This window comes from Hemicordylus capensis, chromosome 15 (genome assembly GCF_027244095.1).
Source record: "Hemicordylus capensis ecotype Gifberg chromosome 15, rHemCap1.1.pri, whole genome shotgun sequence".
NCBI classification, from domain to species: Eukaryota; Metazoa; Chordata; class Lepidosauria; order Squamata; family Cordylidae; genus Hemicordylus; species Hemicordylus capensis.
The window spans coordinates 2385319-2446266 of NC_069671.1; the positions used below are offsets into that span (position 1 = coordinate 2385319).

A 60948-nucleotide genomic window follows, 5' to 3' on the forward strand; every position below is an offset into this window, starting at 1 on the left:
AGTGGTTTTGCTGCCACACCCCAACAGGTCTACCTCCCTGGAAGTTGTAGCCCCCCAGGCGGTAGACCACCCAAGAGGGAAATCAAATCAGCCCTCCTCTGATCTACAACACAAGCTTAAGCTTGTCCATTCGGAAGAAAGTCCCACGGTGTTCAACGGAGCTTCCTCTCAGGGAGGGGCAGAGCTAGGGCAGAGGGGGCCATGTTCACCCCTCCTCTCCCAGCCGGCCCTCGGAGTGAGGGAGATAATGAAGAAAACAGAGAGGGGTAGAGCTGGGGGGCTCCTGTTCTTTGAACGAATCTGCTCAATGATAGCTACAATGATAGCTACACCCCTGCTCCCAGGTAAGCACGTGCAGGATCGCAGCCTCAATGGAACTTTCGTCTTGGCCACACTGAACTCTACGGAGGTGGAGGAGGAGGAGGAGGAGGAGGAGGAAATCTGGAGTCACATTTGCTGCGTCTCTGACAAGGGCGGGATGGGCTGGGGGGGTGGACTGTGCATGCTCGGGGATGAAATGCGCCCCCCACCCCACCCCGCGCGCGCCCTCGCTTCCCACACAGCCCCGCCATCTCTCCCCTCCTCCCTTCTTCGGAGGCTTCACCAAGAAATCTCCCGTCTCTGCCGGGCGCTTGCTTGCCCGCCTTCTCTCCCGGCTGCTGCTGCTGCTGCTGCTGCCCTTCTCACGTGCCCGACCTCCGCAACCGGGACGCGGGTCTCTGCCGCAGCAGCTGAATCCCGCCGGGGGAGGGAAGCGCTTCGCACGGCAGGCGGGGCGCCGCCGCTGTCCGGGGTGCTGAAAGGGCGCCGCGCCGGAGAAGGGCAGCGCCGCTGTCCAGGGTGCTGAAAGCCGCCCCGCCCCGCCTCGGAAACTGGACCCAGCGCAGCAGCAGCGGGCCGGGACGGGGACAGCGGCGTGCTCTCCGGCGGTGGCAGCAGCAGCAGCAGTCGGTGCCAGAGACTGCGGGAGATGACCGCACCAGGACGCCCGGGTGCTGCCGGGGCTCAGAGCTCTTGCGGGATGCCGCGGAGGAGGCGCGCTGGGCAGCCCTGATCCTCCAGGCGGAGGGTCCATTTGGAGCCGGGGCAGAGGCCAGCTGGCATGAAGCCGTCCCTCCGTCGCTCCCCCCCCACACGCCCTTCCTCTTTCTCAAATGCTTAGCAAGTTCTCTTCCCACCTTCCTCTCTCCCCTCTCGCTGCTCCAGCCTCTCCGGGCTGCTGCCCTCCAGAAGTGCTTTGATTCGGTTCCAGTCCAGGAGTAGGGGATCTCTCGGGGTTTCCGTCTGCACCCACCGTCTCCATGGGCAACCTCCCAGTCCCACCTCTGTGCCCCACTTACGTCTGGACAGTGGCGCCATCCGCTCAGGGGGCAGCGGCCTGATTGGCACAAACTTGGGGAGATCTTCTTGGTGAGGAGGAGGAGGAGGAGGAGGAGGAGGAGGAGGAGGGGTCTTGCCGTAACAGCATGAATTCCCCCTTTTGCTAAGCAGGCTGCACCTTGGTCTGCATTTGGACGGGTGGCGACAGGTGAGAGCGATTACATGGGGCCCATGGGGGGAATGGGGCCATAGATCAGCAGAAGGTTCCAAGTTCCCTCCCTGGCAGCATCTCCAAGATAGGACTGGAAGAGACGCCTGCCTGCAGCCTCGGAGAGCCTCTGCCAGTCCGTGTAGACAACACTGAACTAGATGAGCTGAAGGTCTGACTCCGTGTCATACAGCTTCTCTCTTCATATCCCTTTGGCCAGATGAGCGAAAAAGCAGCTTCCACTGCAGGCGGGGCAGCATCTGGACCCGAAACTCTTCGAGTTGCAATGCAGGAAAGGCTGTCCCGGTAGAAAGAGAGCCCCCAAATCCCAGTAGGGGAAACCCTGTTCTCCGGGCACCTCCAAAGAGGAGCGCCTCCAGTCCGCCTTGGGGGAGATCTCTCCATGCAGAAGAAACGACTCCTCTCCTCCCTTGGACAGCTGGGAGCTGTCCAGGGTCCTGCAGGCAGACCATGGTGGAGACTTTAGCCGTGGCTGTCCTGGGAGCGCCGAAAGTGGGCAAAACGGCCATCATCCGCCAGTTCTTGTATTACGACTTCGTGGAGGAATACAGCCCCACGGAACGCCGCTACGCCTACAGGCCCTCGGTCATTTTCAACGGGAACATGTACGACATGAAGATCCTGGACATGCCCTACTTAACGGCATTCCCAGCCAACAGCTCTCAGGTGGGTAGCTTCCTGCCTCTCCTAGGCTGAAGGCTGGGGACTTTTTGGTGCTAGCATGAGTGTGTGTGTGTGTGTGTGTGTGTGTGTGTGAGAGAGAGAGAGAGAGAGAGAGAGAGAGAGAGAGAGAGAGAGAGATCTGCGTGTGAGAGAAGCCCCATTCACATGATGATGATGATGATGATGATGATGATGATGATGATGATTTATTTAACCTATTTATATACTGCTCACTTCTAAAGTCGCTCAGTCACCTAATGGTGCAGCAAGGAAATGACTTGATTACCGAGGCAGAGGTGGCCGGTTCGAATCCCCTCTGGTGTGTTTCCCAGACTATGGGAAACACCTCTATCAGGCAGCAGCAATATAGGAAAGATGCTGAAAGGCATCCAGTGTTAAACCCCTCCTGTATGCCACCAAAGACAACCACAGGGCTCTGAGGTCATCACAAGTCGACACTGACTCGACAGCACGCTTTACCCTTACCAAAGTCTCTAGGTGGTTTACAACAATAAAACCAAGAAATTTAAAAGCAATTAAAACATGTAAAGTTCAAATTTAAAAGAACCATCCATAAAACCACTAACTCGCTAAAATACTTGGCTGAAGAGTTGTGTCTTCAGGTGTTTCCTAAAGGTCAACAGGGATGGAGCAGCTTGAATCTCAGCAAGAAGTGCCTTCCACAGCCCTGGGGCCACCACAAAGAAGGCTGGCCTCTTCATCATCACCAGACGAGCTGGTGGCACCCTCAGACAACCCTCCCCTTAATATCTTAATAGGCAGCATGGTTCAGAACAAAGAAGGCATTCTCTTATATACCCTGGGTCCAAGCCATTAAGGGCTTTCTAGGTAATAACCAGCACTTTGTATTTTGCCCAGAAACCTATTGGTAGCCAGTGTAGTTCTTTTTAAACCGGAGTGATATGGTCTTTTCAGGACGACCCGGAAACCAATCTGTCAGCAGCATTCTGCACCAATTGCAGTTTCTGGACTACATACAAAGGCAGCCCCATGTAGAGTGCATTGCAGTAGTCAAGCCTGGAGGTTACCAGCATGTGCACCACTGTCTTAAGCTCACTCACTTCCAGGAAAGGGCGCAGTTGGTGAACCAGCCAAAGCTGATAGAAAGCACTCCTGGCCACTGCCTCCACCCGAGGTATCAGAAAGAGAGTTGGGTCCAGAAGTTTTCCCAAACCACATGTTCCTTCCAGGGGAGTGTAGCCCCATCCATTACCAGCAAATCTATCCCATTTCCTGAACTGCGGCTTCCTACAATGAGCACCTCTATCTTGTTTGAATTCAGTCTCAGTTTGTTATCCCTCATCCAGCCCATTACTGCCTCCAGCCTATTACCTAACTTTAGGGAAGTTATGCCATTGTCATTGTTAGTTGATCTGATGTTTTAAATGACTTTAATTGTAAACCGCCCAGAGACGCAAGTTTTCGGCGGTATAGAAATATTTTAAATAAATAAACTAACTAACAAGCAAATAAACTTGTCATTGAGCTGACATGGAGAAATATTTGGGTGTCATCAGCATACTGACAACACTCTGTGCCAAATCCCCTGATGATCTCTCCCAACAGTTTCATGTAGATGTTAAAAAGCACTGGAGACAAGATGGAGCCCTGTGAGACTCGTAGAACACCTTCTGAAATCTGCCCAAGAGGTATGAGCAGAACCACTGCAAAGCAGTTCCCCTATGCCCAGTCCCCTCAGGCAATCCAGGAGGACACTATGGTTGACGGTATTGAAAGCTGCTGAGAGATCCCAAAGGACCAACAGAGTCACTCTCCCTCTGTCAATGCCCCTTTGGAGATCATCCATCAAGCCGACCAAGACAGTCTCCGCTCTATAACCTGCCCCAAAGGCCATTTGAAATGTGTCTAGATCAGGGATTCTCAACGTTGGGTCCCCAGATGTTACTGGACCAACTCCCATAATCCCCAGATCCAGTGGCCTTTGGTTGGGGATTATGGGAGTTGAAGTCCAATAACATCTGGGGACCCAACGTTGAGAATCCCTGGTCTAGCTTACCTGTTCATCCAAGACTGCCTGGAGTTGAGAAGCCACCACCTTCTCAATCACCTTGGCCAACCACGGGAGATTGGAGACAGGCCTATAGCTGCCTAACTCTGAGGGAACAAGCGTAGGCTTCTTCAAAAGAAGTCTAAGAACTGCCACCTTTAAACAAGGAGGCATCCTACTTTCCCTCAGAGAAGCATTTATGACCTCAACCAGGCCCTCTCCAGCAATCTCCCAGCTTGATCATAAAAGCCATGCCGGACAAGGGTCAAGAGAACAGGAGGTACGAGTCACAAACTGAGACGGATCCATTTTAGCCACACAAGAGGAGTTACCGGATACCCCCGCTAAAGACTCTGCACCAACAATGGAATCCAGGATTCGAGAGATTTTGTCCACACAAAAAATCATTAAAAGCTTTACGGTGGCTAACCGTATCTAGCTGAATAGCAGGCAACTCTGAATTTAAGCTGATGCCTTAAAGAGTAGAGGTTAAATATAGGTCATACCTGTATCTACCCAAATGAAAGAGGACCCCCACCATGTTTAACAGGAAAGAACTGGGGTCGGGGGGGGAGATCTTGGATTCAGGCCAATAGGGTATGTATGTATTCTTGCAGACCAGGGGCGTAACTATAACAGGGCAAGGGGAGACAGTTGTCCGGGGGCCCACTGCCTTGGGGGGCCCCCCAGAGGCAAGTCACATAACTGACTCCCCCAGCCACGCACCCGCCTGGGCTTCCTTCAATTGTATTCATCCTCCGAAACTGATGTGAGCGTTAAGGACCTGGAGCGACCAGAAAGGGCATGTCTTTCTCTAGTACTATTCAATGACTAGCATCATCCACAATTTACAAAACCTTTTAAAAAACAATTTAGGATGATGTTCTATTGTGGCACGTAGGATATAGAAATTCTACTCTGCTTTTTGTTACCACTATTCAGCCTCATTTAAGATTTCTTTACTTCATGAGCTGAGCTTCAGTGGGGGGGGGGGCATTTTAGAATCTTGTCTCTGGGCCCGCTCCAACCTTGCTACGCCCCTGATGCTGACAAAAAGCTGCCTATTACTGAGTCAGACCATTGGTCCACTCAGGGATGAGCAGCGTCAGACGAAACGGTGCAAAAATAGTAACAATTGCCGTCTCTCGGAGTTGGCTGCTGGTCCAAGAGGAAGAAAAGGGACTGTGCATTTGGGACTGGCTCCCTTCTGCCAGGCAATTTCCCCCGGCATGCATGCTGCTTCTCCAAGCTGCCTCTGCTCCCACTCTGGCTTTCAGGGCTCCTGAAATAGTAAGCTGAAGGGAGAGAGTGGTGGTGCCTGCTGATATGTCGGCTAAAAACCCACCACAGATGGCCCGGCTCCATGCAGGGGGAAGAGAGCGCAGAAGGAAGAGTGGCAGCTTGGCAGAAGCAGAGGTGGGTGGAAGGCAGAATGCCGAGCAAAAAAAGGCCGGATACGGCGGAGGGGGTTGTGGGAGAAGACGCAGCCTTCTCTAGGAGCCGGCTGGAGTCGACTCAAAAGCCTTGAGGGCAGACCTTCCAAGGGTCTTGCTGCATCTGAGACCCCCCAGCACCACATACAAGGCACTCAGCACCTGCCCCAGGAGTTTTGGTGGCCTAGGCAAAGTTTCTTCGGGGCCCGCTACCAGACGACAAATAGGGAGCCCTGGTTTTAGCCTGAGCCATGCAGGCTGGGCATTCCTGAGGTCAAATAACGAGCCTGCACGGACAACCAGCAAATGACCAACCCGTGCTGGTTTGAGGATACAGTGGGGGAGAGTTCCCAATCTATGATGGGGGCAAAACTCTTACTCATCAGAGTTGAAAGGAGGAGAGCTGGACTGGTGGTAACAAGCATGGATTGTCCCCTTTGCTAAGCAAGGTCCATCCTGGTTTGCATTTAGGAACATAGGAAACTGCCATATACTGAGTCAGACCCTTGGTCTATCTAGCTCAGTATTGTCTTCACAGACTAGCAGCAGCTTCTCCAAGGTTGCAGGCAGGGATCTCTCTCTCAGCCCTATCTTGGAGATGCTGCCAGGGAGGGAACTTGGAACCTTCTGCTCTTCCCAGAGCGGCTCCATCCCCTGAGGGGAAGATCTTGCAGAACTCAGGCATCAAGTTTCCCATCCATATGCAACCAGGGCAGACCCTGCATGACTTGCAACTATGGGGACAAGTCATGCTTGCAACCACAAGACCAGCTCTCCTCTCTAGGACCATACATTTGAATGGGAGACTACATGTGTGAGCACTGGAAGATATTCCCCTTAGGGGAAGAGCACCTGCTTTGATTTGGATTCAGTGGAAACCTCTCTGAGCTGGTTTTTGGACCCAGAGTCACTTTAGTCCCAGGACTGCACCCAAGCTCATGTCTTTGATCGTGCTTCATTTTTAAACTGTTGTCTGCCTGGAACCTGCTATAAAACATGGAGAGTGAGGAACGTTCAAGAGCAACGTGTGGGGCAAGGGGAAATAGACACAAGTCCAAGAAGATTCTTTCCGTACAAAATCCACACGTTGGAAAGTGCATATTTTTCTTCAGGGAAATGTCAAAGCAAAGCATGCAGTCTCTCAATTCTTCCACAATCCAAAATGCTTAAATAGAAAACAGACAGCCACATCTTGGCATTTGTCCTGTCTCGCAATCTAGAAGACTATCTCTTGATTAAAGAGATTTGGGTTGATTAATTGCATTAGTTGTTTTTTGTTTGGGTTTTTGGGAACTATGATTAAACCTGCATTGATTTGCATAGGATTATCAATGAAGATGAAAAAGATGTCTGAAGATGAAAAGCAGTCATTATTTTCAGAACATACATAACTGCATTGCAGCAAACTTCATCTCAGAAGAGGCTTTCCCTCCTGAGGGTGAGCAAAGACAGAATGCCTCTTCTGACATTAAATCTGTTGTTCTACATTTCTGTAAGTCAGGAACATAGGAGCATTGGAAACTGCCTTATGCCGAGTCAGACCACGGTTTCTGGCAGGAGTCTCTCCCAGGCCTACCTGGAGATGCTGCCAGGGAGTGAACCTGGGACCTTCTGCATGCAGATGCTCTTCCACAGAGAGCTATGGCCCCATCCCCTAAGGGGAAATATCTTACAGTGTTCACATGATGTAGTCTCCCATCCAAATGCAAACCAGGGTGGCCCCTGCTTAGCAAATGAGAGCATTCACGCTTGCTACCACAAGACCAGCTCTCCTTCAAGTTCTTGTATTTAAAAATACTTCCAAAAACCCCTGCTGCCTGCCCAATAAAAAAGAGGCACCTTTTAAATTGATTGAAATGGACCATTGATTCATTCACACAATCCCTCTAGCAGCGTAACATGAGCAGGAACAGAGGTCTATCAATGTTTATAGCAGCCAACAGCCTGGATGGCTTTAAGAAGGGTGTAGACAAATTCATGGAGGAGAACAGATCTGTCAATGGCTATCAAGAGTCTGGTGGCCATGGGCCACCTCCAGCCTCAGAGGCAAGATGCCTCTAAATACCAGTTGCAGGGGAGCAACAGCAGGAGAGACGGCTTGCCCCTCAGCTCTTGTCTGTGGGCTTCTCAGAGGCATCTGGTAGGCCACTGTGGGAAACCGGATGCCGGGCTAGATGGGCTTCCTTGGGCCTGATCCAGCAGGGCTGTTCTGATGTGCAGAGAGAGTATACCTCTGAATATGTTGGGGGAGCAAAGAGAAATTTGCCCTTATGGCAACTTGTGGGTTTCCCAAAGATGTCTAGCTGTCCACTGTTGGAAACCGGATACTGGATTAGATGGACCAACCACCTAACGGTGCAGCGGGGAAAAGCTTGACTAACAAGCAGGAGGTTGCTGGTTCAAATCCCCGCTGGTATGTTTCGCAGACTATGGGGGACACCTATATCGGGCAGCAGCGATCTAGGAAGATGCTGAAAGGCATCAACTCATACTGCATGGGAGAAGGCAATGGGAAACCCCTCCTACCAAAAGAAAACCACAGGGCTCTGTGGGCACTAGGAGTCGAAATCGACTTGACGGCACACTTTACCTTTAATTTACTCTAGTTGTATCTAGTTGGGCCCTCCTTCAGATAGCAGAGGCAACAGCAAGGGAGCCAAGCATCCCATCTAATAAGGCAAGCTCCACACTGGAAGGGAATAGGACTTGTTTGTGTATGTAGTGCTCTCTGTGCACGCAGCTGTTAACAAAGCATGAGGTCCCTGCCCTGAGGGGCATACAATCTAAAAATAGGCACAAGGCAGACAAGAGCAGAATGGGAGGGAAGCGGAGTGAAGGCAGGCATAAACCGAGGAAGACACACAGGCAGACCCACCCAGAAGTTCAGGAGGGTGTGTAATAAGCACTAGCTTTCTTAGGCAGCAGACCAGGTGTGGAGATGCAGGGGTCGATTCCCATGTCTCTCCCGCACTCCCTCCAAAAGCGCCCCCCCGCCACTTGTCTAAATATGATCCTAAGAGTTGTCCTCAGGAACAGATTTATACAAGTGGGAAGGGCTTTTTTGGCGGGGGGGGAGAATTGGAGACACAAACATTACTTCCCCCCCTCCACACCTAGTCTGCTGCATAATGAAGCCTCCAGCGCAGGGACGTTGTAGACCACAGCCTCTCCCCACCCCCCGCCGGTGGTGGTCTGCAGAGAACGTCAGCCCCCATTCAAGAGAATCTGTTCCTGGCAAATCACGGCCCCCAGTTTTGCCTCTTAGGATGCTGTGTGTGCCTCCCACGCCGCCTTCCCCCACTTCATATGAGTTGCTGGACTTGTCCTTCATGAGCATTCAGCTCGGTGTCTCTAGAAATCAAATCTCCGAGTGCGGGAGTAGAGGCATCATGTCCATAGTGCAGCTGTGTATAAATGGGTGTGCCGTGCTTAGGGGGCACGTTAGAGCATATAGCCGGCGGAATCCAGAGTTCAGCAAAGTGTGAGGGGGCAGGGAGGGCTTTGAGTGAGTGAGGTCCATCTAGTCCACCACAGGGTACAGATCCCTAGGACATAGGATACAGATCCCACAGTGGCCCACCAGATGCCTCTGGGGAGCCCACAGGCAAGAGGTCGGTGCCTGCCCTCCCTCCTGCTGCGGTTGCTCCCCTGCAACTGGGATTCAGAAGCATTTTGCCTCTGAGGCTGGAGGTGGCCGATAGCCATCAGGACGAGTAGCCATTGATAGATCTACCTTCCATGAATTTGTCTAAGCCCTGCTAAAGCCACCCAAGAGGCTGGCCCTCACCACATCCCGTGGCAGAGAGTTCCATAGATTAAATTCTGCACCCTGAGAAAAAGCACTTACATAGGAACATGGGATACCGAGTCAGATCCTTGGTCCATCTGGTCCAGGATTGTCTACACTGACTGGCAGCGGCTCTCCAAGGTTTCAGGCAGGGGTCTCCGAATCCCAGCCTGCCCTGGAGAGGCTAGACCTTTTACACACAAGCATGCAGATGCTATCCCAATGAGCTATGATCCCATCCCCCAAGGGAAATCTCTTACAGTGCTCTCATGTTATCTCCCATCCAAATGCAAACCAAGGCAGACCCTGCTTAGCAAAAGGGAGAGTCATAGTTGCTGCCACCAGACCAGCTCTCCTCCCCACTTCCTCTTCTTGTCTCTAAATTTCCTGGCCACCATCAGTCTCACGTTGTGAGGGACTGAGAAGAGTTCTCCATACGCCCTCTTTCTGCACCAGGCATCATTTTATAAACCAGTAACCCTTGGGGTAAGACCTGACTCTTGAAAGTGTATTTACATAGGAACAAAAGAAGCTGCATTCTACCGAGTCAAACCCTTGGTCCATCTAGCTGGCTGGCAGCAGCTTCTCCAAGGTTGCAGGCAGGAATCTCTCTCAGCCTGATCTGGAGATGTTGCCAGGGAGGGAACTTGGAACCTTCTGGAACCTTCGAGGTTTCGGGCAGGAGTCTTTCCCGGCCCTACCTGGAGATGCTGCCAGGGATTGAACCGGGGGCCTTCTGCATGCAGGCAAGCAGATGTTCTTCCATTGAGCTCTGGCTCCAACCCCTAAGGGCAATATCTTACAGTGCTCACACATGTAGTCTCCCATCCAAATGAAAACCAGGGCTGGCCCTGCTTAGCAAAGGGGACCATTCATGCTTGCTACCACAAGACCAGCTCTCCTCCCAGTATATTTTCTAGGAAGAAGTTGAGTGTGGGGGGAAGGAAACTATGCTGGAAGATCAAAGCTTTGCTCATCTGCTTTGCTGACCTGGGATCTGGCATGCCCGTTCTGACCGGATTTCCATTTGTGGCATACTTGCAGTCAGAACTGTATGCCACGCCTCCCCGCTGCTAGGCCACGCCTCCTGCATAGTCTACAGCTTGTATACTTCCTCAAACCTGGGTCCCCGACGTTTTTGAGGACCTCCAAGAACGCCCATCATCATCCCCAGCTGCAAGCCATTGGGGCTGGAAATGATGAGAGTTGTATCTGGGGGTCCCGGGTGCGAGAACTCCTGTGCATAGGAACATAGGAAGCTGCCTTCTCTTGAGTCAGAGCCTTGGCCCATCTAGCTCAGTATTGTCTTCACTGACTGGCAGCGGCTTCTCCAAGGTTGCAGGCAGCAGGAATCTCTCTCAACCCTGTCTTGGAGATGCTGCCAGGGAGGGAACTTGGAATTTTCTGTATGCTCAGTGGGGAAATGCTTGACTAACAAGCAGAAGGTTGCCAGTTCGAATCCCAGCTGGTACTATATCGGGCAGCAGCAATATAGGAAGGTGCTGAAAGGCATCATCACATACTGCATGCAAGGAGGAAATGGTCAACCCCTCCTTTATTCTACCAAAGACAACCACAGGGCTCTGTGAGCACCACAAGTCGACACCGACTCGATGTCACACTTTACCTTTTACCACAAGACCAGTTCCGCCGTTTTATTAAAAACCCCGCCCAACTTTCTTTTGACTCAGTATTGAAGACGGCCCTTTTGAAATGAAGGGAGATCCCATGCCAGATTTAGGCACAAGCTAAGTCAACTACATCTTAGCACCTCACATTATTATGAGGGGCCTCTGAATCCTCTTTTTACTTTACATAATTGGTTGAAAAATAAAGGACTCCAAGACATTCTCATTCTGACAAGACAAAACTTATATGCCTACACCATTATTTATCATACTGAGTTTATAAACCTGTGCAGAAACAACAAATAATTGTAGGTTACATCAAACTTTCATTAGACCAAGGCCTGGTTTTCCAAAAGTCTGATCCTGGTTTGGAAGTTTGATCCAGGATCGGTTTGATCCTGGGATCCTGACATGATCCCACCTTGGTTTTTCAACATTCTTTTCTCCCACAGGACCCCGTCGTGATCCTGGAATCAAGAGTCATTTTTAATCTCAAGGCTAAAAAACACGTTGGAACTGGGGGCTTTATCATTCCAATTTACATTGTTTGTTTTGTTAGAATAGTGGGAGAGGGAGGGATAGTAATGCTATGGGGCCTTTTAAGCCTGGCATAGTTTAGGGCCTCCATACGGTATAATCCAACTCAGGAGAGAACCACCTCCAGCCCCAGAGAAAATCTCTTGGGCCTAGAACAGGCCGGTTGCAGTACAGACAGGACTTGACCTTGGGAAGAGTTGGCTGTGGTTAAATGTTCTCATTCTACCCCCCACCCCATGTCTGTCTTCCTCTTCTCCTTCTTTTTTAATTTAATTGAGTTAAAAATAGACGTGCTGTTTCCACCACATCCTCTGATCTTGGGGGAGCTGCTAATTGCATTTCTCAGTTGACTTCAGTTGATGCCGAGGCCCTGGCTGTGTGTGCCGCCGGAGAGAGAAGGGATGGACGTGGAATCCAAAGCCAGAGAAGGAGGAGCAGAGGCAGGCCCAGAGTGTGGAATTATCCCCCATGGTCTGAAGCAGGCATGCTGGAACTTGGGTCCCCAGTTGTGGTTGGACTACATCCGCCATCATCCCCGGCTGCAGTGGATGATGGGTTTGTAGTCCTACCACATCTGGTGGCCCGGGTTTGAGAAACATCTAAGAAACATCCACATATGAACCAACATAGCTGCCTGCGTTTCCTGACCATTCTAAGTGTCCCACCAATGGGTTGATGGGAGCGACCAGCTGGCATCCAGTAATACTACTCAGGAGTTACTCTAAAGGCCGACTTGAGTTTGGTGAGATTACTGGGGCGGGATGTAGCCAGGACATCAGCCAATAAGGCAAGCCTGTAAAAAGCCGCTGGCCTACTCGCCTGTGGTGCTTAAACTTTGCATCCCGGAGATTAGAGCCAGAGATGGTTGCAGAGCGAGGGGAAGCTGGCGTCCCTTTCAGGCCGAGGTGTCTTTACCTCTGGACTTCCAGGCTGAAGTCCAAGGCCTCCATCCCCTCTAGGGGCCTCCAAATCCTCCTTAGTTTGTCCTGGGTGGTGCTGTGCCACCTCTGTGCCAGGAGACAGAGCCTGACCTCTGCTTTAGAGACAGAGGGAGGAGTGGGAGGATAAATATGTGGGATAGGAAGATGTTTAGCTGCATGTTGAAATGTTTCTGCTCATGCATATTTGCATAAATATACCTGCTTTATAGTCTTACAATATTGTGAGTTCAGTTGCTGTTTGCGCCCTCAAGAATGCATGTGTTAAAAAATACTGTGTGTGTCACAGGAGGTGTGTGTGTGTCTGTGTGTGTGTATTGCCGACCCAGACTAGCAGCGGCTTCTCCAAGGTTGCAGGCAGGAGTCTCTTCTCAGCCCTGTCTTGGAGATGCTGCCAGGGAGGGAACTTGGCACCAAGATGCTCTTCCCAGAGTGGCCCCATCCCAAGCGCAATATCTTACAGTGCTCTCCCATTCAAATGGAAACCAGGATGGACCCTACTTAGCAAAGGGGACAAGTCATGTTTGCTACCACCAGACCAGCTCTCCTCCAAAATATTGACTCGCTATAAGGCAGCTTCTGGGAACTCCATATGGGAGGAGAGCTGGTCTTGTGATTGCAAGCATGAATGGTCCGCTCTGCTAAGCAGGGTCTGCCATGGTTTCCATTTGAATGGGACACTACAGGTGAGTACTGCAAGCTGTTCCCCTCATGGGAGGGAGCCGCTCTGGGAAGAACATCTGCGGGCTTGCACGCAAAAGGTTCCAGGTTCGCTCCCCTGGCTTCTCCAAGAGGACTCCTGCCTCCAGCCTTGCAGAAGCTGCTGCCAGTCTGTGAAGACAATACTGAGCTAGATGGACCAAGGGGTCTGACTTGGTAAATGGCAGCTTCCGATGCTCCCTGCACCAGATTTTTTGGTCGCATTCTGAAGCCATTGAAACTCAACCTCTCACACAGAATTACGTTATAATGGTATTAAGTTGGACTCCAGATACCCTGATAATTGCCGAGGACCTCCAGGGCCACAGAGGCCAGGATTGCAGGGACAGACACGCTAATGAAAGGCAGAGTATTTGTCACACAAGGAGTTAATGGGTGGGCGGGGGGGGGGGAGGTGGAATGTCTTGCTCCGCTCAATGGCACCACCTACTGGCCAAGGCTAGCATGGCATGCTGACAGAGAAGCGATATCTTTTCACAGTGTGTGTAAAACCTTCCATGGATGCTCATTGTGTTCCAAGACCAGGACAAATCTTGCAGGCAGAGCGGTCTTGTGAACCGGGGGTGGGGGGGTGGGGGGCAGGCCAAAGGGATCTCAGAGGTAGTTCATGGCCAGAGGCTTATACGACGGGAGTGGATTAATGAGCACAGAGAGGGGGTTGCACATCCTATACATGGCGAGGGGGCTTGGAGAAAGGGCCGCTAATGGCTCTAAATGATCCTAGATGGCTCTTGTCCAGGGGCAGCCCTTCCATGAGGCCAGGCGGGTGCCTCAGGGGGCAAGAGTGGAGCCGCTCTTTGAGGCTGCGGTGACCCCTGCAAGCTTTGTAAAGCGCACGAGGGGGGGGAAGGGGGTGGCTGGCTCCCTTCCTTTCTCCCTGCCCGTGTTCCCCGCAATAGGAAATCCCAGGCGTTGTTTACTACAAGTCCCATCACCCCCAGTTGCAGTGGCCTTTGGCTAGGGATGCTGGGAGTTGTAGTCAACAATGTCTGGGATTCGCTCTTTCAGGGAAGCCTGCTCCTTGGTCACTTTCGGAGGCCACTCGAGGAAGAGCATCTGCATGCAGAAGGCTCCAAGTTCCCTCCCTGGCAGCATCTCCAAGATAGGACAAGATTTATTATTATTTTTTAATAGGACAAGATCTTTTTATTGAGCCAACAAACTACCAAAGCATACAGTACGTTGCCAAAGCACAATTATATACAAAGTGGTTGTTTGTACACCATATATCTACAAAGATTTACGCACAAGGATTTGGAAACCCACAAGGTTATGAAGTATATGCAGGTAGTACTGTAACTCGGGGGTGGGGGGTTTCAAGGCACATCAGGTAATCAGGGGGGTTGCGTCCGACGTCCATTTCCACAATTTGTCCCATTGCTGTTTAGAAGAGATACTCTTGTCTTTTTGCACATAACCATACAAACTTTTCAAGAAGAGATTTACTGTCTCATCTGCGTGAACCTCTTGGTCACGTCTTCCCTCCCTATTCCTATGCAGGAGCATTGCATAAATGACATACAGGTTTACTAACCTGATTATGAGAAGGGCAACGTTCCAATTCCCTAGTATGGGGGCACCCGTTCCGTCCCATTTCCTTGAAGATTTCTTTCTGGGACCTCAAAAGGAGGTTCTATCGCTCAAACCCGAGGTTAGTTCTTCCCAAGTCTGTTTTTCCAAATCAGGCCACTCTAACAGCTTGCTTACTCCCTGCCACACTCTTTTGGCTACCACACACTCTTTTAAGAAATGTGAGTGGGTTTCCCTGAATGTCTTGCCTAGCTCACTAGCTTTCTGTTTGCAGGTTAAGGCTTTACTTGGAAATTGCATAGAATTGGCTTCAATTCTAAGCAGCATGTGCTTTATCACATTTGAAAATTAAGCCATATAAATCACAGACCTGACCCAAGAATTTAGGCTGAAGACCCCGCCCTTCAATATACTACACTGAAGGTCACGCACAAAACAAACAAACAACGGCAAACAAAAACTGGAATAAGGACGGGGGGGGGGGAGAGAGAGAGAGAGAGAGAGAGAGAGAGAGAGAGAGAGAGAGACTGGGTGATTTCCAGGTTTCCAAGCTGTACCTGTTAAGTTGCTCATAAATAGAAGGCAAGCATCTCAGAATCCTTAAAAATTAAAAGCAGGGATTTCTGTACCAAAGGCATGCATTTCAGACAGGATAGGTTTGAAATGGACCAACTAATAATTTCAGTTAAAGTATAGTTTATTTGGAAGCTTAAAAAACTCTTCCCTCCCTCCGGAAAGGCGAGTAAGAGAAAGTGTAGGGAGCCGACAACAGGCTTGCCTTAAAGTCCCAGAACAAGGGGGAAGAAAGGAGGAGGTTGTTTATGAAGAACACAACTCCCCAGAGGAAGTGCCAGTCCATCACCTTTCCTCCCTTTCCCAGCTCTCTGAATGTTACTAAGATCTGCGAGCAAATTTTGGGAACAGAGAAGAGAAAAGCTCCCAGCTGGAGAAATCTAACGCCTTCTGAGGGCTTGCTTGGGCAGGGCTCCTACCTGTTCTGAACTCCATCTGCTTGCAGACTGAGCGATTTTGGCACAAGAAGATGGCCCACGAACATGGTGTGTTGTCTGGAACTGCAAGAGGGGCTCCTGGCTTCCTTGCAGCCCCGTTCAACCGCTGTGCCTGCCCTGCAGGTGTTCCTGTTTAGTGATCAGCTCCATCAATCCCAGGTGAGCCTGTCCTTCTTGGCTCCTGGAGAGTCACCAGCCCACCTTGTGACAACCAACACAAAGCCACTTATTGGCTAGGATGCTTTTTAATATTAAAACTGGGGAGGGAATCTGATGCTAACGCTGTCCATCAAGGGCAGAGAGCCCAGAGCCCACTGGAGGACCCGGAGCAGTAGAGTGTTGAGAGACAGAGAGGATGCAGGTGTCACTGAATTCAGAATGCTGACTGCAGCTTAGGTGAGTAACACGGCAGCTGCAGGTGGAGATCTTTGTGGGGCAGAGAGAGCCCCCTTTGCCCCTACACAGGAACCCCCACTGCTGGGACCCGAGCCCTGATCACCGAGATGTCCTAGCGGAGTGTCTGGACCAGTGCTTCATTTTCCCACAAGCCATGCGCTCACGCATGTGTAGGGAATAGCTGCTGCAGCCACCCCACTGAAGTGAGAGGGTCAACCCACCGCAGTCCAAACACACTTATTTCCCCCCCCTTCTGAATTTCTGCACTCTGCGAAAGATGGCGCGAGGAAGAGGCCGTTGCTAGTGTGTGTCGTAAAAGGGGATCCTTTTAAGGCTGAGCTTAAGGTTGGCTTCCTCTGTGATCAGAACAGGCAAGAGATGGGGAGGAGAGCTGGTCTGGTGGTAGCAAGCTTGGATTGTCCCCTTTGCTAAGCAGGATCCACTCTGGTTTGCATATGAAAGGGAGACTACACGTGAGCACTATAAGTGATTCCCCTCAGAGGAAGGAGCCGCTCTGGGACGCCACTCTTTTCCTAGCTCTGAGGTCATGACCCTTACTCTTTAAAGGTAAAGGTGTGCCGTCAAGTGGGTGTCGACTGCTGGCACCCACAGACCCCTGTGGTTGTCTTTGGTAGAATATAGGAGGGATTGACCATTGCCTCCTCCCGCGCAGTATGAAATGATGCCTTTCAGCATCTTCCTGTATCACTGCTGCCCGATATAGGAGTTTCCCATAGTCTGGGAAACCTACCAGCGGGGATTTGAACCGGCAACCTTCTGCTTGTTAGTCAAGATGAAAAGCAGTATATAAATAAATACATAAATAAATATTCATCGTATTCATAGTCCACTGGTTCCCCTGCCCCAAGTATGCTTTCTAAGGTATTCTGGAGGTCTTCGTCTGTTAGCCATGCCTGTGGGGAAACCCTATAAGGATATGCGAATTATTCCTGTGTACAGAAATTCATGACTGGGTGTCATTATTCCAGTCATTAAGAAATTGTCTTAAGCCTTCTCCTCCCCTCCAGGTGACAATTTATTTTTATTTTTTTTGGTGGGGTGGGGACAATGGTTGGAGAATATTCTCACCTCCACGTCTAGGGCTCTTCCCTTTGTAATTTCTTCCGGCTACAACTGCCTTAGTTGCACCCATGGCCTTGCCGTCTCCCCTCCCAGGAATGGTCAGATCTCAAGTGCCGGGGGCTGAGGAACGCGGATGCCTACGTGCTGGTCTACGACATCTGCTGTCCCGAAAGCTTTGAGTATGTGAAAACGATCCACCAGCAGATACAGGAAAACAGGTGAGTAGGGAGGGAACAGACGTCTCTTGACCAGAGTGAGGCTGCAATCCTAAACACATTTCTTTGGCTGACCTTGTCACATAAACGGTGGTTTTTGGAGACATGCAAACTCAAGGACTCTTAAGTGGAATGAAGAGCGCTTGTCTTCAGATCCTGGCCTGTTTGTGGTTGTTTTTAAACATGATGGCAAAATTAGGATAACAGGACAGCAGTCAGAGAGGTACATTCAGAAGCAAACTCTTAGGGGATGTGGGAAGAAATGCCTCAGATTAAAGAAAGTTGCCAGTGCAAGGACTAGGGGTCATCCCATGAAACTGAAGGCCAGGAAATTTAGGAGTGACAAAAGGAAATACTTTTTTCACACCATGCATAGTTAATCCATGGAATTCTCTGCCACAAGATGTGGTGATGGCTACTAGCCTGGATGGCATTAAAAGGGGCTTAGACAACTTCATGGAGGGCAGGTCTATCAGTGGCTACTAGGCTGGTGGCTGTGGGCCTCCTCCAGCCTCAGAGGCATCATGCCTCTGAATCCCAGTTGCAAGGGAGCAACAGCAGGAGAGAGGGCACACCCTCACCTCTTGCCTGTGGGCTTCTCAGAGGCATCTGGTGGGCCAGTGTAAGAAACAGGATGCTGGACTAGAGAGGCCTTGGGCCTGATCCAGCTGGGCTGTTCTTATGACAAATTACTCCAGGGTTGTCAAGCTTGGGTGCTGTTGGACTACAACTCCCATCTTCCCTTGCCACAATGGCCTGAGGCTGATGGGAGTTGTAGTCCACCATCCTCTGGACACCCCAAGCTTAAGAACCCCTGATCTAAGGCAGTCCAATTCCACCCTGACTGCCCCTCCTAATATCCAGTTCAACACACAGCCATCTGGGTGTCGCGGATTGCTGCAGATAAAGAGAATTTGTACCACAGAGAATTGGCAACAGGCTCCTGCTTCTCCAAAGGTAGCTTTCGAATCCAATACCTGGACTTTGTCTTTCTCTGGGTGTCTTCCAAAGAGAGAGTTGCGTTTGTTCTGGAAATAAGAACAGTCTTGTGGCACTCCTGTCCATGAAAATGTATGCTGTAATAAATCTGAGGGTTTTAAAAGGTTTATTCAGGCTCATGTTTTATTTGTGGGCCTGCATATACTTCACTGGGGAGTTTTTCACCCAAGGCTTTTAGCTCGCATCTCCTCCGGAATGGAGGTGTGCATTCACACATATCGGCCAGGTTTACCCCAAAGTCCCTGCGAGATATCGGGGAGCGGTTCACACAGGATTTGGGCTTTTCCTTGCATGTTGTGTGTGTCGCCCAATTTATATCTGGGGTTTAAAAAAATCCACTTTTTGCGCTAGTTTTTTAGGGGCAACTTTGAACTTGCGATCAAGCCTGCCGTGTGAAAGACGCCCGGGCGCATTTTGAGGAAACGGATTCCGGTCCATGCAACTAGTGCCGTAACAAATCTGTAGTCTTTAAGGTGCCACCGGACGCTTTGTCGCCTTGTTTCTCAAGGACCGTGACTTGGGCGTGCTCCTAAATCCTCTCTCCCCTCCCAGGGTGAGCAGCGCCAGCGAAGCCCCGATCATCGTGGTGGGGAACAAGCGGGACCAGCAGCGGCAGCGTTTCATGTCCCGGCGGGCGCTCTCGGTCCTCGTGAAGAAGAGCTGGAAGTGTGGCTACATGGAGTGCTCCGCCAAGTACAACTGGCACATCGTCCTCCTCTTCAAGGAGCTGCTGTGTAGCGTCCTGGCCCAGGGCTGCAAGAACCACCACTCCACCATGCGCCTGCAGGGGGCGCTCCACAGAAACCGGTGTAGCCTTATGTGAGAGGGCGACCGCCACAAGGGGGCGCAAGCCCTGAACCCTTTCAACAGCGCACGGCGGCATCCAAAATGGCGGGAGACCATTTGGGGGGTTGAGAAAAGGGGCTTGGGCAACGTCAGGGAGGGCAGGTCGATCAATGGCTACTCGTCTTGATGGCTATAGGCCACCTCCAGGCTCAGAGGTAGGATGCCTCTGAATCCCATCCAGCAGGGCAATTCTTGTGAGACTTGGGACCATATCTGGATGGCCGTCAGGCTCGTGGAAGCCACCTGAAAGTGCGGTCTGTTTGCTGCTGTCAACCTCCAGAGAGGGACGGCCAGATTGGCTTTTTTGAAGCCAAATGTTGGGTTACGGCCCATTTGACCCAGGAGTATACCCCTCAGGCGGGAGGGGTGATCTTGGGATTCCCCCAATAACATCCACATGTTTCAGGGGGACCCTCCTCTTGAAGCAAAACAGCAAGGCCCGGCAGGCAGTCATGCTAGGAATGGCTTGGACCCAGCACTCGGCCCTCCAGGCTACACTGCCTCTAACCGTGGAGGCTCCATTTTGCACCGGATCCACAGAGCAGCTCTGTTTCCTGCCCCGGGTTAATCAGGGTATCCCCTGAGATTTCCCGTTTTCCCCAGGCTGGCCCTGTCTCTCAGGCAGTTGGCCGTGTCTACCATTGTGTGGCGGATCTGGCCCTTTGCATGCTGACACACAGCACCCTCCTGCTCAAATGTGTGCATGCAAACTGCTTGCTGTTACAGAGGGCAAAAGCATCACCTTTTGGGTCCCGTGGGGCCGGCAATTTCCAGAGGCCACTGGGGGCGGTGTGAATCCCACCCCAAAACTGGGAAGATGGAGGGGGTGCTCTTTTCTAGGCCCGGAAACCACTACTTCTCTGCCTGGATGGGACAGGAAGTCCTTTCCACGGGGGCACCTGCCTTCTCAGGGATTTCTCAGGAGCTCACCTGCTGGTGGCCACCTTTGCCAGCCTAACCCTAACCCTCCAGCACCCCCTGAATGGCCCCGGCTTGACTGGGCGACTCTGGTTCTAGACTCACCTTGGCAAATGCAGATCAGGATGCTTCCATTCCCCCAATCACCGTGCACTGAAAAAAGCGTGTGTGAGGAAAAGCAGGCCTGATCAAGACACTCACTTTTTAAAAGAATTACAGTAATGAGGGTGTGTGGGTGTCCCCATCAAACAAACATGGGAGGAGACCCAGATTCGAGGGCAGAAGATTCGAGCTCGAATCGAATCAGGCTGACTGGATTCAAACTCGAATCGTATCGCAAAATTCGATTCATGCACATCCGTAAAATTAGATAAAACAAAAAAGGACTCAGGATAGTTAATTCCACGCTGCCGTTTCTCGTCAGCAGTGAAGATAGAATCAAAATCCAAGAAAAATAAAGGACATGCTGTATATTAAACGATGGTTTGGGGGAACTATATTTAATCATTAATTTTCCACAGTATCTCGACCGATCTCACGGACTCGCCAGGGATCTATGGACCCCAGGTTAAGAACCTCTGACTTAAAAAACAGATTAGAAAACGTTAGCTATGCCTGTTGTTTATGGCAGTTCCCGGATTAGAGGCAGTATACCTCTAGGCAACAGTTGTTGGGGACAAACAAGAGACTGGTTCTTATAAAGGCCAGCTTGGGAGCTCCTCAGAGACTGACCCTGGTTGAAAACAGAATGAGGGACTGCTGTATCTACCCAAATACATGGTGACTCTGAATGTAAGAGGAGTCCCTTAAAAAACGCAGGTTACATACAGATTACAGTGGTCCCTCTACTCACGAAATTAATCCGTTCCGAATGCACATTTGTAAGTCGAAAAGTTCGTAAGTCGAAAAGCGGTTTCCCATAGGAATGCATTGGGAACGGATTAATGCGTTCCGGAGCCTAGAAAAAAGACCCAGACCCCCAGTAAGGCTTGCAAACTGCACAGGAACATTTCTTTTCAAGAATAAACAGGCAGTAAACAGGCAGGCAAGTCAAGGAAACCGCATGTAAAATTCGTAAGTCGAGGAAACCCCATCTAAAAATTTGTAAGTCGAAAAAAACACATCTAAAACCGGATCTAAAACTGCCGTTTGTAACTCGAAAAATACTTATGTCGAGTAGTTCGTAAGTCGAGGGACCACTGTATACCTATATTATTTACCCAAAAGGAAGGGGACTCTGAATATAAAATGACCCTCTGATTTCTAACATCAAAGAATTTGGGGGAAACCTTGTCTTGGGTTCAAGTAAATACTTGGTCCGATACAGAAAGGGGTCTTCTGATGCTCCTAAAGAGCGTGGGAAATGAAGACACTCCTCTTACATAGTCCTAAAGCAGGGATCCTCAAACGTGGGTCCCCAGATGTTGGACTACAGCTCCCATAATCCCCAGACGCCATGGCCCTCAGCTGGGAATCCAAGGCTGAAGACCCTTGTGCTGTTGGCAGAGGAGGACCTCATTAATTGTGGGTCCAGCACTCGCAGTTTCGTATACCCAAGGTCAGATAATTAGCTCCCCAACCTCAGTATATGCGGGGGGAAATTGGGGGAGGAGGGTTAAGCCCATGTATCTGTGGGGCGGGGGTGGCTGGAAATGACCTTGGAGGTCATTTCTAGCCGCCATTTTGTGTTTGGGAGTCATTTTATGGCTCACTTATTTGAAAAAATGGGGCAAAACTCACGATTTGGGGCCAATTTTTGGCCAAAATTTTTGGTCGAAGTGTAGTCCAGCATGGTAGGGCACTTTGCCACGTTATTCGTGGATTCGCTATCTGTGCCCCCCCCCCCCGCAGAACGGAACCTCCGCAAATAACAGGGTTCTCCTGTACCTGCATATGGAAGGAAAGGAGTGTCAAGATTGTCTAGATCTGCCACAGACACACATACACACACACACACACACACACACACACCCCTACCTATCTACCTGTAATAAAAACACAGAGGCAAAAACCAGGTGATTTGTCAACATTTTACTGTCCGGGTTCGAGAGCTCGCGGGTCAGTTCAGTTAGCTACATTCATGGGGGTCGGATGGCGGGCACTCTATGGGAGGCATCATAGGGGAGAAGAGCAAACACTCCGTATTACTTATATAAATATGCATAGATTATTAAACACACCTACAGTACAGGGGAGGCGGGCAATCAGGGGTTTTTTAACGGCCCTGGGGAAACCAAGATGGCCCAGCCGAAGAGGAATTCATGTGCAATTCTTCAGCGTCTCCTGTCCCCTGGCCTCTCCAAACGCACTGACTTGTTAAAAATATCATCTGCTAAACCAGAGGGTTGTCTTTTCTTTTTTTTTTAAGCACGCCACCTTGCATACTCAGGAGTCAGTCATACCATGGTCCCTCTCCTGCAACCACTTACCCCGCTCCCAATCACTATTTGGAGGGCCTGAGGGTCTCCATAATCTATTTGGCCGGTGGGTCCCCAGATGTCATTGGACTACAACTCCCATCATCCCCAGGTATACGATACAGGGTAGCCCAGGGGCTCCCAACCTTGGGACTCCAGATGCGGTTGGACTACAACACCCATCATCCCCAGGTACATGACATGGAGTAACTCAGGGGTTCCCAAGCACAGGTCCCCAGATGTTGTGGGACTACAAGACCCATCATAGTCCAATGACATCTGGGGACCCCTTTAGTTAGGCCAAGGAGCTGCTTCTTGGCTTTATTTTGCAAACACCTCCAAAGGAGACCAGGGGTTGAGGCGTGGAACGACAGGGAGAAGGGAGAGGTTTCGAGGTCAAAAGTGCTACTGAATTCAGAAGGCTAAGAAAAAATAGAGGGGCCAAGAAACTCAACGTCAAGGATCGGGGCCGTCGGCCAACGGGGAAGATCAACCCCACAGGCAGGCGGCTTCTTCCAGCCTCCCGCCGTGGATCCAGTGCTCAAGGACTTTCCCCGAAAAGCATCTCACAGAAAAGGAGCCGTGACCGAAGCCGGGCGGCCCTCCAGCCTCTGGAAGCCCCACCCTCCAAATCCAGGTCCCCTCCCTGCAAAAAAACCACACAGTTCAAACCAGCAGCACGGTCAGGGTCACGGCGGGAACATGCCCAAGGCGGCAGCAGCGGCAGCTACGGGGCGGCCGGGAGATCTGAGCAGCTGCGGCAGGCAGAAGGGGGCGAGCGGCACTCCCGGGCGCCCCTCACGCCCAGGCGCCCTCGTCCGCCACCCCGGACTCCGCCGGGCCCCGGGGAGGCTCCACAAAGGAGGAGAAGACGTTGTGGAGAGCCGTCCAGGCTCTGTGCTCCAAGGGGCGCCGGGAGGGGCTCTCCTTCGGCGAAGCCCCCCCGGCCGCCTTGTAGCTGAGCGGGGTGGGGATCTTGGAGGGCTTCTTGTCCGGCTGGGAGTCGGTGCGGGGCTTGACCATGGAACGCAGCTTGAGCTTGTAGATGGAAGGCACGCGGTCGGGCTGCTTCAGAGCCAACTTGGGCCGGAGGACCACTTCCTCGGGCGGGCGGGCTTCGGGGGAGCCCTGGCGGGGCCCGGCAAGAGGCTCCCCAACCGCCTCGTGGGGCAACGGTTCCGAGCCGGCCCGGGAGGCCGCCAGCCCCGCCGTGCCCCAGAGCCCGCCCCCCCCGGGCTCGGCCAGCTCGACCCCCTCTTGGACCTCCTGCAAGTCGTTCAGGCCCACGTAGCAGCTGCTTTCGTCCGAGGAGCTGGAGAGGGTGGGCTTCCGCCAGCGGCCGGCCCGCTCCAGGGGGGCAGGCGGGTCCCAGAGGTCGGCGGCGTCGGCAGCGCCGTTGTGGATCTCGGCGGGCGAGGTGCCGGCCTCGGGGGCCCCCAGCCGCTGGGAAGCCGGGGGCCGCCTGCTCTCGTCTTTGGGCTCCGGCTGCTGGAGGCCGTACTTGCTGAAGAAGTTGAGGGAGGACGAGGACGAGCTGGAGGAGCAGTAGGCCGAGTCGGCGGCCCCTTGGTCCGGGGTGGTCTGCAGGCGCCGGGGGCCCTCGCAGGGCTGGCCCAGGGGCTCCCCCGGCTCCTCGTCCTCCTCCAGCCCCATCAGCTGCGAATTGGCCAGGAACTCCTCTTCCAGGCGGCGGTAGAGCAGCTGCTCCTGGCTGGGGTCCAGCCGCAGCGGGGCGCGGAAGGAGTGGGCCAGCGCCTCCAGCTCCTGCCCCAGGCTCTCCGAGGCCTGCCTGGCGGGGCCGCTCTCCCGGCCGGGCGGCTCCCCCGCGGCCCGGGACGGACCGGCCGGTCTCTGCGGGCTGGACCCCGCCGGCGGCGTGCGGGCCGAGGGGTCTGCGGCTCTGGTGGCGGGAAGGGAGCCCCTGCGGCCGGAGGGGACCGGACTCCTGGAGCCGGCCGGGGCAAAGTGCCCCCTTGCCGGACTCTTGGTCCTGGGCGTGGACCGGCCGGAGCCGCCCGCGTTCCCCTTGGCGTCCTCGGCCCGCGCCCAGGAGTGCTGCCCGTCCTTCCCGCGGCTGATGAGCAGCACGGCCTCCCCCGGGGGCCTCCCCTGGCTGCGGGCCCTGGGGCGGGGGCTCTGCGCGGCCGGCTTGCCGGGGCGGCCCCGCTCTTCCGCCTCCGCCCTCCGGGCCCCCGGAGCCGGCCTGGGCAGGCCCGCCCGCTCGCGGGACTGGCTTCGGCTCCCCGGCTGCCTTCGGGGGTTGGGGTGGCCTTGCAGGACGGCCCCTTCGGAGATCCGCCTCCCAGACTCCTTCCGGGGTGTCGGGGCGCCCTCTTCGTGGCGCTTCCTGCCCGGGGTGCCGCTCTGCGCAGACGCTGCCGAAGAGTCGCTGTCTCCAGAGAGACGCCGGGCTCGGGGGGGCCTGGAGGAAGGAAAAGGAACCACACAGACACTCAGGACCCTGCTGGGTTGCATCCTACCTGCCAGGAATGCAGCAGACACAGCCGGGGTGAACGGTGGGACCCCAAAATTGCGTGGGGCTACGAGTCCCATCATCCACAACCACCATGGCTTTCACGGGGATGATGGACATAGTAGTCCCCCAAAATCTGGAACTCCAGTTTGCAAACCCCAGATATACACAATCCAAGTTGTCCTAACGGCACCCCGTAGGTTGGTTAGAATTCTCTCCAGATCAATGAGAGGCCAGAGACCGAGAGAACAGCCAGCCAAGAGAGTTCATAACTGAGAGAAGATCTGGACTGGGATCTGGATTAAAGTACCAAATCCAGTCAATAACATCTGGTAGACTGTGTGTGAATAGCATAATAACTAGTCATTATGCTAACTCTAACACTGCTAACTTAGCAAAGAGGCACCTTTTAACGTGGTGATTCTCTTGATCTAGCAGGGGGAGAGCAACTGGCCCTCTCCACCCCCAACACAACATCCCTCCAGTGACTGTGGCTGGTGTCTATCTGAAGTTTCTTTTTAGATTGTGGGCCCTTCAGGGACAGGGAGCCAGCTTATTTGTTTATTTATTATTTCTCTGTGTAAACTGCCCTGAGCCATTTTTGGAAGGGCGGTATAGAAATCAAATGAATGAATGAATGAATGATAAACTTTGTTAGCTGCTCCATAACAAACTGATCTCTGGGTGACTCACAACACAGCATTAAAAGATCAAATAAAAACACATTAAATCTCAACAGACCAAAAAGGGGGGGGGTACAAAATACTATACAAAACAAAAATTTAAAAAAAGGTTTTAAATCAGTTTTAAAAATCAAATTTAAAAATTAAAATGTAAAAGGCCTGAGTGAACAAACCTGGCAACTAAAAGAACAAGCTGATGAAGCCAAGTGAACCTCACGGGGAGGCTAATCCATAAACGGGGTGCAACCACCAAAAAAGCCCTCTCCAGAGTAGCCGCCTGCCTCACCTCTTTTGGGAGGGGCACCCAGAGGAGGGCCTCCTAAGATCTTAAGGTCTGGGTCGGGACATATGGGGCAAGGTGCTCTCTCCGGTAACCTAGTCCCGAGCCATTTAGGGCTTTCAAGGTTGAAACCAGCACTTTGAATGCTGGTTTTAACTTTTCTCAGAGGCATCAGATGCCTCCGAGAAGCCCACAGGCAAGAGGTCTGTGCATGCCCTCTCTCCTGCTGCTGTTGCTCCCCTGCAACTGGTATTTAAAGGCTTCTTGCCTCTGAGGCTGGAGGTGGCCCACAGCCACCAGATTAGTAGCCATGGATAGCCCTGTCCTCCATGAATCTGTCTAAGCCCCTTTTCAAGCCATCCAAGCTGGTGGCCATCACCACATCCTGTGGCAGAGAATTCCATAGATTAACGATGCACTGTGTGAAAAAGTCCTTCCTCTTGTCGGTCCTAAATTCCCTGAACTTCAGTTTCATGGGGTGACCCCTGGTTCTAGTGTGGTGAGAGAGGGAGAAACATTTCTGTCTGTCTACCCTCTCCAGTCCCTGCATGATTTGATACACCTCGATCATGTCTCCCCGTAGTTGCCTCTTTTCCAAACTAAAAAGCCCAGATGCTGTAGCCTGGCCTCCTAAGGAAGGTGCTCCGGACACCACTGGACACAGATTGTGCATTAAACATACCATGCAAATAGGGCTGAATTGGTTCAAGCGCCAAGAACTCCACTCTCAGTTGTGTGCCTGTTTCACCTTCCTGCTTTTTTTTTTTAATCCTGTGGCTTTCAAACTGGCAGGCGTGTGTTGTAAAAATGTTCAAACACAATGCGCCCCCTCTCCAATTGTTATCACTGCGTTTTCTTATTAGAGCTGCAGGCAGAAGAGTTCAACAGGGCCTGCCTCGACAGAAAGGGGCTGCGTGTGGTCGGGGTCCCCTTCGTCAATCTTTCCTGGCATGCAAACAATTGTGATGGATGGATAAATGTTGTGCGCTCAGCGGAACACTCGAAGAGGAAACAGGAAACAGGAAGGCTGAGACGACTCAAAAGGCAGAAGCTGATAAGGCAGCATAAAAATACTCAGCCAACAGGAGTCGAGGCAGAAATGACCTGAAAAGCCGGCCTTACACCAACACTGACCAGCAGAAAGACACACTTCCTGCCCTGGATGCCTTTTAGAGTTCAGTCTTTTCTCACCCCTCCGCATTCATCCTTGCCTGGTTTTCCTCTCCTAAATACAGGACAACACCGTAGAACTGGGAAAGGTGCCTGGGAGAGAGAGCTTTGAGAACTGGGAGAAAGAGCTGGTCTGGGAGGAGAGCTGGTCTTGTGGTTGCAAGCATGACTTGTCCACTTTGCTAAGCAGGGTCCGCCCTGGTTGCATATGAATGGGAGACTAGAAGTGTGAGCACTGGAAGAGATTTCCCCCTAGGGGATGTGGGGCTGCTCTGGGAAGAGCAGGAGGTTCCAAGTTAGAGCAAAGAGAGATTCCAGCCTGCAACCTTGGAGAAGCCGCTGCCAGTCAGGGTAGACAATACTGAGCTAGATGGACCAAGGGTCTGACTCAGTATATGGCAGCTTCCTACGTTCTTACCGAGACGATCAGGGGCCTGGAGCACCTTCCTTAGGAAGCAGGGCTACAGCATCTGGGGTTCTTTCGTTTAAAAAAAAGAGGTGTAAAAAAAGGGGAGACATGATATATACAATTATGCATGGTGTAGAGAGAGAGAAATTCTTCTCCCTCTCTCACAACACTAGAACCAGGGAGTCCATCCCATGGAACTGACGGCCAGGAATTTTAGGATCAACGAAAGGACGTACATTTTCACACAGGGCATCATTGATCTATGAGATTCTCTGCCAGGGGATGTGGTGGCAGCCACTAGCCTGGATGGGTTTAAGAAGGGCTTAAGACAAATTCATGGAGGACAGGGCTATCCATGGCTACTAGTCTGCGGGCTATAGGCCTTCAACTCCTGCCTGTAGGCTTCCAGCGGCATCTGGTGGGCCACTGTGTGAAACAAGATGCTGGACTAGATGGGCCTCCTTGGGCCTGATCCAGCAGGGCTGTTCTTAGGGGAGAACCAGGTCTCTTAGTGATCAAATGTGCCATAGAAAAAGAACCACAGTATAGTATTCTGGGAATTATACCACTTCAGAATGCAGGGAGGATTTGATCGGCCGGGATGTGACCCCTTCCCAGCTGGCAGCTGCTGGAGATCAGGCATTTTGCCAGGTCTACTCATCACCTGTCAATGAGGAGCAAGTTACATCCAGTGAAGCAGTGTGGTGTAGTGGTTAGAGAAGGGGTGGGCAAACTTAGCATTCCAGCTGCTGTTGAACTACAACTCAACAGCTGGAGTACCAAGTTTGCCCATCCCTGGTTTAGAGTGTTAGCCAGGACTGGGGAGACCCGGGTTCGAATCCCCGTTCAGCCCTGAAACTCACTGGGTGACTCTGGGCTAATCGCGTCTCTCTCAGCCTAGCCTACCTCACAGGGTTGTTGGGAGGAGAAACATAACCATGCCCACCGCTCGGGGCTCCTTGGAAGAAGAGCAGGCTATGAAGGTAAAGCGAAATACATTCATGCTGACGGGATCTCGTATTTGTCTGACTGGATCGAATATTCGTCGGATAGGCTCTTGCAGTCGTTTCTGTCCTCCGCAGCACAGGCGGACGCCCACTCCTGCCTCCTGCACGGACAGGGCTTTTCGCTTCACGGCTTTCGCGCACAACTACAAACCCGGGAAGATCAGCCCTGCCTCATCACATCAGACCAACCAGGAGGCCGCGAGTTGCTCTTGGCACATTCTACCTGAGGCTGTTGGTCCCGCGGGCATCGCCGAGGTCTCGATGGGCCGAGGCTGCTGGTCCCCTCAAGGGGCTGGCGGCGCTCTGGGCAGACGGGCCGGGCCGCGTCGGGAGACCCTCCTGCTTCACCGCGGAGCTGGGCGCCTGCCTCGGAGTGCCGGGGTCTCCGGCTGACTTGGCTGGGTAGCCAGGACGGCTCGCCTTGGGGTGACCCCCGTCCCCTCCGGCCCAGAGACGCTTGTCCCCCATACGGAGGGGTTCGGGGGGCTTATGCACGCCCATCGCTTCAGCCCGGCGCTGGGCGCTGGGGCTGGCGGCTTGGGGACTGCCAGGGCTCACCATCTTCTGGGGCGAAAAACCAAGCCCTCGGTTCTGCGTGAGGCGGTGAGCTGAAAAAGAGGGAACCAGAATTAGGGGAGGGGGGTAGAGCGACAGGAAAAACGCCACCCTCCTGTGCACAAGGATGGCGAGTGTGTGTGGGGGGGGGAACTACTGCTTCCCAGAGATCTTTCCAAACCCAAGATTTAGAACAGTTGCCCCCTTGGCATTTGGGGCCAGCGAGCTCATCCTTCTGGCCACCAGACAGGCAAACTGGGCTCTCTGTTTCTTGCAGGCCACAAATAACTAACGGTGGTGGGCAAGTGTAAAAGATTCTTAGGGACTAGTAACTTGCAGCACATTTCTGCAAGTTTATTGAGCAGGCTGTTCTGAACCCAGGGGTTCTGAACCCTGGGTCTCCAGATGTTGTTGGGCTACCAACTCTCATCCTCCCCGGACACCATGGCTCAAAAGATGGGAGCTGTAGTCCAACAACATCTGGGGGACCCATGTTTGAGAACCTTTGTCTTAGGGATGTGCAAAAAATCAACCGAATCAATTTGAATCGATCTGACTCGTAACTGCTTGCACAGAATGGGATTCGTTCTGATTGATTCAAATTTGGGCAAATTTGAATCGAATTCCGAGTGAATTCGATTCGAGTTCAGGCAAATTTGAATAGATTTTAACAAATCCCATTCTGTGCAAGCAATTTTGAGTTGAATCCATTCTAATTCAAATCGATCTGATCAAACCTTTCTCACATCCCTACTTTGTCCCAACCCTGATGAGAGACCGACCGCTACGGATGCAACGGTGTTGCAGAGGAGAAGAAAATTCAACTATTTGGCATGTTATTAGGCCTCCACATAGCCCATGAACCAGGCCCACAGATATTTGGTTATCGGTACCATTTCAGGGGACAAATGCTCATAGTGATTTTTGGCAACACATCTGCCCCCAACTTTGGAGATCTTTGGAGGAGGTTTCTACCGATTTCCATTTCCATTCCTCTGACAACATTGATCAAGCATTGCAGTAGTTTTTTGTGGTTTTAACCCACAAGCTTTTAAAGCACTATTGCTTTAAAATATGGACAGCAACATCCCTGGCTGAACCTTGCAAGATCTGAGCCGAGTCTGATTTTAAAGAGCAAGTTTCTAGCCCTTCAGGTTGCAAAGCTATGCTTCCTGGTGTGTGGGCAATGCCATCCTGGAGGCAGAGGATATTGTGGCCTGGGGAACTCCAAGTCACACCCGTACAGCAATGAGCAGACATGGAAAGCTGCTTACTACTACGATAGGCCACAAGGAGGCGCTCTTGCAATGCTACAAACTTCTATCCTTTTGGGGAGATCTGGAGCACTGCGGGCTTGTGGTATCATCGCAATATTTGTGGATTTGCGACGGCGTGCAAATATCTTAGGGAAGTTGATGGAGCAAGTTAACACCCAGACGGAGCTGATCTTGCAATAGCAAGCATGAATTGTGCCCTTTGCTAAGCAGGGTTTCCCCTGGTTTGCAATTCGATGGGTGACTACATGTGAACACCGTCTGCTGCAAGATATTCCCCATAGGGGATGGATAGGGAATCTCCTTGCCCCAAATACCTATGGTCTTATGATCTCAGGTTCAGTCCCTGGCAGCATCTCAAGGTAGGTCTGGGAAAGACTCCTGCCTGAAACCTTGAAAAAAATAAGAACATAGGAAGCCGCCTTATACTGAGTCAGACCCTTGGTGCATCTAGCTCAGTATTGTCTTCACAGACTGGCAGCGGCTTCTCCAAGGTTACAGGCAGGAATCTCTCTCAGCCCTATCTTGGAGGTGCCACCAGGGAGGAGGGAACTTGGAACCATTTTTTGCTCTTCCCAGAGCAGCTCCATCCCCTGAGGAGAATCTCTTCCAGTGCTCACATGTAGTCTCCCATTCAAATGCAAACCACAGTGGGCTCTGCTTAGCTAAGGGGACAAGTTCTGCTCGCTGCCTACCAGGGAGGTCTTGTTCCCTCCCCGCAGAACAGAGTCCCACGTCTCCACATACTTACAGAAGGACGGACATCGGCACGGATCGTGTTTGTCCAAGTAATGTTCCAGCGTATCCCATCCACCGCCCACTCGAACCATCACGTGGCTCCTCAGGACCTGTGGGGGCAACCAAAGCAGCATGTAGACGGTCCCTTTGGCACAAGGCAAATTTTAACACTGACCAGGAAAGGAGAGAGCAGAATATGCTGGGTAGGAAGCAGAGGGACCTGGCGGTTCAGCTGGACTCTAACTCAGGCCTGGCCAAAATTTGAATTTGCCCAAGGAGATCTGAATTCGAATCCTGCTCTCAGACATGGAGTTCACACCTTGGGCAACTCGCCCTCTCTCAGCCTAACCTACCTCACAGGGCCGTTGTAATGATAAAAAATGAGGAGAGGGAATCGTATGACACTCTGAGCTCCTTGGAAAATGCGCAGGATAGAAGGATAATCATTTTACATAGAATATTGGGTTTCCCCCCCCGGCATGGATCGATTTGTTGTATACGATAAACTAGGAGGCAAGATTCTTGCTCCACAATATAGATTCAAGGGAGGAGAGCTGGTCTTGTGGTAGCAAGCATGAATTGTCCCCTTTGCTAAGCAGGGTCCACCCTGGTTTGCACTTGGATGGGTGACTACATGTGAGCGCTGTAAGAGATTCCCCTGAGGGGATGCAGCCAGAGCTCAATGGAAGAACATCTGCTTGCCTGCATGCAGAAGGCCCCCGGTTCAATCCCTGGCAGCATCTCCAGGTAGGGCCGGGAAAGACTCCTGCCCGAAACCTCGAAAAGCTGCTGCCAGTCAGTGTAGACAATACTGAGCTAGACGGCTCAAGGGTCTGACTCGGTACAAGGCAGCTTCCTGTGTTCCTATTTCACTTGATCTGAAGTGAATTAAAACACTGCCAAATAGTTTCAAAAGCATAAAAATACTCAAAACCAGGGAAGTAACGCAAACCGGCTTGAGTCACATAATTCATACAGGTGGCAGAATAGAATTCTTCTTGATGCAGCATTTAAGTTCATTAGGTGCAAATATATACATACATACATATATACATATATACATATATACATATATATATATATATATATATATATATATATATATAAAATTTTATTTTTTAAAATTATAATAATGTATTTTATTGTTGTGGGCCGCCCCGAGCAGTAGTCTCTACTGGAGGGGCAGGGTACAGATATTTTAAATAAATATAATAAATAAATATAGATGCAGAGGGGCACCACCTGATCTACCTCACAGGGCTGTTGTGAGGAAGCAACAGGAAGACAACCTCTGTATACCACTCCAAGTTCCTTGGAGAACAGGGTGGGACGCAAAATGTAGCTGCAGAATCATAGAGCTTGGGACGGTCAGGAAGCCCTGGCCTCTTCAGCCTGAAAAGCAGCTGCCAGCCAGTGCAGACAGTTCTGAGTTAGATGGGCCAACGGCCTGACTCAGTAAGCAGCAGCTCCCTATTATCCTCTTAATTGGGAGGTGCCAGGGACTGAACCCGAGACCATTTGCAAAAATAAAGCATGTGTGCTGCTCTCCCTCTGTGCTCTGGGGAAAGGAAGGGGGAAGAGCTTCCTGGGATCCGCCCCATAAAAGCAGACAAGGAGCTCTCAAATGCTGCAGCTGAGTTCACGGAAGCAGGTGCCTGGGTGGGAGGAAAAGCAGGGAGAGTGCAGGGAGAAGGGGCAGAAAAGAGGAGACGTATCTGTAGAAGATCTTACTCGAACAAAGATCAGTGCGTTGGAGTCTCCCACTTTATATTTACCCTCTGAGACTTTGACCATGGGAAACTGAGACGGGCAGGTGCAATGGCCCAGGATTTCTCTTACCTAGAGGGGTGGGGGGGAGAGAGAGGAGGGAAGCAAAATCAGTGGTCAGCAGCAGGTGGAGAAGACAGAACAATGAGCCCATCACGGCATGGCCCGCACGCATCTATCTGCTGCCAACTTCTACTAGTACTTATAGGCCACTTTTCAATGGAAGCTTCCAAAGGGGTTCCCAAAGAAAAAGAAATGATAAATACAGCCGCCCCCTCACCAACCGCGAGGGTTCCGTTCCGGCAAAAGCCCGCAGTTGGCAAATCCGTGGTTGGCGAGCCTTTGAAATGAATGGGAAACCGGGGGTGAGGGGATCCGAGATCGCGGGGAAAACAAAAAATAAAAGGAAAAATTATTTTAAAGTATATCGGCAAAAATCCCTTAATGTCACCAAGAGTCACCCAGAGGGACGAGCAAATGGAACCTTTGGAAATTTATTGGAACCCCACCCCGCCAAATCACTCAAAGGCACTTTAAATCGTGAGGAGTGGGCAAGGGGAATTCAGCAAGAGGAATGAGCGGATCGAAACCCAGAATCCCCCAAAATCGCTAACTGCCCCCAAACCCCTAAAAAGCCCTTGCCAACCGTGGATACTCGAGCCGTGGTTGGCGAGAGCGGACACAATTTCCCATCCGCGGATACACAAAACCACGGTTGGCGAGAGATGGCTGTACATAAGACGGCTTCCTGTCCCCAAAGAGCTCACAATCGAAGAAGAATCCAGCTTGAGGGTTTCCCAACCGTGAGTTGTTAGACTACAACTCTCATTGTCTCATTTGGGAATGTCCCTATGTTAGTGACAGTGGATGATGGGAGTTGTAGTCCAGCATCTGGTGACCCAAGGATGGGGATGTCTGAGCCAGCTCAGCTCCTTGAAGGAAGAGTGGGATATAAATGTAACAAACAAACAAACAATAAATAAAAATAAATGTGACAGGCGTTTCCAGCCCTGGTCCCCAGATGATGTTAGGCTCCAATTTCCAAACGTCCCCAGCAAAAACAGCCTTTGGCCTTGATGGAAGAAATAAACTTGGTTGCCATCCACATTTGATGGCTATTCGGAATAAAATAGCCCCATCTTTCACCTTATGGTGCAGCGGGGAAATGACTTGATTAGCAAGCCAGAGGTTGCCGGTTCAAATCCCCGCTGGTGTATTTCCCAGACTACGGGAAACGCCTCTATCGGGCAGCAGCGATAGAGGAAGATGCTGAAAGGCATCACCTCATACTGTGCGGAAGGAGGCAATGGTCAACCCCTCCTGTATTCTACTAAAGACAACCACAGGGCTCTGTGGGCACCAGGAGTCGAAATTGACTCAACGGCACACTCTACCTTTACTTCATCTTTCCTTATTTCATTACACCTATTTTATTTATGACCTTTGCTTCTACAACTTAACGATGCTTTAGGATCTCACTTTGCTCTGGCATCTCGGACACAAAGATGAGAGAGGAGGTTAATTATAAATCTGTGTTGCAGCAACATTAGATCAAAGAAGAAGCAGTCAACACATGTGTACGCGGTCGCTAGCTGTGTATTAAGAGAAGACGGGCAGGCTGACGTGTACCTCCAAGTTATGATTTTTGTGTAGGCATGGGAAATTTCAGGACCAAAAAAAAGAAGAAGAAGAAGAAGAAAAAGAGGTGATCCACATCCAGAGTTCGACTCTTTTCTTATCTTACAGTCTGTAGGTAAGCCCACGAGCCAGAGACAGCCATACCCTGAAACGTGGAGATGTTGCCGAGTCCTGCTTTGAAAACCCGCTCAAAACAAGGAAGCGCCACACCCCGCCTGCCGCTGGAGATCTTGGCTGGAAGCCATTTCCAATTTCCATTATTTATGACCCCCCGATTCGTGGAGCTATTGCCACAACCAGAAGAAAAAAAGAGCAAGGCAAACGCAACGCCCTGACAGCCGCTGGGGCTTTGCTGCTTCTCAGCTCTTAGGAACACAGGGAGCAGCCTTCTACTGAGTCAGACCACTGGTCCGTCAAGCTCAGGATTGTCTACACTGACTGGCAGCAGCTCTCCAAGGATTCAGGCCGGAGTCTCTCCCAGCCCTGTCTGGAGATGCTGCCAGGGAGGGAACCTGGCAGCTCCTGCCAGCTCTTAGAACTGCATCCAACACCCACAGGAGAAGGTAGCTTTGCTTTCCCACCTGGTTTGTGAGACAACAACACCCCCACACTCTGCCCCACATAGACACTGAAGAGACAGTCTGTAGGACCTTTGAGAACCTGTGTGTACACCAAGCGTCGAAAAAGAGAAAGAAAAAAATAAAAATAAAAATACTTGGGGTTGTTGTTCAGTGATTTCCATGCAGAAAGTCCCAGCTGGAAAGCCTGGCAGTATCTCCAGGTAGGGCTGGGAAAAACCCCAACCTGAAACCTTGGAGAGCTGCTGCCAGCCAGTGTTGACAATACCGAACCAACCATCTGACTCAGCAGAAGGCAGCATCCACAGCTCAGAGGTCAAGCAGCCTTGCTTTGCACGCAGAAGCTCCAAGGTTCAATCCCCAGGCACAGCACTTCCAGGCAAAGCTGAGAAAGACCCCTGTTTGAAACTGAGGAGAGCTGCTGCCAGTCAGTGCAGACCATACTGAGCCAGAGGGTCCAAGGGTCTGACTCAGTGGGCAGCAGCTTCATAGGTTCACCAGGAGTGTCCAGGGTTTGGTGGTGGAGCATCTGCTTTGCGTGCAGAACATCCCAATTTCAAACATGGAGTCTCCAGGTGGGGATGTGAAAGAGCCCTTCCCAAAAGGTATTTTCACTTTTTCCAAAAAGAGAAAAATAACAAGGCCACAAAGGGCCAGGGGGCGGTTGGGAAAAGAAAAAGCTTTTTCTTTTCCCTGAATGGAGCAAACTCAATCTGTGGAATTTTACAAGCTCTGTTTCTAATACCTCTCTTCCTGAGAGAAAGTGGAATTTTCCTCCAGTGGAAATAAAAAAAATGACCGCAGCTTTTCCACATTTGCTCCCTCCACTCCGGAAAGCAGGGATGAGAATCTCTGGACTGGCTTTTGTCACAAGGCCTGCGTCACGGCAGGGCTGACCGTGGACATTTGGGTGCCTGGCGGGGAGGGGGGGACTTAAAGCCCCCACCCACACAACTAGTAGTGAACTTGGGGCACAATTCTCCAGGGTGTGATGCTGCAAACATGAAACGAACAGGAGCTGCCCCGGAGGAGCACCATCTATTTTCAACAGGGCTTCTACAGGGGAACCTCTGCCTGCCCGTGTCCAAGCGTTTTTTAAGGTTTAAGGTCCACTCTGCACCCACAGTGGACCTAATTGGCACCCAGGTCAACTTAACCACATACGAACAGCCCTGCTGGATCAGGCCCAAGGAGGCCCATCTAGTCCAGCAACCTGTTTCCCACAGTGGCCCACCAGATGCCTCCGAGAAGCCCACAGGCAAGAGGTCTGTGCATGCCCTCTCTCTTGCCGCTCCTGCTCTCCTGCAACTGGGATTGAGAGGCATCGTGCTTGTGAGGCGAGAGGTGGCCTATAGCCCTCAGATTAGTAGCCATTGATAGGCCTGTCCTCCAGGAATTTATCTAAACCCCTTTTAAAGCCATCCAAGCTAGTGGCCACCACCACATCCTGTGGCAGAGAGTTCCACAGGTTAATTATGCACCAGGTGAAAAAGCATTTTTTGTCGGGCCTGAATTTCCTGAATGACCCCTGGTTCTAGTGTTGTGAGAGTGGGTAGGAAATTCCTCTGTCCACTCTCTCTATTCCATGCATCACTTTATACACCTCGATCATGTCTCCCGGCAGTCGCCTCGTTTCCAAACGAGTCCCAGATGCTGCAGCCGTGCCTCATAAGGCACTTCCGGATGCGGCCGCCTTATCTCACTTCATAGTCACCCGCCTCCGTACCTGAGCCGTCGGCCGAGTCCAGCTATTGGTCCATCTAGCTCAGGACTGACTACTCTGACTGGCAGCAGCACTCTAAGGTTTCGGGCAGGAGACTTTTCCAAGCTGACCGGAAGATGCTGCCAGGGACTGACCATCACTGAGCTTTGGCCCATCTCCAAGAGAGCAGGCCACACCCTTGGTCCATCTGGGCGCTTTCCAGATCAGACCCTGCAATGGGGTCATGACGTATCTGCCAAGTGTGCTTCCGCACTTCCTGTGTTGTGACACCACAGTCCCTATGCGGTCAGCAGGGTGCCGTTCGCATTTCCGGTGCCTCGTTTCGGATTTAATCGCTGCAATTTATTGCTATCACATCGTATGTCTGGCGTAAAAAGGTGGCTGCATTTTCTGGTGGTTCGTTTCCGTGAGACTGCTCCCCCTGCTGGACACCTTGCTATTTACACTGAACGGAAGCATTTTGCTGCTGTTGAGCGGGTAGCCTGGAAAATGCCCTGACCGCAGCTGTCTGGGAGCTCCAGCCAGGGTCTTTCCCAGCCCCTGAACCTCGGATCTTCGACAAACGAAAACAGCGACTTTGCCAGTGACTAAATGTAACTTTGTCTTTGTTTATCTCCTCCCCTCAACTGGGGGGAAGGGAGCTGGTCTTGTGGTAGCGAGCATGGATTGCCCCCTTTGCTAAGCAGGATCCAATTTGGTTTGCATTTGGATGGGAGACTACATGTGAACAGTGTAAGATACTGGCCAGAGCTCAGTGGAAGAGCCTCTGCATGCTTCGTGGTCTCCAGTTCAATTCCTGGCAGCATCTCCAGGAAGGCCTGGGAAAGACTCCTGCCTGAAACCTTGGAGAGCTGCTGCCAGTCAGAGTAGTCAATCCTGAGCCAAACTGATCAAGGGTCTGACTCGGTATAAGGCAACTTCCTCTGTTTCTAGGAGTTTCTTCCGAAGCTACAGAGCATCACTTTTAGACTAGTGTCCATGCCTGTGTCCAATTTCGATCTGAATACGCACCACGTTTAAACTGCAATGTCCTCCAGTGCTCAGTCGTTTTCCAAGAGGAAAATGAAATCTGAGGGTTGCAGCCATTCACCATGGACAGATTCCTGCCCCCCCCCCCACAAGAGATGCAGAAACCACCCCAGAGACACAGCAAGCTGAGAAGGGCCCGCGTTGAACTGACTAGCAGTGGAGGGGGAAGACCAGCCTGCCACTCTCCCACGCCCAATGAAATCTGCTTGCAGAGATAAAGAGGCACCAGAGCTGCAGCTGCAGAGCTTGCTCAGCCCGGACGGCTACCAGAAGCACCGTTGGCACACTATGCGGACGGCAGCCAAAGAGAGGCAGGGACAGAAAGGAAATGGACACGCTGTCCCCGGTCCAGCGCGTCCAGTTCCAAACCTGCCTTGATTGATTAGGATTGTCCTGGAGGCTTTAAGAACATCAGATATAAATGTAAATAAGAGCCCTGCTGGATCAGGCCCAAGGAGGCCCATCTAGTCCAGCATCCTGTTTCCCACCACAGTGGCCCACCAGATACCTCCGAGAAGCCCACAGGCAAGAGGTGTGTCCATGCCCTCTCTCCTGCTGTTGCTCCCTTGCAACTGGGATTGAGTGGCATCTTGCCTCTGAGGCTGGAGGTGGCCTGTAGCCTTCATACTAGTAGCCATTGATAGACCTCTCCTCCATGAAGCTATCCAGACCCCTTTTAAAGCCATCCAGGTTGTTGGCTTATGGAAAGAGGAAGCTGCCATATACTGAGTCAGACCCTTGGTCCATCTAGCTCAGGATTGTCTACCCAGACTGGCAGCGGCTTCTCCAAGGCTGCAGGCAGGAGTCTCTTAGCCCGATCTTGGAGATGCTGCCAGGGAGGGAACTGGGAACCTTCTGCATGAAAACATGCAGATGCTCTTCCCAGAGCGTCCCCATTCCCCTGAGGGGAATATCATACAGTGCTCACACATGTCTCCCATTCAAATCTAAACCAGAGCAGACTCTGCTTAGCAAAGGGGACAATTCATGCTTGCCACCACAAGAACAGCTCTCCTGATTATATCTGTAAAATCAAGGAGGCCAGAAACATGCTCGTAAGAAGAACCCTGCTGGATCAGACCCAAGGCCTCTCTAGTTCAGCATCCTGTTTCCCACAGTGGCCCACCAGATGTCTCTGGGAAGCCCACAGGCAGGAGTTGAGGGCATGCCCCTCTCCTGATGTTGCTCCCCTGCAACTGGGATTGAGAGGCATCTTACTATATAGCCCTCAGACTAGTAGCCATTGACAGACCTCTCCTCCATGAATTTGTCTATAAGAACAACCAGAGAGGGATGGGTTAGAGCAGGGATGCACCGCTTTGGGCCTCTAGCCATTTTTGGACTACAATTCTCATAATCCCCAGCCACTGTGGTCAATAGAGATGATGGGAGTTGTAGTCCAATACCTGCAGGAAGAGAAGTCTCCTCTGCTAGAACACCTCTGTGCTGGTCTGGTGGTAGTAAGCGTGAATTGTCCCCTTTGCTAAGCAGGGTCTGCCCTGGTTACATAAGAATTGGAGACTCTTCCTTCTGGGGAAGTGTGACCCCATCCAGAACAGGCAGATCAAACTCATCTCCAGAGTTTTGACCCCACACAATGAGTACCTCCGTCTTATCTGGATTCAGTGTCAGTTTGTTATCACTCATCCAGCCCATTACCGCCTCCAGGCAGGCATTTAGGGAAATTATGCCAATGCCCAATGATGTTGGCATGGAGAAAAAGATTTGGGTGTCATCAGCATACTGATAACACCGTGCACCAAATCTCCTGATGATCTCTCCCAGCAGTTTCTCCCAGCGGTTAAACAACATCAGAGACAATATGTCTCCGCATGATGTGTACACTACGACTACTGCATATATGTATATACTGCTCTTCAACTAAAGTTCTCAAAGTGGTTTACATAGAAAAATAATAACAACACATAAATAAAGATGGCTCCCTGTCCCCAAAGGGTCCGCAACCTAAGAAGAAACACAAAGTAGACACCAGCAACAGCCACTAGAGGGATGCTGTGCTGGGGCTGGATAGGGCCAGTTGCTCTCCCCCTGCTAAACGTAAGAGAATCTCCACTTTGAAAAGACGGCTCTTGGCCCAGTTAGCAGGGCTGACTCTGCTCTGGTTGCAGCATCTCTCCTCTCCGGCCTGGCATTCTAGGGCCAACATCCCCCCCTGCAACAGCGGTGGATACAGCTTTGAACTGCCGCATTTGCTGGGCACGGTTTCCTGCCAAAGAGCCTTCCCTGCCAGAATTTCTGAATGCACATCGCTTTCTCTTCCAAGAAGAGGAGGACAATCCGACCCCACTGCGGCGTCCATTACGAAAACGCTTTCCGTGACCGGCAGATGCTGAGAATGACCCTGAGCGGCCGGGGAGCGGCTGACTTACTATATATAAAAGCATCATTGATAGAAAGATCTTTGCAGCAGAGAGGAAATTAACAGCCGAAATCCCAGGTCATGCTCGGCTTAATCCCCGGGAGCCGATAACGCGGCCCCCACTTCTCTCACGCTGCTCCCCACGTTGCCGCGATTTCGCCGCCGCACATGTGCCCCAGCTGGGCAAGCACATGTGTCCAGCGGCATCGCTGCGGAGACCAGACCTCAAGAGATCCTGGCTGCCCGCCAGGGCCGGAGGGAGGAAAAAAGGAGAGGGCTGTATTTTTAGCCGTTTCTGGTCGCTCACGCAGGGTGCCGACAGCTCCCATATGGGGCGAAAGGGAAGCCGTCCAGCTGGGAACACTTAAGGGAGGGCGGCAATTCTAACCGCCCCAGCCGGCTTCTGCCACCCAAAGCCTTCCAGCCCCCAATGGCTTCCAGATCGGCCGGCAAAGGCGGGCTCGGAAGAGGCGTGACGAGCCCACAGAATAGCGCACAGCGCCAGGAAGTTGCAGACGCCAAACTCTGCTAGGTCTGCTCAGTCACACTCATGTTCCCCATTATTACTATTATTATTTTTTACATTTTATGTCCCGCTCTCCCTCCAAGGTGCCCAGAGCAGTGTACTACATACTTGAGTTTCTCCTCACAACAACCCTGCGAAGTAGGTTAGGCGGAGAGAGAAGCGACTGGCCCAGAGTCACCCAGCAAGTCTCATGGCTGGATGGGGATTTGAACTCGGGTCTCCCCGGTCCTAGGCCAGCCCTCTAACCACTACACCACGCTGGCCCTTAGGCTTTCCTCGCCAGCCCGGACAGCTCCCAACAGGCACCAATGTTTGAAACTCGTCCCAACGGCGGGCGACCTGGAGCAGAGCTTACATGAGTTCAGAGGGGACAGCAGCCTGTGGGGAACCCAAAGCAGCCCTGGAGGCAGTTTCTGGTATCCGACCCAGATCCAGATCGCAGTGCGACTACGATTACAGCGACTACAAATCTTTACATTTCAACCAAGTTCTTAAAGTGGTTTGCAAAGAAAAAGGATAAATAAACTTGCTTCCTGTCCCTGCAGCTATGACTACGACGGATATTTATATACCGCGCTTCAACAAAGTTCGCAAAGCGGCTGACCACCATCTTGTTCCCACCATCTTGTATTCAGAGGCAGACCCGAGTTCAAATCCCCACTCCGCCACAAAAACTCCCTAGGTGACTCTGCGCCAGCCACTTCTCCCTCGGCCTAACCCACCTCACAGGGTTGTTGTAAGGATCAACAGACCCAAGTGCACCCAAGTGAACCACTTGGGACTCCTCAGAGGAAGACCGGAGCAGAAGCAGAAAACTAAATGGAATAAAATCTGTTTGCTTCCACGCCTCTTTCAGAAGCTAGAGTGGGACAAAACAGAGAAAGAAAGAGAAACTGAAGAGAGCTGGTGTGGTGGGAGCAAGCGTAACCTGTCCCCTTCGCTAAGCAGAGTCCACTCTGGTTTGCATTTGGATGGGAGGCTTGGTGAGTGAGCACTGCAAGATATTCCCCTCCGGGGATGGAGCTGCTCTGGGAAGAGCATCTAGGTTCCAAGTTCCCTCCCTGGCAGCATCTCCAAGATTGGGCTGAAAGAGGTTCCTGCCTGCAACCTTGGAGAAGCTGCTGCCAGTCTGTGAAGACAATACTGAGCATGGTGGACCAAGGGTCTGACTCAGCAGATGGCAGCTTCCTATGTTCCTATGTTCCTCTTAGGGGAAGGGGGAAGACCATCTGCCTGCTTGCATGCAGAAGGTTCCGAGTTCCCTCCCCGGCAGCATCTCCCGATAGGGCTGAGGAAGACTCCTGTAACCCTGGAAAAGCCGCTGCCAGTCTGGGTAGACAATCCTGAGCTAGATGGACTGATGGCCTGACTCAGTATCCGGCAGCGTCCTCTGTTCCTAGAAATGAATGGTTCTTGTGAACAAATCCTGGACACGTGTGAAGATTTCCCCCTGCGAAACGTCTGGGACAGGCTGAGCGACTTGCATCCGGGCTGCCTCAAAGAGGAACCCAAGGAAGCAGGATCCTGTTCCCAGCTCCGCCTCTGCGATGCGGGCAATGCCCATAAAAGCCGAGGGCTGGTCGCGGAGCGGCGGGTCATTACAAAGCAGACAAATATGCTCCGGAGAGCTCTGCAAGAAGGAAGCCGGCTGCAGGCATCAGCAGACTGACACAGAAGGGTCCCTCTCTTCCCCTCACCGCCAGTGGAGAAAAGGTGGGGGGAGGAAGCCATAATGGGGGCGCACACATCTGCTCCCCCCACAGCTGCTGCTGCCGCCAGCAAAGTCACCGGGGCCCAAAGCACAACTTCTCACAATTCTTGCAACTGTTTGGTGACAATTGGACTCCGGGTTCCTAAGCCACTGAAGGTGCTCCAGGATAATCTTTAAGCAGCACATCTTTGGAATGGGGATGGGAACATAGGAAGCTGCCATATACTGAGTCAGACCCTTGGTCCATCTAGCTCAGTATTGTCTTCACAGGCTGGCAGCAGCTTCTCCAAAGTTGCAGGCAGGAGTCTCTCTCAGCCCTCTCTTGGAGATGCTGCCAGGGAGGGAACTTGGAACTCAGATGCTCTTCCCAGAGGGGCGGCTCCATCCCCTAATAAGAGGAATCTCTTCCAGTGCTGCTCACACTTCTAGTCTCCCTTTCGTATGCAACCGGGGCGGATCCTGCTTAGCTTAAGGGGACAAGTCAGGCTTGCGACCACAAGACCAGCTCTGTTTGGAGTTTCCTGGGAAATTTCCAGTCCCGAGATGGGGAGCGGGCACGGCCAGACAGCCCTGCAGGGAGACAGGGAGGGCTACCTGAGCAACGCAAGAACACATGAAAAGATTCCTTGGGGAGACGGAAACCCAAAGCATGCCACAGAGGCGGCCGCCTTATCCTGAGTCAGGCCATTGGTCCGTCTAGCTCGAGACCGTCTACACTGACTGGCAACAGCCTTCCAGGGTTGCAGGCAGGAGTCTCTCTCTGGCCTCCCTGGAGAGGCCGCCAGGGATTGAACCTGGGCCTTCTGCAGGGAAAGCAGGGAATCTAGCACCGGGTAGGGATGCTCCCAATGAACACGCGTCAGGCTGCTCCACGGATATTCGGACTGTCAACTCTGACGGGCAGCAGAGTTGAAAGATTCAGAGAGGAGCCTTTCCCAGACTGACCCGGAGGTGCCCCGGGGAACGGGCCAGAGGCTTCCGGCTTGCAGGGCATGGAACTGCACGGCCACTGAGCTCCGGCCGCTCCCACGGTACTGAGGCTCAGAATATAAATACGAGAAATATTTACATACCGCTTGGCAACCAATATTCCCAAAGCGGTTTACATCAGAATGAATGAATGAATGAAATGGCTACCCTCTCCCCAAAGGGCTCACAATCTAAAAAAGAAACATAGACACCAGCCACAGCAGGGATGCTGTGCTGGGGATGGGTAAGGCCAATTGCTCTCCTTATGCTAAATACAAGAGAAATTGCCACTTTAAAAGGGGGGTCTCTTTGCTCGGTTAGCAGGGGTTAGAAGCAACCTAGTCTGGGCCTCCTCAAGCCCTTTCCTCCCCACGGCCCGTGTGAACCCTTTGCACCACCCAAGGGAAGCCCACCCCTGGACAGAGAGGGCTGTGTCATCTCCACCCAAGGCCGGGGCGAGGCGGCATGATGCCCACGGCTCTGCCCTGCCCTCCTCCCCCAAACCCGGTGCCAACTCTTCCTCGGCACCCAACAGTGTCTCCTTTCAGAGGCGGCAGCTGCAGCCAGCCCCGGCCTCCTCTCTGCCAGCAGGGGACTTAGCCGGGAACCGGGGCAGGGAAGGGGGTGGAAATTAAAAAGCGCTCAGAGATTAGGGAGTCAGGAGAGGACAGCGCCAGCCACTCGCGCCCCCCCCCCCCCGGCCCCAACACACACAGCCGAGAGGGGCTTATTGAAGAGGACGCCCTAATCCAGATGCGATTCAGGACAAGCAGGGAGTGGAGATGTTCCTATGGGGGGGGGGGCGCATCTCACAAGCACGGGGGAAGCCATGCCCAGCACTGGACGGCGTGCCGGGTATCAGGTCCCCAGACGGACTCCGGCCGGGAGAAGACCCTCTTGCAGGAGGGTCACATGCCAGGATTTACATGACAGGTTCAGTGGACACGCGTGCTTCACCTTCTAAGCCAGGGTGGTATAGTGGTTAGAGCAGGGCTAGACATAGGAACATCAGAAGCTGCCATATACTGAGTCAGACCCTTGGTCCATCCTGCTCAGGACTGTCAACACGGACTGGCAGCGGCTTCTCCAAGGTGGCAGGCAGGAGTCTCTCTCAGCCCTATCTTGGAGATGCTGCCAGGGAGGGAACTTGGAACCTAGACGCTCTTCCCAGAGCGGCTCCATCATCCCCTGAGGGGAATCTCTTGCAGTGCTCACACATCAAGTCTCCCATTCATATGCAACCAAGGCAGACACTGCTTAGCTAAGGGGACAAGTCATGCTTGCTACCCCAAGACCAGCTCTCCTCTCCAGACAACTTCAGTCTGCCTGCAGACAACTCCAACCCCTGCTAACTGAGCAACGAGACACCTTTTTAAAGTGGTGATTCTCTTACATTTAGCAGGGGGAGAGCAACTGGCCCTATCCAGCCCCAGCTGGCCCTATCCCGCCCTATCCCTCCAGTGGCTGTTGCTGGTATCTGCCTTACGTTTCTTTTGCGGTTGTGAGCCTTTTGGGGTTTTCTGAAACGCACAACGGTCCTTTGGGATCCGGACATTTTGTCTCGGGATGCACATTTTAAAAAGCCCTGCCGGACAGGACGCAAAGATCCACATTCCCAGCAACCCCCCTGCAAACGGGTCCGAGAGGCAGACCGGATCCACAGCTACACAGTCGATGGAAGGCTCTCGCTCTGGAAACTGCCCCGGTGCTTCTGCGGCACGCCCTGGAACTCCATCTGGGAAAGGGATCCCCAAAGCCACACCAGCCCTACCGACCGACCTGCGATTACAGTCCAGGGAAAAATCTTTCCACAGCAGCTCAGCCACAGAGGCCGGCCAGGCTCCCGGCTGGCAGGCCCAGCCTAACCCGGAGGCTGTAATTTTGCCCTGAGCATAAGGGGCTGACCTCAGAGGAGAGCCGGGAAAAGAAGCCAGGGAAGACAGAGGCCCAAACACCCCCCATTCAGCTCTGAAGAGCCATCAAAACCACAACCGAGAAATTAAGAGACCCACACGCAGAGAGTGTGTTAGGGCAGGCATCTCAGGGGCGCTCCTGGTTCGGGAAGGAGGGGAGGTTTTGCAGGAACCAAGCATGGAGGGAGGGAACACGTCCCAGGAGCCTCAGCAACGCACAGCCAGGCCTGACCCGCCGACAAGGAAGATGTTCCCTGCAGGGGAAACCTCCGTGCGCCATCATTTTAATGACTAAGCCCAGAATTTATCTATCATCTTGCTTCCTTTAAAGCAGCACACAGGTTGGAGAGGAGAGCTGGTCTCGTGGCAGCCAGCATGAATCGTCCCCTTTGCTAAGCAGGGTCTGCCCTGGTTTGCATTTGAATGGGAGACCAGAAGAGCACCTGCCTGCTTCGTGCAGAAGGCTCCAAGTTCCCTCCCTGGCAGCATCACCACGATCGGGCGAGAGAGACTCCTGCCTGCAACCTTGCAGAAGCCGCTGCCAGTCTCTGTAGACAATGCTGAGTGAGATGGACCAAGGGTCTGACTTGGTAGAAGGCAGCTTCCTAAAGCATGAATTGTCCCCTGTGCTAAGCAGGGTCCACTCTGGTTTGCATCTGGATGGGAGACTGCATATGAGCGCTATGAGTTATTTCCCTTCGGGGATGGGGCCGTAGCTCAGTGGCAGAGAATCTGCTTGCAATGCAGAATGTCCCAAATTCATTCGCTGGCAGCTTCTCTAGGTAGGACTGGGACAGGCGCCTGCCTAAAACCTTGAAGGGTTGCTGCCAGTCAGTGTAGACACACTGAGATAGATAGACCAAGGGTCTGACTCGGGATATGGGGATGGGGCCCATTGCTCAGTAACAGAGCCTCTGCGTTGCTTGCAGAAAGTCCCCAGTTCCCTCCCTGGCAGCATCTCCAGGTAGGACTGGGAGTGACTCCGGCCTGTCATCTTGGAGAAGCTGCTGCCGGTCAGTGCAGACAATACTGAGCTGGATGGACCAAGGGTCTGACTCAGTAAATGGCAGCTTTCCATGCTAACCCTTGGCTAAGCCATGGCCAGTTTCAAGTCGGCAATGGTCTAGCTGAAGGCAGCCCACTAACTGCCGGCCATCAGCCTGCAGGCACAAACCCGTTCTAGAGTCCTCCCGTTCCCTGATCCTTGACGAACGAGAAATGGAACCGGGCAGCTTGCCTGTGCTCAGCATGGCCTTGCCAGATGGGCCGGTCCCACCTTGCCGAGAGCAGACACCGCTGCAAGTTTCCACTTGGGAAGCTCGACAAACCCAGAGGCCACGTCTCAGAATAACGTCGGCAACTTTGCCAAAGGCGCTCATTTCAGACTGGCAGGAGGAAGGGGCGGGGGGCAGAGAAAGATCACAGGCTGCTCTCTCGACTCATCCTGCCCCACAGGAAAATTACAGCCCCGCTGGGCAGACAGAGGACCGCTTATTACAGAATGACAGGCCGGGATGAAACGGAGAGCAGAGCTGGTCTCGTGGCTGCAAGCCTGACTTGCCCCCTCAGCTAAGCAGGGTCTCCCCTGGTTGCATTTGAATGGGAGACCACCTGTGTGAGCCCTGTAAGATAGTCCCCTCAGGGGATGGAAGCCGCTGCCAGTCTGTGAAGACAATGCTGAGCTAGATAGACCAAGGGTCTGACTCAGTAGATGGCAGCTTCCTAGGTTCCTATGATGGTCCCAAACAGCTTTGGCCACTGAGCGTTTGCCCTGACTGCTGAAACGTCCCTCTCTCCGGCTTTCCCTCTCTGCTGCCCAAATCATCCACCTCTGTCCTCACTCCTACGCCGGCCTTAAATCTCGACACTGGCTTCAACGCTTGTTCCAGACTGAGCGCCAACTTCTTGGCGACATCAAGAATCTCTGCTTTAGAGGAAGGGTCCCCAGATGTTGGACCCCCCAACATCCCTAGCCACAAAGGGATGATGGGTCCCCAGATGTTATTGGACTCCAACTCCCATAATCCCCAGCCCCAGTGGCCTTTGGTTGGGCATTATGGGGGCTGAAGTCCAATAACATCTGGGGACCCAACGTTGAGATCCCCTGCTCTAAAGCAATTGGGAGTTTTTGCTCCTGCGAATTGCCCAGGCACTGACCAGAGAGAGAGAGAGAGAGAGAGAGAGAGAGCATCCTTTATTCTCCGAGTGCGTCTTTTGCCAAGACATGTCACAATATTTACCTCCATCAGGAACAACACTGCAGCCACATGAATGGCCCTCTTATTCTCAGGTACAGGCCACTCTCAAAACAAGCTATTTGCTAGGTGTCCCAAGAGAAAGTTTATTAAAGGCCCACCCAGCAGCACCAAAATAAAAAGGTCGCCCGACTTTGGAGCCATCAAAAAGAAAAGAAAAATTGTGCCTCAAAAGGGCAGCTTTCACAGAGATCCAAGGCCGACCAACCAGCCTAAACTTGCAAACCAACACAAACATGTTTGCAAAACCAAAAGCTTGCAACATTCAGAGCTGAATGAGAACGACTGTCCAAAGCTGAAGGGAATCATAACTCTCCATCAGAATCCTGGCAGGCTGGAAGCCTTCCTTTGAGAATCCGCACTCGGAACCAAGAATAGGTTTCCAAATAAACCCATGAACCGGTCACAAAGATGAATTCAACCAAAACGATTCAAATTGGAATAGAATTCAAATGGCTTCAACTCGAATCTGCTTGCACATAATGAAATTCATTCAAATCAATTCGAATCCGGGCTAAGCACCTTTTAAAAAGCCAAACGAAAACCATCACCAGAATTAAAGTAAAGTTGTGCCGTAGAGTCAGTGTTGACTCCTAGAGACCACAGAGCCATGGAAGAATACAGGAGGGGTTGGCCATTGCCTCCTCCCGCACAGTATGAGATGATGCCTTTTAGCATCTTCCTAGATCGCTGCTGCCCAATAGAGGCGTTTCCCATAACCTGAGAAACATACCAGCAGAGATTCGAATCGACAACCTCTGGCTCACTAGGCAGGTTACTTCCCTGCAGCAGAATTACAGATTTTAAAACCTCAAATTAAAAGTTTTGTTTTTTTTTTAACTAAAAACTAAGAATTGTAAAAACAAAAGAACCTACCAGAACCTACCAATTGCCCTGAGCCAATTTTGGAAGGGCAGTATAAAAATTGAATGAATGAATGAATAATATAAGCAACAGGTGAAACATTTAAAAGCCTCTTTAAAAAGATATGTTTTTAGTTTAAAAAAAAAAAAACCACTGAAGGAGGGAGCCTGGCGAAGCTCTACAGAGAGGGCGTTTCAGAGCCGAGGGGCCACAACCGAAAAGGCCCTGTCTCTAGTTCCCGCCAACCACATCTCTGTCAGTGGCGGGGTCATGAGCAGGGCCTGAGATGATAAGCAGAGGGCCCTGGCAGGTTCACATGGGCGAATGCGGTCTGACAGAGTTGTCGTATAGAAACAGCCGGAGAACCAAGGTTGAGAACTCCCGCCCTAGAGGAGAAGGGACAGATACTTTCTGTTCTTTTCTGTCCAAATGATTCTGCATTTTCAATCGGAATATTTCGTTGGTGTTTTGCAATGCACTGCTTCTGCTCCCTTCATTTTACATAGGAATTCTATACTGTGATGACCTGGGAAGAGAGCTGGTCTTGTGGCAGCAAGCATGACTTGTCCCCTTTGCTAAGCTGGGTCTGCCCTGGTTGCATATGGATGGGAGACTTGAGCACTGGAAGAGATTCCACCCCTTGGGCAGGCCTGCTCAACTTCAGCCCTCCTGCAGATGTTGGCCTATAACTCCCATAATCCTTGGCTATTGGCCACTGTGGCTGGGGATTGTGGGAGTTGCAGTCCAAAAACAGTTGTGGGTGGGGGGCAAAGTTGAGCAGGCCCACCTTTAGGGGATTGGGCCGTTCTGGGAAGAGCATCTAGGTTCCCAGTTCCCTCCCTGGCAGCATCTCCAAGATAGGGCTGAGAGAGAGATTCCTGCCTGCAACCTTGGAGAAGCCGCTGCCAGTCTGGGTTAGACAATACTGAACTAGATGGACCAAGGGTCTGACTCAGTATACAGCAGTTTCCTATGTTCCTATGGTTATAAACAATAAATCTGAAAAGTAGAACGGAGTTTCCTGCCCCTCCGCCTAGCCCTGTGCTAAGGGGTCATGCGATAACCATGGGTTGGAAAGTCTTTGGAGAAGAGCTCATAAAGGAACTAGAAAGTGAGTCATATGACGGATACAAGAAAAAACAACGCACAGGTTTCGCGTAGGAAAAAGAAGCTGATGGGAGTGTCCTATTGACCGTGGCCAAATATTTAAGCAGCAGGTTTCAAATATCAGGAAGAGGAATCATTTCCCATATCCACTAAAGCAGGAGTTCCCGTGGCTGAACTGCAACTCCCATCGTCTGTGGATGATGGGCATTGTAGTTCAGCAACATTTGAGGAGCCCTGCACTAAAGCTCAGGTTTTTTTTAACCTGGGTGCCCAAATTTTGCTGAACTACAACTCCCATCAACCCCAGCCAAAATAGCCTTTGACCATTGGGGCTGGGGATTATGGGAGCTGAAGTCCATCAACATCTGGGGGCACCGAAGTTCAAACACCCCTGCACTAAAGCAAGTCACAACAGGAGGGGGTCGAGATTCCACGGCAGCTCAAGCCATCAAGCAGGCAGCCTGCCGGAAGCATTCACACTCGAGCATTTATTCCCAGCGGCTTCGGACACGTACAGCACACACAAATACAGGATGCTGAAGCACACTGGACTTCCTCCATTGGTCCACATTGTTAAGAGACCAAAGCAAAGCCCCTCTCGCTGGGTGGCCGCCGTTGGCAAGGAAAGCAAAACCGTCTCCAGGGAAGACGCATACAGCGATTTTGCAGGAGTACAGAAAAGATGCAGAGTTCAGCTTAAGGAAACTTCTCAGCTTCCGTTTCTTAAAAAACAGAGAACCATCGGAACATAGGAAGCTGCCTTATACCGAGTCAGACCCTTCTTCCACCTAGCTCAGTACTGTCTACCCAGACTGGCAGCGGCGTCTCCAAGGTTGCAGGCAGGAATCTCTCTCTCAGCTCTGTCTTGGAGATGCTGCCAGGGAGGGAACTTGGAACCTGCTGCATGCAAGCAGGCTGGTGCTCTTCCCAGAGCGGCCCCACCCCCTGAGGGGGAGATCTGACAGTGCTCACACATGTAGTCTCCCATTCAAATGCAAACCAGGATGGACCCTGCTTAGCAAAGGAGACAATTTTAACTACCAAGTGCCTCGGGGTTGGTGGGTGGGGTGTAGACCTCACGGGGTTGTTGTGAGGATAACATTAGAGGTAGAGGGAGAACCACATATGGAAGAGGCGCAGGACAGATATGCAATAAACAAGGAGAATCCTGCCTCAAAAAAGGGAGTATATTATTTTTATTTGCCTGATTTCTTTTATCCTGCCCCTCCTCCAAAGATCTCAGCATCCACTGTATCTTCACAACAACCCTGTGAGGTAGATTAGGCTCAGAGTGTTATCACTTCAAGCCCAGAACTCTAAACCACTACACCCCACACTGCCTCTGAGACTGGATACTTTATTGGAAAACCTGCTCACGTCAAACTTCTGACACACTTTCCCCTAAATTAAGGTGCAAGAAACACTTCCTTCTTGCTCTCCCAACAGTTTATTTTTAGAGTGCATAGGTGTACAAGATACCTGCCTTCAGAGGAGTCCTCCTTGCATCTCTGCATGAGTCACTGGTCTGTGTGTGCCTCCTGATTGGAAGGAAGCCAATCCCAAGCAGTGATTCACACAGAGGTGCAACAGGAAACATCCTCCAAGGGCAGATAGCTCCGGCACGTCTTTGCACCGAGAACTGGTGTGGGTACAAGACAGCTACAAGTCAGGAATTCTCCCAGTTTGAATCTCACCTCTCCTATGAACTCAGTAGCTGACCTTCAGCAAGAGAGTCTCTCTTTACAACCTAGCAATACTGACCTACCTTACAAGGTTGTTGTACAAGTGAATAATGTCCAAAAAATTCTTCCAACATCCCAATACACAATAGGAATGCCAATAATAAGAAGGAGAAGGAGAAGGAACAACAGAGGGTTTAATACTGGCTGCACAAGAACAGGCACTAAGAACAAATGCAAATAAGAGCAAAAGTAGAAAAATCAACAACAAACAGCAAGTGTCGCCTCTGTAAAGAAGCCGATGAAACAGTGGACCACCTAATCAGCTGTTGTAAAAAGATCACACAGACTGACTACAAAGGCATGACAAGGTAGCAGGGATGATACACTGGAACATCTGCAAAAAATACAAGCTACCTGTAGCCAAAAATTGGTGGGACCATAAAATTGAAAAAGTGGTAGAAAATGAAGATGCAAAAATATTATGGGACTTCCGACTACAAACAGACAAACATCTGCCACACAATACACCAGATATAACTGTAGACGAGAAGAAAGAAAAACAAGTCAAAATAATCAACATAGAAATAACAGGTGGTGGCAGAATAGAAGAAATAGAAAAAATAACAAAATACAAAGCTCTACAAACTGAAATTGAAAGGCTGTGGCAGAAGAAGACCCAAATAATCCCAGTGGTAATTGGCGCCCTGGGTGCAGTTCCAAAAGACCTTGAAGAGCACCTCAACACCATCGGGGCCACAGAAATCACCATCAGCCAATTACAAAAAGCAGCTTTACTGGGAACAGCCTATATTCTGCGATGATATCTATGACAGCAACAACATTGACAATAAAGTTCAGCCATCCCAGGTCCTTGGGAAGGACTCGATGTCTGGATAAAACAAACCAGTCAATAACACCTGCCTGACTGTGTAAACAATAATAAGTCCCAGAGAAGACGTTCTCAAACTGTGGTGACCACCAGTAGCCATAAGCTCCATCCACATGCAGAACAGCTGAGAGTATCTGAAATTTGACCAGCATTCGCTTCTAAATTTCTTATTATGTGAATTATATAGGCCTTGATGTGTAGAACAAAACACACTCCTGAGATCCACCAAGACCCAGAGTAAATTTCACACCGTCCATGAAAAATGAAAAACCGGTGATTCCCCACCCTATAACTTCCTCCCCCTCTTTTCCAAACACATCCTCCCCCCAAGAACATGCTGAAAGGACAGCCAGGCCACTCTCCCCAAACAGAGGCAGAAGCGGGATTCTGTCTGTGTGGATCAGGGGGAACCACGATCTAGAACAAGCCAAGGCAAACTTACCAGCTCGTCTAGGTTCTTGAGGTCGCACAAGGTTATTCTCTGAGTCCTGCTGGGATACACAGGGGCCTCAGGTCCCAGCTCCTGGCTTGCCTGCTCCGTCTCCATCACTCCGTAGGCAACCTGGTCCCTCATCTGGTCCCTCATCTCCTCCTCAATCTCCTCCTCCATCTGGATCAGCATGGGAGCCAGCATCCCGAACTTGGAGCCCTTGCGGGCCACCTCCAGGAGGCACAGGACAAAGTTCTTCTCGTTCTTCTTCAGCACCAGGTCGTTGGTTTCAAACATCAGGACGTCCTGGATGCCGAGCTCTTGGCGACACCACTGGATGAAGTTGGAGATGTTGTCCCTGGCAATGAAGGAGCCAGGCACCACGTTCTTGGCCTGGAAGACCACCTCCTTCTGAGGCATCCTCATGAGGGCAGAGGACTCCGGGTGCAGCTGCTGGAACTCCAGGGCGATGCGGTTGACGTTGTTGGCGTGCTGACAGAGGTCGTAGCCCGTCTCCAGGACGTCCATGAAGTTCTCCACCTGGACGTCCAGGTCGTAGAGGGTGTTCAGCCACTCGGCCAGGTCCTCCTTCATGGCGTCGAGGTACTCCTCGCTGGAGCGGAAGGGGCGGATGCTCTTGGAAGCCGCCGACTGGATGTTGCTCTGGTCGGCCATCTTGCATGCGCTCCTGGCCGGTCACTGTGGAGGGAGCAGATGGGGAGAGGTCAGATACGAGGAAAAACAGACTCCCCGAGCGACTGGACCAGCATCCCCTCTCACAGGGATTCCCAGATGTTGTTGACTCCAACTCCCAGCATCCCCAGCTGCAATGGCCTTTGCTCGGGGATTATGGGAGTTGTAGTCAACATCTGGGAATCTTTCTTACAGGGAACACTGGTCAGGGACCACCCAGAGGCCCCTGGTATAGAACTCCAAAGAAGACTCCTCCACCTCCATATTTTAAGATTGAGACCCAGCCATTGGGGGCAGCTTTTAACCTCTGAGTGAGGGAGTAACTGGCCGGGCATCAGGTTTTACTGACTGGCTCATCTCTCCTCTCGCAGTTATTCGGCTGTGTCGTTTTAACCACCGGCTGTTCTTCAGATGCTGAAAAACGTTTTGCATCATGTTCTAATTATTCAGAATCTGCTTCTAGCCCTTTCACGGAGCTGCAAGTACGGAAGTGTTGGATAAAGCGTTGGAGGAACAAAACTCCTCCTTGGATTGCAGAGGGCTCTCCGCTCCCTCCTCTTTTAAGGGAACGTGCCACCAATGATCAGGGATTCAGGCAAGGATCACTGATGTTGCTTTCCACCCTCTTCGTTGGACAAATCAACAGCTAAAGCACAACGACATGTGTGAGCCTCTGTAAGAGATTCCCCTTTGGGGATGGGGCCACTCTGGGAAGGTTCCAAGTTCCCTCCCCCTGGCAGCACCTCCAAAAAGGGCTGAGGGAGACCCCTGCCTGCAGCCTTGGAGAAGCCACTGCCAGTCTGGGTAGACAATACTGAGCGAGATGGACCAAGGGTCAGACTCAGTATATGGCAGCTATGTTCCAGTGCATCAGCAATCCTCAGCACCGGGGTGGCCGACCTTAGGTTAGGAACATCGGAAGCTGCCTTATGCCAAGTCAAGCCATCTAGTTCAGGATTGTCTACACAGACTGGCAGCGGCTTCTCCGAGGTTGCAGGCAGGAGTCTCTCCCAGCCCTACCTGGAGTTGCTGCCAGGGATTGAAACTAGGACCTTCTGCATGCAAAGCAGATGCTCTACCTCTGAGCTAGGGCCTGTCTCTCCAGCTGCTAGGGGACTACAACTCCTATCATCCCCAGTCGCAATGCCACCAGGGGCTGATGGGATTTGTAGTCTAAGAGCAGCTGGCAGGTTAGCCACCCCTGCACTAGCAAGACCTACGGACCTGAAAATGGAAAAGGTTGAATCTGGGTCATAGGAACATAGGCAGCTGCCATATACTGAGTCAGACCATTGGTCGATCTAGCTCAGTATTGTCTGCCCAGACTGGCAGCAGCTTCTCCAAGTTTGCCGGCAGGAGTCCCTCTCTCAGCCCTACCTGGAGATGCAGCCAGGGAGCGAACCTTCTTCCCAGAGCAGCCCCACCTCCTAAGGGGAATATCTTATAGTACTCACAGCCTCCCATTCAAATGCAAACCAGGGCAGACCCTGCTTAGCAAAGGGGACGATTCATACTTGCTGTAAACCCCTCCTGTATTCCACCAGCACAACCACATGGGCTCTGTGGTCGCCTCAGCACAATCTTTCTTTCGTTGACCACAAGACCAGCTCTCCTTCTGCCTGGGAAAGCATCCACTCAGCCACTCCGCTATGGGCCTGCCCCATAAGCACCTTGACCTGGAACTAATTCTCACAGGACCAACGGGACATTTCCGTGTGCCTGGAATGCCGGCCACCCTTGCCCAGAAACGGGACATCCCTAGCCCTTTCCCCCCAGCCTCGTCCTCGCCTTTCAGCTCTCTCTCATGCCCACTCCCCCTTCAGATGTCACATCTGAGATGTCACAACAGCAGGACAGGGAAGGCAGCATTGGCTCCGGTTTCCGAGAACAAAGAGAGGTCCGGCAGACGGGGACGGAGTCCAGCCGCTTGGAAAGGTGGCCCCGATCCAGCGTCCCCCTCTGGCCCAGCGGAGTCCGCACTGCAAGGGCGACATCTCCAGGGAGACTGGGGGGGGGGAGATTTCGGTGCTCACTGTCCGGCTGGGCCGGTTTGTTCCCCGCACACCCGGCAGGTGCCTGTAGAAAGAAACTCCTTTTGGCTCACAGCCCTTTGCAGAGAGGATGACTCATCCCATTTCAGAGCCTGCCTGCAGAGCAGCGGCGTTTCCCATGCAGAGCCTGTGAACCCAAGGCAAGGGCGGGCGGGGGGGGGGAAGGGGGGGCCCTCTTTGCACACCCCTCCTCTCTCGCTCTGGCCAAATGCTGGCAAGACTCACAGCCTGGGGGGTGAGCATTCAAAGGTTCGGGCCCCCACCCACACCTTCAATACGTCCAGCTCAACAACCCCAGAACAGCAAGCGGTTGCCTTTTGCGACGGACCCCTCTTCGCTCAGGGGTTGCGTCCCGAGAAGCTCGGGTCCCCAGAGGCTGTGGGACTACAACGCCCATCACCCCTCTGGATGCTGCAGCAGGGGGTGATGGGAGTTGTCGTCTGGCAACATTTGGGAAGCTGCCATTGAAAACCCTCGCTCTAACTGAATAAATAAATCAAATCAATCAATAAATCAAATAAATCAATAAATCAAATCAATCAATCAATCAATAAACCAAATCAATCAATAAATCAAATCAAATCAATCAATAAATAAATAAATAAATAAAATGAATAAAGAAAGAAAGAAAGAACCAACTCCGGATAATCCCTTATTGAAACATATTTGGCTCTAAAAGGGCCCCATGGTCACAGCCATGGGCTTTAGCCATTTGGGACTTTATTTTGCACGCAGAGATTGAATCCAACTCCAGGCAGGGCTGGGAGAGACTCCTGTGTTGGGGAAGGCACCATAGCTCAGTGGGAGAGGATCGGCTTTGAAGGCAGAAGGTCCCAGGCCAACTGCCCGGAGCCATTTTTGGAAGGGCGGTATACAAATCAAACAAGTAAATAAATAAAAACTCCTGGCAGCATCTCCAGGTAGGCCTGGGAAAGACTCCTGCCTGAAACTCCGCAGAGCTGCTGCCAGTCAGTGTAGGTACTGCTGAGCGAGATGGACCAAGAGTCTGGTTTGGTATAAGGCCACCTCCCATGTTCCTAGGAGGATGGGAGTTGTAGTCCAACCACCCCCGAGGACTCCAGGCTGCCTTAGTGATCGCTTTGGCAAGGCAGGGGAGGAGGGGCTCTGTGACGGGACTGAAACCGAGGGGGGCAGTCAGGGGACTTGCGGATATCACTAGGGCCCTGACTCCGACTTTTTCTCCTGAGCCCTGGCGGACCACTGAAGCGAGAGTACACTGGAGCATGTGCAGAGTGCTTCCCCATAGCCACAACCCACTCCCATACATCTGGGATCAAGGGATGGCCATGCTGAACGCTTCCTGCGACGCTCAGCCCTGCGTTCGGAGACACACACACAGCCTTCCCTGTCCCCGAGGGATCCCGAGACACTCACCCAAGCCATTAAGCGGTGGTTCCTTTCCACGAGCTGGAGCTGGGATTATGTCAACCTAAAAAGGCCCTAATGGGGTTACCAATCATATTGCAAGCCAGTGCTGCAGAGTGGATTAAGTGCTGCCTTTGGTTTGGGTGCGAGGGAGAGCAGCAAAATACCTGACTTTGCCTGCAGAAACCCTGTGAGGAGAGCTGGTCTCGTGGCAGCAAGCATGACCGGTCCTCTTTGCTAAGTAGGATCCACCCTGGTTTGCATTTGAATGGGAGACTCCATGTGTCAGCACTGCAAGATATTCCCCTTAGGGGATGGGGCTGCTCTGGGAAGAGCATCTGCATGCAGAAAGTTCCAAGTTCCCTCCCTGGCAGCATCTCCGAGAAAGGGCTGAGAGAGAGACTCCTGCCTGCAACCTTGGAGAAGCTGCTGCCAGTCTGTGAAGACAATACTGAGCAAGACCAACCAATGGTCTGACTCAGTATATGGCAGCTTCCTGCATTCCTAGGTTCCATGTGGGCAGGGGGCTTGCACCCTTGGGTTCCCAGATGTCGTTGGACTCCAAATCCCATCATCAACTGCCACAATGGCCCTGAAGGGCAGCATAGCAGGGGGTGATGGGAGTTGTAGTCCAAAATCATCTGGGGGAACCAAGGTTGGGAATCCCTCCTTTAAGAAGCCAGAACCTCACCCCATCCAGACACTCCCCCCCCCCTTTAAGGCATGACTGGGGCAGGCCCACGACGTCAGAGCCAAGCAATCACCAGAGCCATATGCAGTGAACTGAAATGAGACACACCGTGACTCAGTATTAAGTTTTAAAAACCTGTCATTCGAGCAAGAAAGCCGATCCCACTCAGCCGGGTACAAAGGCCAGAAGGAATCAGATAATATACCTCTGGAGCTGGAGGAGAATGAAACCCAGTTACACACAGCTTGGAGCCTTTAGAAACCTAGGAAGCTGCCATATACTGAGTCAGACCCTTGGTCCATCTAGCTGAGGATTGTCTACCCAGACTGGCAGCGGCTTCTCCAAGGTTGCAGGCAGGAATCTCTCTCAGCCCTATTTTGGAGATGCTGCCAAGGAGGGAACTTGGAACCTTCTGCATGCAGTTGCTCTTCCCAGAACAGCCCCCTCCCCTAAGGAGAATATCTTCCTGTGCTCACATGGAGTCTCCCATTCAAATGCAAACCAGGATGGACCCTGCTTGGCAAAGGGGACAAGTCATGCTTGCTACTACAAGACCAGCTGTCCTGGTTCACATATGCAGAGGTCTTGAGAAAGCAAGCATGAATGGCCCCCTTTGCTAAGCAGGGTCTGCCCTGGTTTGCACTTGAATGGGCAATTACATGTCAGGGTGATCTGCTGCAAGATATTCCCTGAAGGCCATGGGGCTGTAGCTCAGTGGAAGAGCATCTGCTGGCATGCAGGAGGTCCCAGGTTCAATCAGAAAGGCCTGAGAGAGACTCCTGCCTGCAACCTTGGAGAAGCTGCTGCCGGTCAGTGTAGACAATGCTGAGCTAGATGGACCAAGGGTCTGACTCAGTATATGGCAGCTTCCTATCTTCCAAGGTGGCGAATGGCCTGTATGAATGAGTCCCCACAGACTAAGCATCACAGAAAAGACTACACCAAGAAGCAATCATATTTGGGTTTCATCCATGCATGTTTCTCACTCGACCAGGGTAACACCAAAATGGCATCTTGCATGTGTGAACGAGCCATTGTCGAACTTTAACTTGCAGTCCCTTCGCCCACACATTCAGCTGAGTCATGAGGGGCTGGTTCACATCCACTTGATGACCGTGCACTAAACTGCTTGCATTTGAGGCAGCAAGGGGATGGAGAAGCTCCACCTAAGATGCCCCCATTCACACATGCAAGTGGACACTTGCTGCCTGTGTCATCCACTGAGGAGCACGCGTGCCCAAATCAGTCCCAGAGCGGTGGCAATCAGGGGCAGAGTGAGGCAAGGGGGGAAAGCATCCGACATGAATCACACAGGAGGCTGCCCCATACTGAGTCAGACCCTTGGTCCGTCTAGGTCAGGACTGTCTACACTGACTGGCAGCCACTCTCTAAACTTACAGGCAGCAATCTCTCTCAGCCCTAATGGGAGAGGCTGCCAGGGAGTGAACCTGGGACCTTCTGCAGGCAAGCAGGCAGGTGTTCAACCCAACGGAACTCTGGCCCCATCTGCTAAGGGGGAAATATCCAACAGCGCTCACATGCAGCCGCCCATCCAAATGCAAACCCAAGCAGACCCTGCTTAGCAAAGGGAGGAGGGCTCATGCTGGCTGCCACCAGAGCAGAGCTCCTCCCCAGTTCGGAGCCACGCAACTCACCAGCTGGCCTTGGAGCAGTGCGTGCCTGCCTCCCATCAGGGCAGACTCACCTATTCAGGAGGATAAGAGAAGAGTGCGAGAACTCTATACACCCCCCGCTCCGGCGAGCACCTGGGCAGACTCGGATACAAAATGTGCCAGATGGATGGATATGTGGGGCGGGGGGGGAGGGAGCGAGGGAGGGGCGACAAAGGAGACCGACAGCCAGCCAGAGAGCAGCATACCTGAGGTGCGGCGTCGAAGCTCACCTGGGCCCCCATGATGGCCTCCGGGGGCTCCCTCCTCCCCAGATCGGGGTGGGAGGCGGGGCGCCCGCAGTCACCCTCCTCCGCGCACCTCTCCCGGCTCCAGCGTGGCCCTTCCGGTGGGCGAGCGAGCGGGGCCCCTCAGCCCGCCCCGCGCGCCAGAGGGCAGCCCCCGCGCGCCATGCCGGGCTCCTCCGCGGCTCCCCTTCCTCCTTCCCCACGTGCGCTTGGCCCCCGCCTCCGGGCACTGGGCGCGCGGCTCCAGGCTGAGCCGGGAGCGGGTGGGGAGGCCGGGCGGCTGCTGCTGCTGCTGCTGGGCTGCTTGCTTGCCGGCGATGGGGCTGCGCGCGCCGGGCCCCCCCTCTCCAAAGCGCAAGGCGCGCGCGCGCCCTTCCTCTCGGCGGAGGCGCCGCCTGCCTCTCTGGCTGCTGTTACCGCCGCAGGATCCGAGCCTGGCCTCGCCTCTTAATCGCTGGCTGGGAATTAGGCGGCGGCGGCGGCGGCGGCTCCACAGAGGAGAGACGAGATGAGATGAGAAGCCGGGCGGGGAGCAGAGGAAGAGGTGGAGCCGCCGCCGCCGCCAAGGGAGGGCAGGAGCTCCGCCAGCGCTCGTCTCCTGCTGCGCCCTGGCACGCCCTCCTACCCCCCCGCCCGGAGGCTGCGATCCTCCTCCTCCCCCCCCCCCCAGGGAGGAGACGCCTCCCCGGTCCCGCTGCTGGGCTCACTCCCGACTCGGCAACCGGCGGAGGGTGGCGCTGCGCGGCGAGCTGGCTGCCCCCATCGCAGCTCGCGGGCAGAGGGAGCCTTCCCGGCGCCTTTATCTCATCCGGATCAGCCACCGAACACGCCCACCCTTCTGCTGCGGGGGCTCAGGGCTTCTTCGTGGCCCCTCCCGACCGCGCAGCGAGAGGTGCCGGGGCTCGGACTGCGCAGGGAGGCGGCCGCCGCCGCCGCCGCCGCCCCACGGTGACGGGACTGGAGCAATGCAGCGGCCGCCCCCGGATGGCTTGCGTGGGGGCTGGGTTCGCCCGGCGCGCGCGCGCCGTCGGCGCTCTGCACATGCCCGCAGGCGCCGCTGACGGTTTTTCCTTCCTTGGAAAGTGTCTATAATATATGCGGTGTTTCTGCTGTCCAAAAGGCAGGATTCTGGGGTTCCCTCCTGACTTGTCTTAAACCAAGAGTTCCTCCACCTTGGGTGCCCAGATGTGCTTGGACTACAACTCCCAGCATCCCCCGCCGTGGCTGAGGTTGATGGCAGTTGCAGTCCCAAGTCATCTGGGGCTCTAAGACCTTAAATCCAGCCCTTTGCGATTGTTGGGGGTAGGGAGAGATACAGTCCTACTTCCTTCACAAGCCAGCATTCAAATTCTAACATGAGAAGTATTGGTGCATGAAAACTACCCTAAAAGCCTTTCCTCCTAACCCCAGATGCTACATTTCTATCCGACGAGCTCAAGAGTGTTGCACATGCTTATTTTT

General features: G+C 52.4%; 2 protein-coding genes across 5 annotated transcripts; one reads left to right on the forward strand and one right to left on the reverse strand.

The window, feature by feature from the left end:
• Window positions 1-1996: 1996 nt before the first annotated feature.
• Window positions 1997-20759, forward strand: RASL10A (RAS like family 10 member A). The gene is made up of 3 exons (XM_053280041.1): window positions 1997-2215; window positions 17397-17521; window positions 19070-20759. The coding sequence occupies exons 1-3, from the start codon at window positions 2000-2002 to the stop codon at window positions 19338-19340; spliced, it is 612 nt and encodes a 203-aa protein (XP_053136016.1). The 5' UTR covers window positions 1997-1999; the 3' UTR covers window positions 19341-20759.
• Window positions 20760-22297: 1538 nt separating this feature from the next.
• On the reverse strand, window positions 22298-60074 carry GAS2L1 (growth arrest specific 2 like 1). 4 transcript variants are annotated; one of them, XM_053280037.1, is made up of 6 exons: window positions 59473-60072; window positions 52761-53447; window positions 33019-33126; window positions 31301-31397; window positions 28944-29328; window positions 22298-25120 (listed from the first exon to the last, which is right to left on the reverse strand). In XM_053280037.1, exons 2-6 carry the CDS (start codon window positions 53421-53423, stop codon window positions 23497-23499), a joined length of 2877 nt encoding a protein of 958 aa, XP_053136012.1. In that variant the 5' UTR covers window positions 53424-53447; window positions 59473-60072; the 3' UTR covers window positions 22298-23496. The 4 variants fall into 4 exon arrangements, with proteins under 4 accessions (XP_053136012.1, XP_053136011.1, XP_053136013.1 ...); XM_053280036.1 differs by having other exon boundaries at window positions 59449-60069; XM_053280038.1 differs by lacking the exon at window positions 59473-60072 and adding an exon at window positions 53747-54171.
• Between the last annotated feature and the right edge of the window lie 874 nt (window positions 60075-60948).

Bases quoted from the DNA above. Each gene is read 5' to 3' on its own strand.
- RASL10A (XM_053280041.1), top strand. From the start codon at position 2,000: ATGGTGGAGACTTTAGCCGTGGCTGTCCTGGGAGCGCCGAAAGTGGGC. The intron at 2,216-17,396 runs GTGGGTAGCTTC...CTCCCCTCCCAG, and splicing joins TCCCAGCCAACAGCTCTCAG to GAATGGTCAGATCTCAAGTG. The intron at 17,522-19,069 runs GTGAGTAGGGAG...CTCCCCTCCCAG, and splicing joins CAGCAGATACAGGAAAACAG to GGTGAGCAGCGCCAGCGAAG.
- GAS2L1 (XM_053280037.1), bottom strand. From the start codon at position 53,423: ATGGCCGACCAGAGCAACATCCAGTCGGCGGCTTCCAAGAGCATCCGC. The intron at 33,127-52,760 runs GTAAGTTTGCCT...CCACCCCTCTAG, and splicing joins TCAAGAACCTAGACGAGCTG to GTAAGAGAAATCCTGGGCCA. The intron at 29,329-31,300 runs GTAAGTATGTGG...CCTCTTTTTCAG, and splicing joins GTGCCGATGTCCGTCCTTCT to CTCACCGCCTCACGCAGAAC.